The sequence below is a fragment of the Tursiops truncatus genome, chromosome 17, assembly GCF_011762595.2.
Source record: "Tursiops truncatus isolate mTurTru1 chromosome 17, mTurTru1.mat.Y, whole genome shotgun sequence".
Classification (NCBI taxonomy): Eukaryota; Metazoa; Chordata; class Mammalia; order Artiodactyla; family Delphinidae; genus Tursiops; species Tursiops truncatus.
Window position 1 is genome coordinate 32,323,572 of NC_047050.1, and position 72,089 is coordinate 32,395,660.

Genomic DNA, 72,089 nt, shown 5'->3' on the forward strand with positions numbered 1-72,089 from the left:
ACTGTGCATATTGTACCAGATCTTGTAAAAACAGCCACTGTGCTGGCACTCACAGGCCCGGGTCATGGTGTGTTCAACAATAAAACTTTGTTCCAAAGGATGGAACTCCTTTGGGCCAAAAAGCTTTCACCTGCATTATTCCATTAACCTCACTGTTTTGTTATGGGAAATGCGTTTATTTTTTGAAATGACATTGAAATATATCCTTAAAAGAACACTTTAGGTCTCAACAAGATTCTCTTCTCTTTCAGCCAACACATTACCTTTTAGAAATCAACAGTCTACTTCTTTCTTTAAATCATCACATTTCAAAGCTGTAGCAGCTAATAAATGTTAATGTAAGTTTTCCAAAACTGCAATCTCCCTAAATTTCTATGCTGTCTTCTTTATCCTGTCTTTTCAAGGTAAAGGTATCTTTCCAGTTTTCTTAGCATTATCAGGATTATGGATTTTGTTCATTGTTAAAGTTCGTTATTTATGGACATAAGTTAATGTAAATGCAAAAATATCTCGTATTCTTCACAAGCTGGCTGACTTAAATCACTCGCTCTTAAAACAACTTTACTGCTCTCCAATCTGTTCAAATGCACAGAAATATAAATTCAGGATGATGTGGCTTTTCTGCAATGCTTTCTTTTCAGGCTGCAGTCTACATGACAGCGTTATATTTTATCCTTGCTGCTGTTGTTGTTCAATCTATAAAATCTCTCTTGAAGACCCCCAAAACAGCTTGTAATTTAAACTTTTACTTTTGGTGACTCACTGTTTTCAAATTGCCATCTCTGACCATATCCCCCTTCCAGGGGAATTTATGCAGACTTTTTTTTTTTCTTCTACATACTGATTTATGCTAACCTGAACAATTTACCACTTCTACATCCATGTAGTAGCTCAAATAAAATGAGTTCCTGTGTTAATCCCACAGTAAACCTCGGTAATTCTCACATCACAGGAGTTGTAAACGTTTGTTAACAGAAAAAGAATGTTTTTCCCAAAATAGCTACATAACTCTTAAGAGTACTCAAATTCCTAAATAATCCTTTTTACAAGACTCCCGCCAACTTTATTTTGATACGTTAAACATGTGGAGCCTATTTTAAAAGGTATTTAACAGTGACTTCATCAAAACAGCTTCCTAGTTGTTCTCATAATGTCTTTTTTCTAAAGTTTTCAAACTGTTTTTAAGCCAACTTGAATAGTGATGAATGTGAGCCGCTATCAAAACGCTTAAGAAGCATTCTGCCAAACAGGATGGGCAAAAATGTTCTAGATCTGCTCAATCTGACATTAGAGGTCATGCAACTTGAAAAATGAAATAACTATTTCCAACACTCATTGAGCCCTTCATTTTAAAAATAACTTCAGGGCTATTTCCACACTCTACATTTAATAATACACTTTTTTAAAAAGGATGCTAGGCTCGGTGAAATCAAACTGATCTGCCACTTAAAGCTGGTGAGTCTATTCTTAATGGGCCTCTGGTAGATGTGGGATAGCAGTTTCACTTAATAACTTCACTAGTAAAAAGAATGACATCCGAAAAGGACTGCTGGGGAAGACAGGGAAGAGAAGACCGGAGTCTCCTGAGAAGAAAAAGAGAAACGATTTAAATAAAGTCGCTAAGGAGGAAGGAGGTGGTGAGAGGCGTAGACAAAAGAGCGAGAAAGAAGATTTAACGAGGAAGTGAAATGGAGCACAGAGGAAGGCAGAAGCTAATGAGGAAACAAATGGGAAAGGTAGTGTTTTCAAACAGGCATGCACCAGGAAGGGACGAGTTACGGCCTGGAGTAGCCCCAGTGCTTTCAGGTGAAAGAGATGCTCGCAGAGAACAGGGACAAGCAGTTTACTTCCAGGCTTTGGAGCAAACTAAAATTTCCTGCCCCGAGCCTCTCCCAGCCTCGGCCGAGCGCGGAGGCGGCGGCTGGGGAAGGGGCCTAGCCAGGAGCCAGGCCCGGCGTCCCGCTCCTCTGGGCTCCGCGGCCGAGGGAAAGAGGCGAGGATTAAGCGGGGAGAGGTCCCGGCCGCAGCTCGGTGGCACCCCGAAAACGGTCCGGGGCTTCGCGAGCCGTTCCCCCTGCGGCGGGGCGCCCAGCGGCCTTGCCTGGGGCGAGGGAGGGAGGCGAGGTCTAGGGCGTCCGCTCGCGGCCGCCGCAGAACCCCTCTGCTACACTCAGCCCAGGCTTCCAACGGAGGCGGACCCTGGCTCAGCCGCCGCTTCCCCCTCGGGGTCTTGGCCACCGCCTCCGCCGCCTCCGGGGCTGTTTACACCGTTGGGCCCCGCACGCCGCCGCCGCCTTCTCTCCACCCTAGCGCCATTGCCGATTCGGCCGCCGCCACCTCCTCCGCCGCAGCCTCGTATCTCTGGAGCATCTTCCAGCCACCGAACCCTCAGAAACAGAGACTCCAGCCGCGCCGGCAGGAAACTCCCCCGCAACTGCCAGGGGGACGAATTGGTCAGAACACCGGCGGCTTTTCCACCATTGAGCAGCAGCCGCTCCGCTCCTTCTGCCTATGCAGACTCTTAACCCATAATTGCTTTACTCTTTACCTCTATTTCTGGGTTCTTAAATTAACTCTTACATCAGTGTTCTTCATTACTCAAATTATTTTTTCTTAGGAACTTTTCCTGGAAGTAAGTTCATGCTATTTTTGACAAGCAAACATTTGACTTCTGAAAGAATTCTTACGAAAATGGGTTTATATCCCAAATGCACCACCAAAAATCTTTGTGACCTTGCATAAACGTCCCTTACCATTTCAGGTGCTATCTTTGCTTGACTCCAAAGGGAACTGATTAAAACTATGAGCATCTAGCTGTTATGCACTTTTGTCTCAGTTTGGTCAATGAAACTCTCAAAAATCCATCAGATTTTCATTATTTTTATCATTAGCCTGTTTGTGTAAAATAAGTTACCATTTGTGGAGCCAGTGTTCTCCTTTATTCCGGCATCCAATCATTGTAAATATTTCTCATGGACACATTCTTAGAAGGCCTATGAATAACCTGGCCTCTTACTGATTCTCCCTTTTGGAGTCTTACTAGCCAGACTTCCCCAATAACTTTCAGAGAGCGTTTTCCCCCTTTCCGGGTCTTCTTTTTGACTTCTATACGCCATAGAACTTTCAAAAGTCATCACACCAATACTAATATTACCACATACCCTCCAAAAAGCTCCAAGCTGTTTATGCCTATTCATTAAGTTAATACTTTATCAAAACTTGTCCAATTGAGTAGTATTAGCACAGATATTTTACACATTTTAGCACAGACGTGCTCTGTTTAAGGCTGACAGATCCATTAGGAATTAACTTTCTGGTACATTTTCCCTCTGACATTTTCCTCACAACTGCGTTTCCTCATAACTGAGCCATCAGTTATCTCTTGCCTATAGAAAGGCAGATAAGAGAAAAGAAAGCTAAGTGAGAAAAGATATGTAAATAGACTAGCACAATATTGGACACATAAATATTCAATAAATGATAGCAAGTATTCTTACCCTTATCCTCACATTAGTTTATATGTATTAAAAGCTGATTACTGGACTCAACTCTTACTTCCATTGCTCATTAGATCCTCACAGAAACCTTGGAGGAAGCGAGGTTTTATCCCCATTTTACAGGTTGGGAGACTGTAGCCTAGAGGGCTTAAGTACCTTAACTGAAGTCATATAGTCAAGAAATAAGCCTATATTTGTCACAATCACTTGCCCATGCTTTGACGTGACACCACCACCCATCATTTACCCAGCTTCACCAAGGTACTACTAATTTTTTTACTCTTATTCTCCTCTCTTTGCTTCATACTGCCATTGTCACCAACCCAGTCAAATTCACTTTTAATTTTCCAATGTTAGTGAGGGGAATAGAAGGTGGAAATTGAGGTTAAAGGAGGAAACTTTAATGTTATTCAAGGATGACTTCATCTTAACTTCCAGCCTTCGTCTACCCATTCTCTGCTCCAGTCACACGCAGAGTATTTGCTATCTCTTCCATAACTCTTGACTTTTCTTGTCTTTATGCCACTTTTCTTTTCTCCATTTGCAATGAATCTCCCTTTCCCTTGGTTCTTCACCATTTCTTACTCCATACTCTCCATTAAAATTCAAATCTACCTTTAAAGCCCAACTCATATACCAGTTCTGTCCTGCAGTCTCCTGGATCTGCCAAGTCAGAACTAACCACTTGCTCCTCCGTGCTCCTGCAATGGCAATGATGTTAGAAGGGCGAGTGATTTTACAGCTCGCTCACCACCTGTGGGAAATATGTCCTATTTGCCCTTCCACATCCTTTCTCCACCCAACTCTATATGGATGGCTTGCATGGCCTATCTTAGTAAGTGTCCTTGCTCTGGCTTCCGTTTGGCTCACCAATGAAGAGTACCAATAGAAGATTGTAGGGAACGAAGGAGGGGAGTGAAGTTAGGGTATTAATTCTTGCCAAATTGCTGGGAGTTGGCTGCATCCCCCAACTAACATACAGTGCTTCTCTGTGGGGCGTCACAGCATCTTTGGGGAGGACTCTATCTCCAGCAAGGCTTCCTTTCTCTTTCATCTCCTATAAAGTAGCCACACTTTTACTGAACCCAGGGCACTACACTATCTCTTGATTCTCTACATTGGGCCCAATTTATCCTTATTGATGTACCCCTGATTTCCTGCTGAGACCCTGTCTGATGAACTTTGTAATATGCTCTTCTAAGCTGTTAATTTTACAAACCATATTATTACACTTATTAGAAGAATGTCTTCAGGATGTGTCAGTAAGCTCTGATTGATGATAATGGTAAACAGCTAGAATTTATGGAACATAAAGCATGCTTTGGTTACTCTCTTGAGTACACTGTGTGCATTATTCTAATTAATTAAAATCACTATTAGCTAAGCAAGGCACACAGATGCTAAGAGGTTCCCAGAAGTAACTTGCTCATGGTCACTCCAGTGTCTCAGTAGTGTTTAGGACTCAGATCTGTCCAAAGCCTAAACCTTAAGTTCTAGGTCTAAGCAGTGGCTCTCAAACTTGAGTATGCATCAGCATCACCAAGAGACCTTGCTGAAACAGGTAGTGGGCCCCACCCCCAGAGTGTCTGAGTCTGTAGGTCTGCAGCAGGGCCCAAGACTTTCACTTCTAAAAATTCCTACGTGCAGCTGATGTGCTGGTCTGGATACCAGACTTTGAGAACCACTAGTCCAGGCATTTTAGGTCCAGAATTTCAGGTGTTAGAATAATTTTCTGGTGATAAATGTCCCCCCCCAAAAAAAACAGCACTGCATTTTTCTGTTTGTAAGGAGGTAATAAATTCAATCTTAAAGAGTCAGTAATGGGACTAAGTATCTAAGAAAGAAGAGTTATTCTCCAGGAAGATGGGAGGAGATGGACATTCTAAGGACAGGAATGCCCTTTCAGGAAACTTGCAAAGGGAACAGAAAAATAACATAGTAAGATTCTGCTATCCAGTGTTCACAGAACATGAGTGGGATACTCTTGACTGTAAAATGGGAAGCCAACTTTTGCTCACCATATACATACCTTATTCAGTACAAATGTTTATTAAGAATCTCCAAAAGCTAGACACTAGGCATCAGGGCTACACTGATAGAGCAGATAAAGTGCCTGGCCTCACGGAGCTTGTGCTTCAGAGGATGTACATCAGCTAGATAGACTGAATGATGGATACTATATTGGGTTCACACTTCGTCTCAAGAAAAAAATATATCCATACACGTGATCCAGGAGTCAAATGGCAAAAGACCTAGCCTCAAAGTGAGTGTTAATTTCATTAAATGGTAGGTAAAAGTTATTTTATATGCTGAGATAGGCTCTGCTTAAAAGACACACTATTCCTCCAAACGTATTAGTCAAGCCAGCTTATAAACCTGTGACTTTTTCTAGGAGAAATGTTGCCTTCTTTCCCAAGAAGGGAGCAGTAGGGGTCGGGGTGGAAATAGTTTCATCATCAGAGGCACAGTCTCACTACTACTGCTCAGCTCCAATTCGCAACCTTCTGAATGGTTTCCAGACGAAATAATTTAGCAAAGTGATGAAGAAAAAATGGCCCATTAATCTTACGATGCGTGTTATAACTTAACTCTGGGTTTAGCATAGGAAAAACATTATTTGCATTGATTATAAATATGCTTTATGGCTGCATATATTATTCACTCTGAACATTCTAAAATTATTAGCTGGGTTGACATGATGAACTGCACAAGAGTACTTCTAGATGGCATCTCAATGTCATCTGTTACTCACATCATATAGGTCTAGAAATCAATATGTATTTTACTCAATATGAGATCTTATTCCAAACACCAAAATATGCCTGTTTTTATTCGATGGTTATCATCATGAAACTACCAGCTAAACATCATTTAGAAAATTCAAAGCAAGTAAATTACTGTATTAACTGTCCAACTATGATTATGACTTTCCTCCACTTACAGCTGAACCTAATATAATGATCTGGTCAGTCTGACTAGGAGGATTTATTCATTAATTTACTCAAATGTTCTGAGGTATATTTTGAAGGACTTAAATTACGGTCTGCTTTGTAGGATCCAACAGTAAGGCTGCAGGTTTATCTCCTACAAGTTCTGTGACCTTGCCCAAGTGACTTAGCATCTCTGAGCCTCACTTTCCTAATCTGTAAAACGGAAACAATAATAGAACCCAAGTTGTAAAGCTGAAGGAAAAAAAGTAATATGGTAATGTATTTTGGCACAAAAGAGCAGTTACGCTGATGGTCATTATTTGTGAATACTGTTGCTCAGATTATTGAAAACCTGTTGTGTGTTAGGTACTGTTCAAGGACTAGAATTTTAAGACTGTTCTTCACCTTTATCCCAGTTTTACCTGCAAAGTTCTGCCATGCACTGGAAAAACATACTGGTATTTCTAGGGAAGGGGACCACTCAGGTGACATTTTTGTTTCACCAGGTATATAAAGTATACAAAGGTTATAGTGTATCTTTTAAGTCCTTTGGACGTCTAGTTACCTTTCACTAGAATGATTCTAGTAGATCCTGATAGATACCTGAGACAAGGTCAGGTCAGTGATGTTGGTACCTTTTCTGGCTTAAGAGCATAGGGCAGAAACACAGGAAGAGAGGTCTTCCTTTTCCACTCCTGTTACTAAGAACCCTCTCGAATAATGACAATCTGAAACAGATCACTACGTTGTTGCATGTTGTAGAATCAAAGCAGTGTACAAAGCAAAGAGCACTGGCCTCCATTATACTTGCATTTCACTTGATATTCACTTTTCTAGACCGTGGAGAAAGCAGATGTTCCAACACTTTCCAGGTACTGGAATATTACCATCTGGCAATCTCCACCACTGCATGTTTGATCACACCATTCCCTGCAAATGGAATGCTGTTCCATCAAGGTCAGATTGACCAGTGCAAATACCTGATTTTATCGTACGGTCAGAACCAAATTAACTTACTGAAATTCTGCCCAGCTCAGGGTCTACCTTCTCTGTGAAACCTCCTGTGAGATCCCAAGTTACAAACAACTCTATCTTCTTCAGAAGACATTGTATACTATATAAATAGTAATTTACATATAAATATATGTATATGTGTGTGTATTTCTTTGTTACATTAAGTTACAGCTCCTGTGGTTTCTCTTCTTAACTAAACTGGACCCCCTTATCATCACAGTGGCCATGTACATCATTGTATCCTCCAAAAAATCCAGATAATAATATCATGGATTCAGTATATAGTTGTTTAATAGAAAACAATTAACTAACCACTGCAGAATACTAGTGTCTCTCAAGGTGTGTTCAGTGGATCATAAATCCTATGAGACAGTCCATGAAGGAAAAGATTTCAAATAAATTTGGCATCTGTTGTCCACTACATCTCCTTATCAGAGACTCATAATTCTCAAGACTCGTAAAAAGCTCTGTAGCAAAGAAACTTGACTTAGTTTGACCCAGTATTTCTCTTACAAGCGTATCAGTTCTGGAGGTCAAGGACATTTTCCACCTCTAATACAACATCTCTACTGCCTAGTAGAGTGCCTGGCACTTAGTAGACACCTAATAAATATTTGAATAAGTTTCAACATACATTCCCCTTTTAAGCTATAGAAGAAAAACATAGTATATAGTATATTTTGATTTACTTGGGGAGAATAATAATATGAATAGATAAATTTACACAAATCATTTTAAAGTATATATATTTGATAATACTTTTTTCCACAAATCTACACAATGGCACATTTAGTGGTGATAGTAAACGAACTACATTTGCTTCTGAAAACTTGCTAAGAAGGATGGCTACTAAAAACTACAACTTGAACCCAAAACAATTGATTTAGTTCATTGGTCCCCACTCCTTAGCAGTTTTAATATAGAAGAAAATAGACGCATATATTTCTTTTCTGCCATAATATGACATCACAGAAGGAATGCTATGTTATTAGCTAGAAATAAGATTTGCTTTTGTTATTTTAGTACATTTGATCACATAAGAATAATTCTAGATTTTTTTCCCCTCCTGTGACTCTCATAGCATCCCCATCTAAAATAGACTTTGGAGATTTAGATCAAATGTCATATCAATTGTCCTAGACTGCTTACTATGTGCTTTCACTATAGATTTTAATGTCAATAGAGAAAGGAGAAGGAAAAGTCAGAGCGAAATGAAACAGGTGTATGCAACACCCCTCTCTACTACCGACATTTCTCAGAATTCTGGAGGAAGTTGCATCTATAAGTGGAAAGTTTTTCACCATGGAACTCACGGTGGTTGAACTTCTCATGAAGAATTTTTTTTTTTCACTACTGAAGAAAAATATGTTTGATTTTACCATAACTGAAAAGTTCTCCCGTTTCTACTTCTGAGGTTTGCCCTCAAGACTACTGTTTACCTAATGGAAGTGACTCCTATGCATGGAGGAAAAAGTGCACTATTTGAAGGAAAAGCTAAAGGAGTGATATATTCAGGTAGCTCCTCATTCCACCAATGAAAACGTACACATAGATTTTCCACTTTACACCTCATTTTCCACCTTATTTTCATGATTTTGAAATGAATATGTAGGGTCTGATGAGTTTGTCAATAGTCTATAATTATTAGTGTTATTAAAATAGAATACAAATGATAAGCCATATGTAAAAATGCTGTGTGAATAAACTGCTATACCCCAAATAATACAAATGAGTGAATGGCAGTAAATGCTAAGAGGGATTAACAACATAAAGGTTATTAAAAACATGATGACCGTATTTCATATTTTTGTGTCTTTTTCTCTCTCACTCTTTTTTTTTTTTTTTTTTTTTTTTTTTTTGGTATGCGGGCCTCTCACTGTTGTGGCCTCTTCCGTTGCAGAGCACAGGCTCCGGACGCGCAGGCTCAGCGGCCATGGCTCACGGGCCCAGCCGCTCCGTGGCATGTGGGATCTTCCCGCACCGGGGCACGAACCCGCGTCCCCTGCATCGGCAGGCAGAACACTCAACCACTGCGCCACCAGGGAAGCCCTTCTCTCTCACTCTTGCTCAACTCCTAAATAACTAAGAGAATATGCTCACAAATGGTAAGCATGTTTTGGATGTTCGATGTGTGTTTGTGGGGAAGAACAAAAAAAAATCTGCCTCAATTAGGTCAAATATCATACAAGAGATGAATGAGATTAGAGTTGGGATTGGGATTTGTTAGTTACTCAATAGCTAACCAGTCACAGATATGACAGCGTAGTGCAATATGCAAATATACTTTTAAACAACTTCTCTTAAGTTATCTACTGTCTGTAAAGACAATCACACTCAACTGCTCTGCACTTAACCCCAGAGCTTCTGAGTTAGAATCTGTTAGAAATAGGTACACGTTTCATTGCTTTGGCAACATTACATGGCTCTGCATCAGGCAATACAACTGCTAAGATCACACTGTGGGAATTCAGGAAAGGCTAGTGTCCAGTTCTGGTCGTTCTACCACCCAACTGTGATCTAGGGTAAATTCCTGATTATAAAAAAAAAAAAAAAAAAAACCCTGAAGATGCTGAAACAGTATTTCCTACATCACAGGGTCGTCATGGGGATAAAAGGTCATTAGGATAAAGTGCCTCTCACCCAGGAAACACTGATAAATGCTACTGATGCTACCATCATCATCATCATGACCGATCACGAACATATTGCCACATGGAAATTCAACATTCCCTGGGCCATTCACAACTCTCCTTTAAAGGACTCATATTCTATGTGGGGTCTTAACACCTTCAAATAACAGAAAATACAAGTCTTTACGCCTTTTTTTCTGTAGCTAATTTTGGCATCTTTCACCTCTGTCCACTTAACTGTTGGTTTAGCACATTCTTGTCACACAAAGAAGCTACTTCTCAAAGAGAGGAGCAATGTGTCAAGTGACAAAGACATTGAGTGAAGTCTTTCACATCCTAGATTGCCCACGGTACAGCTCAGCTGGTCTCTGGGTTGGAAGGCCTGGGTCTACTTTGCTCGTCTGTTACAGGGGAAGGGACATGGTCCTCAGCATGTGGTCTGTGAAACAGAGGCAGCTGCGGGTAGAATTATAGCACAAGCAGAACTGGCTTCAATTCTTCCTTCTTAGGTCTTTTTCTTCTTGTTCAGCTGTTCAAGGAACTTGCCTGCCCTCTGTCCCTGCCAGGACGATGTTACGTCTGCCTGGATAAGTAGGTCACCATTGTATATCAGGAAAGGTCTTATTTGTAATCATCAGGAACCAGATACGGCTAATTTGAGCAGAAAAGGAAACTTTTGGAAGTTTATGGTTAGGCCTCAGTAACTAGAAGCAGACGAAACAACCGAAAGCCAAGGCTATGCTATTGCAATTTATAGGATCAGGCCAAAGTGATGTTATAAGTCCTAGCTGGCCTTGCTACCAAGCAGCAACAGGAAACAGGAGGTTGACCCAGCACTGCTGGCCTTGCTTCTTTACATCATTTATTTGTAATTCAAAATCCAAGAGAGGGGTGCAGTTGGCCAACCCGAGGTCGCCCGACTGTTTTCCATCTGTAAGGGAGACTGAGCATGTGAGTAAACAGTGTACCTGACATGTTCAGCTTGTATAACGAGAGGAAGGCTCTGTTTCTCACCAAGACCCACAAAGTGGAAAATTCCCCAAAGAGAAAGGAATTTCAGATCAGATGCTTGAAAAGTTGAAAACAACAACAACAACAAACAAATGCAGATGTGGAATTAAAGACATGGAGTCATTAAGAACCTCTATGTGGAGTGATTCAGACCTGAGTTCACATCTGGAGCAAGCTACTCAATCTTGCTGAGCTTCAATTTTCTCTAAAAGAAACAACGTGGAAGATGATATCCACATGTAACTTGTGGTACACATGAAGGAGGGTAGTACAGTATATGATGCCTGGCACATCCTATGCATTTTCTAAAACTACTAGTAGTACTATTATTATTGTTACTTATTATACAATTTACTGTAGAAATTAACAGGGAGAGTATTAATAAATGTTAATATAGTGCTAAGTGTCACATTTATGATCTCAGCTAAATATCTGTTGATTCAACAAACATTCCACATATCAGAAAATAACCTGTTAGTATATATATATATATATTTTTTTTTTTTTACAGAAGAAAAGAAACCCTGAGGCTTAGAAAGTGTAAACAATGTACCAAAAGTCACTCATTTAAGAGGTAATGCAATATTATTCAGCCTTAAAAAAATGAAGGAGATCCTTTCATTTGTGACAATATAGATGAAACAGGAGTGCATTATGCTGATGAAATAAGCCAGACAGGATAAATACGAATGATATCATTTATATATGGAATCTAAAAAGAAAAAAAGCCACACTCATAGAAACAGAGTAGAAAACTGGTTGCCAGGGGCTGGGGTGTGAGTGGGGAAAAGAGGGGAAGATTGGTAAAAGGGTACAAACTTTCAGCTGCAGGATGAATAAGGTCTGAGGATCTACTGTATAACATAGTTACTACAGTCAATAATACTGTATTGTATAACTAACATTTTCTGAGAGAATAGAACTTAAGTGTTCTCACCAAAAAAAGAAAAAAAGGAAAAAGGTGTCATGAGCTGTTAGATGTATTAATTAATGTGATGGGAAGGATCCTTTTGCAATGCATATGTATATCAAATCATCATGATATACTCTTTGACTATCTCACAATATTGTCAATTATACCTCAATAAAACAGGAAAAAAAGAGGTAATAAAGATGAGATTCCAATCCAGGATTATCTAGCTCAAAAAACTACACTCTTAACCATTACAATATAGTATCCATCCATATGTTGTAACTGTAAAATGCTTAACACAAAGGAAACGTTAACTAAATGGTAGCTATTCTAACTCTAATGCTTACTAGATATTAGTTATGTGGTATGCTTTACTTCTAACTACAAGGGTATAAGGTGCAAAGTCTTGCTACAGAACATAAAAGCCCCTGTGGTACCCTGTAGGATCTCTCATCTCTCAACCCAGAGTCTCCTCAAGTTGGAGGTCTTTACCCCATTTATAATGTGGGAATAATGCCTTTCCCACATTTGCACTGGGCATGAAAATCCATACTTCCAGGTGTATACGGAACCTCCACTTAGCTCCTCGTCACCTTGGAATCACCACACCAAAGATCATTTATTCCATTAATATAAATGATGTAGGGATAGAAGTACAGAATATACAGAGAGTGTTGGAGGAATCCAAACAACAAGTCCTCCACTCTCAAAACAAGTTTTAGAGTTCCAAAAGTAAAGAGCAATGTTTGGAAATAAAACTAAAAATGAAACTAACATCTACAATTAGCCAAGTATTTATTATGGGCCAGGCTACTTACTAGGCACTTGATAAACATTACAGCTCATCTTCCTGCAGTCCTTCAAAGCATATAATATTGTTTCTATTTCATAGAGAAGAAAATTGTATCTAAGCAGGTTAGTGATTAGCCCAAGACCACAGGGCTAGGCTGTAAGAAAAGAAGGCCAAGTTTCACTGGTCAAAATGGTGATGGATGTTATAACTAGAAGATTATGGCTAATCAAATAAAAATATTCAAAACGGTCCTAATGTATTATGAGGATTTCTTTAGAATAACTTGGGTGCCTTAGTGAATACAGTAGTGGTAGGCACTACAGTCTCTTTAATTTGCTAATCATACAAATCTACTTTAATATTCTTGGTGACAAGGAGCTAACTACTGATAAGACAGCTTCTTCAGTTTTGGGGCTACTCCAGGGTGAAATGCCGGAACGTCTTACTGCCTGCAATGTTACCTAGTTCTACCAGGGGGAATAAAGCAGAACAAGTAGCCACTGTTCTTGACAAATGGATACAGTTTCAGTTTTTCAAACTATGAGTGTCAGATTCATTCATTGTATCAGATAGATCTGTCAAATGGCTTTGCCCATTTACTAATGGATGGCACACTGCAGACACACGTTGGGTCAAAGGACTCAATGTCACCTCATTGATACTGTCATCAATATAATTTGTATTGGCATTTTGTCTCACCCTGACTTTAAGGACTCTGTGAGGAGATCCAAGTCTCCAGACCATGGACTGATCACCTCTGCTTGACACAGTATTCTCTGCTCATTTCCAGAGGGGACCAAGGATGAGCTCTTGTACTTCTGAGTCTATTCACCCTACCTGGCAACACATACTAGCTGGGCTGCTTGGATCAAGCAGGAGCCCCAGAGTTTAAATTTCCAGCTGCATTAGAGGAAACAGAGGCTATGCCCCAATCCCATAACCCCTCACTTCTTACTGCTAGCCTATCCTAGGCTGTTCTTGCTGATAGGAGTACTTCATGCTAAAAATTAATTTTGCTTACCTGATGGCAGTCACACAACCTCAAATGCCATTTTTATAAATAAGGCAACCACCAATGGAGTGTGGTTTAGGGTTTTTTCTTCTGTAGACCCTGCCTACCCTATAAAATCTCCCATTACTGCATCATGGAGACTATAATCCCTTTCCGAGGGAATAGATTCTTTCCAACCATAAGATGAAATAAGAACCTACATTTCCATACTGCCCAAAAGGAAATACATTGATTACAAAATGCAGGAGAATGACTGATTTTCCACATTTGTTGTGTTCATTAAAGGGTTTTTGAATAGACTTGACAGTATTAAAGAAGTTCAACACACACAAAATAAAAATTAATAAATGAAGAGAAAAAAATTGCATTTACAACAAACAACAAAATAAACACATTGATGTATAAAAGGTTGTTATACATCGATGAAAAATGGATGCCATAAAGTCACAAAGTAAAAAGTATTAACAGCCAATAAAGATATGAAAATATGTTCAACCTTGCTATTATTAATCAAAGAAATACAAATAAAATAATTCAGGTGTCATATTTTACTGACTAGAATGACAAAGTTTTAAAAAACTTGATAATACTGGTATTGATATTGATAATACTGGTACTGATGAGTGTGTGTAAGAAACCACACTAGATGTTAAATTCTTGGTAGAAATAAAAAGCACGGTAACCTTTCTGGAAGACAATATGTCAGTATGTACCAGAACTGACAACCAGCCATTCAAGTTCTAGAAGTCCATTCTAAGGAAATAAACAAATGCTCAAAGACATATGAACAAGGATGCTTGTCTCATTGTTTAGCAGAGCAAAACAGGAATAATCTAAATGTTGAACAGTAGGGACTGGTTAAATAAATAACAGAATGCTGTTCAACCATTAAAAATGATGCTGCAGATTTTTATTAGGTGATGAGTAATCATACTTATATTATTAAATAAAAATGTTATAGAACTGTTTTGTAGTTTGATATAATAATTAAAGGTATTTTATACTTGCATTGTATTTATATGCACCCCGTCACAAAAAAGTTTCAAAAGATACCCTCAAAAATGTTACAGAGATGATTTATCAGAAATGGGATTTTGAGTTATTTTTCCTTTTTTCTTTAAATCCTTTCAATTTTGGAGTTTCTGCAATGAGCCTGTATTATTTTTACAATTAAAAATATTTAAATTTACAACAAAAGGATCTAAATTCCTCCAGTTTTCCATTTATTTTCCACCCTGGCTCAGGGTATTTGTTTAAAAAAGAAAAAAAATCAGCTTATTTTCTCTTTTGTATCAATCTAAATTTACTTTTCATAAGTTAACTATTTTAGTCTGGCAAAAGTTTCACACAGGAAAATTGTTAAGGGCTGAGTATTCTATTACCTTTAAAAGCACTGGAAACTTTGAAATTATTTCTTTCAGAATTTTCACATAATACTGAAAGTCGGGGGGGAGGTAGCAAAATGAAGAGAAATAGATAGTAGTAGTCAACTTCAATTAAGAAAAAGCAACAAGAGGCAGTTTGTACTCTTTTGATACGGCAGAAGCCCCATGTGTCAACTCATGCTAAAAAATGTATATACACACACACACATATATATGTTTCTGTGTATTATATGTATATGTGACACACACACATAATTAATCCACAGCCTTAGGCTAATCACTCATTGTGGCAGAAACAACGAGCTGTTGACTACACTTTAATTAGCTCCTCCAGCCTGTAGAGGCATCACTAGGACCAAGATAGGAACAACATTCTCCATCTCCGCTTGCATCTGGGTATGGTTCTATCCCAAAGAATGTGACCAGAGGTGACCTGAAGAGTTTATGTCTGAAGGATAACGAGTTGATAATTGTAGCTTGCAGCTTCCTCCCTCCTCTCCTTTTTAGGACAAACGTAGAGCCACTTGATGAAGGTGGTGGGTCCCTGAATAACTGAGCAGAAAACTGACCCTCAGACCACCAAAGTCCATACTACACTCCTGAGTGAGTGAGAAATGAACTGTCCATGTGTTGCTCCACTGAGGTTTAAGGTTTATTATTTAGTGTTTAACTAACGCATTTTTTCTTTAAACCTCAGTTGCCTTCTCTGTAAAATAAAGTCTTTGAAAAGGATCCACTGTAAGTTTTTTCCCTTGCTTATGTTTTTATCTTAGTTTTTAATTCTCAGAAACACTGCACGCATTTTACCTTTTACGTTAGTAAGTCTACTTTTTTTCCCACGAAGACGGGTTCTTCAAGTTATGGAGAAGTCATAGCAGACTGTTGCTTCAGTTTAAGATACGCATTCACATATGAGATGAGAAGGGTGAGGACCCAGAGAAACGCCTTTGACAGAGGGGAGTGAGAGCATACTGAAGAATGTTTAGTAATAAAGAATTCAGATGGGAGAAACGGATGGGTTACATCTAACAGATTTGCTCAAAGGAATTCTGGAAAGGCAAATATGTGAAAATGTATAGCAAAGACATGAAATGCCTTTTGGTCCCTAAATGGATTTCATTTCAAAGACGTGCACATTGCAAATACATGTACCGTAACACTTCTCTGTCCACTTCTAGAATTTTCTAAAGCCTGACAGAACATCTGCAGAGAGAGGATGTCATTCCAAGATAATCGACCGCAAGTTACTAAATTAAGTTAAAAATGTCCTTAACCTTGAACAGTTTTTAAAGAGATTTTAGAAGAAAGGAGCCCTCCAGGGGGTTGTATAACTATATAATTGTACCCTTTCTAAAAGGCTATTTACAGATACATAATGTTTCCCCTCCATTCTTTAAAGTAAAATATAGGATAAAAAAAATAGTTTGGGGATAATATTTGTTTGGGACAGCAGGCACTGCTAATCAGTACCACTCTCTCCTTATTCCTTACTATCAGAGCCCTGGTTTAGGAGACCCCATTATCCTTAAGGCTAAGGTGGCCAGTTTAAAATCCGAGCTGATGAGATCTAAGTGCAAGTCTGCTCACCATCTGTGGTAAAAAATTTGCTCTCTGAGTTAGACACTGCCTTTTTTTTCCTTACTTAATTTCTTTTTCTTTTTTCCTTTTCTTTCTTCCTGCCCAAATTGTTGGAACACTATTGGAGATTCTGGGGTCACTTTGAAGCTATGTGGACGTGCTAGACATGTGGAAGCTGGAAGAGCGAAGCAACCCAGTCCCCTGGTGATGCCCTTCAGCAGCTGGACTAACGCTAGAGGGACTATCTCCAAACTTCCTGCTACCCGTGGAAAGTAAGGTAAATCACTCATTCACTTTCTGTTACCTACTAACTGATCCAGAACTCTAACCTCAGGGTTCTAGAACCCTTCTCAGTATCCCATAGTCATACTCATGTTCCGGACTCCTGATCATCAGACTTGCTTATAGCAGATGTATGGGGAGGGCGGGCTCTTCTGGAAGCCCTCATACTTCCTCCCCTACCCCCACCACACACAAATAATGATCTTTATGTCCACTCATCCTTCTATCTACACTCAGAGGCCAGGGCCCCCAGGAAGGCTTCACTGACAACCCTTTACTCCTCTCTACATGCAGAAAGGGTAGAGGTGTGGGCTCTGGAATCAGACTTCCTAGACTTGAATTCTTAATCTGTTACTTAGCAGTTTAGGACATGGGCAAAGTAGTTACCTTCTCTGGACACCCCTGTAAAAGAGGAACACTAAGTAGCACCTATGTACCTTACTGAAAGGATTAAATGAGCAAATGCAGGTAAAGTTCTTATAATTTTTTCTTGGGTCAATCAATTCTAGCTGCTATGGTTACCTTTGGCTAATTTAGGGCAGAGTCCCTTTGCCCTCCTTTGGTTCTCTGGGCCCGTCTCATTCACAACACACACAACCGCATACTGCAGAGTTTTGAAAGGTGGTTCTCAAAATGTGGTCCCTGGGCCAGCAATATCAGCCACACCTGGGAACTGGTTAGAACGCTGGCACTGGAGCCCAGCAATCTGTGTTTTAACAATATTCTCAGGCAAATCTGATGCACACTAAAGGTTGACGACAACTGAGAACATCTGTCTCACACTCTCCTGGAGGCATTCACCAAAAATAGAGTTACAGGACCTTACACCTGACCAGCTGGAGAAGGGGTCTAGTAATTGCCCTGGGTATCATGCTTGTCATGATTTTTCAGCACATAAATGTTTGAGAATCACTGCCATTTTGAATGTGTGTTTCACTTGTCTGTTTTTCCAGTGGACTTTACTTCCTTGCAAGGGAGGTTTGTGAAGATTTGTTGCTGTTGTTTGCATTATTAGTTTTATTATGCTAATTCTAGAATCTCTGGTGCATAGTGCAATCTCAGGCAGGAAGTAGTGGCTCATTAAAACAGGTATCCCAAAAGTCTTAGTAGAACTTCAAGATTAATTCCTTCAGGAAGAAGTAAAATTGTCATTAGATGCAGATGATATGATACTATATAGAGAAAACCCTAAAGACTCTACATGAAAACTACTACAACTGATAAACGAATTCAGCAAGGTAGCAGAATACAAGATTAACATACAGAAATTGGTTGCATTTCTTTATACCAACAATGAAATATCGGAAAGGGAATGTAAAAAAACAATGCCTTTTAAAATCACAACCCCAAAAATAAAATACTTAGGAATAAACCTCACCAAGAAGGCAAAAGACTTATACACGGAGAACTGTAAGACATTAATAAAGGAAAGTGAAGATGATTCAAAGAAATGGAAAGACATCTCATGTTCTTGGGTTGGAGGAATTAATATTGTTAAAATGCTCATACTACCCAAAGCAATCTACAGATTTAATGCGATCCCTATCAAATTACCCATGACATTTTTCACGCAATTAGAACAAATAATCCTAAAATTCATACAGAACCATAAAAGACCCAGAATTGCCAAAGCATTCCTGAAGAAAAAGAACAGCGTTGGAGGCATAGCCACCCCAGACTCAGACAGTACTCCAAAGTCACAGTAATCAAAACAGCGTGGTATTGGCACAAAAACAGACATATGGATCAATGGAACAGAATACAGAGCCCAGAAATAAACCCACACACCTCAGTTAATCTTTGACAATTAATCTTTGACAAAGGAGGCAAGAATATATAATGGGAAAGAGACAGTCTCTTCCGCAAGTGGTGTTGGTAAAGTTGGACAGCCTTATATAAACCAGTGAAGTTAGAACACATCCTTTCACCATACACGAAAATAAACTCAAAATGTCTTAAAGACTTAAACATAAGACATGACACCATAAAACTTCTAGAAGAGAACACAGGCAAAATATTCTCTGACATAAATCATACCAATGTTTTCTTAGGTCAGTCTCCCAAGACAATAGAAATAAAAATGAAAATAAACAAAGGGGACCGAATCAAACTTACAAGCTTTTGCACAGCAAAGGAAACCATAAACAAAATGAAAAGACAACCTACAGAATGGGAGAAAATATTTGCAAATGATGCGACCAGCAAGGGCTTAATTTCCAAAATATACAAACAGCTCATACAACTTGATGACAATAAAAGCAAACAACCCAATCAAAAAAATAGGCAGAAGACTTAAAGAGACATTTCTCCAAAGAAGAAATACAGATGGCCAATAGGCACATGAAAAGATGCTCAACACTGCCAATTATTAAAGAAATGCAAATCAAAACTACCATGAGGTACCACCTCACACCAGTCAGAATGGCCATCATTAAAAAGTCTACAAATAACATATGCTGGAGAGGGTGTGGAGAATAGGGAACCCTCCTACAACACTGTTGGTGGGAATGTAAGTTGGTGCAGCCACTGTGGAAAACAGTATGGAGGTTCCTCAGAAAACTAAAAATAGACCTACCATATGATCCAGCAATCCCACTCCTGGGCGTATATCCAGACCAAACTATAATTCAAAAAGACACGTTCACCCTGATCTTCACAGCAGCAATATTCACAATAGCCAAGACATGGAAACAACCTAAATGTCCATCAACAGATGAATGGATAAAGACGATGTGGTACATAGATACAATGAAATACTACTCAGCCATAAAAAGAAGAATGAAATAATGCCATTTGCAGCAGCAACATGGATGCAACTAGAGATTATCATACTAAGCAAAGTAAGTCAGAAAGAGAAAGACAAATACCATGATACCACTTATATGTGGAATCTAAAATATGACACAAATGAACCTATCTATGAAACAGAAACAGAATCAGAGACATAGAGAATAGACTGGTGGCTGCCAAGGGGGAAGCAGGTGGGAGAGGGATGAACTGGGAGTTTGGGATTAGCAGATGCAAACTGGTATATATAGATTGGCTAAACAACAAGGTCCTACTATATAGCACAGGGAACTATATTCAATATCCTGTGATAAACCATAATGGAAAAGAGTATGAAAAAGAATGTATATACATATGTATAACAGAGTCACTTTGCTGTACAGCAGTAATTAACACAACGCTGTAAACCAAGTATACTCCAATAAAAAATAAGTTAATTAAATTTTTAAAAAGATTAATTCCTTCAGAAGAACAAGTACTACACATTCACAAAAAAAGCACCCTTTGAAAGTTTAAATTTTTGAATTTCTTTGCCACTTCCTTAGTTTTGATCATCTTGGACAATATATTTTCAATACTGACTTTTAAAAAGAATTGTGTTTCAGTGTTTGCTATCCTTAGACAGAAACAGATAAGTACAACTAAATACTTGTTTTTCAAAAGTCTCAAAAGTCTAAGGGAAATGAAAGTAATTATATCTTCAAATGATTTTGGGGTATGTTTCTAATTTCATACTTCTGATGCGATTCAAGATTAAAACTGTATTAAGACATTTGAGACATGCCGCATTGGTATTAAATGAATTTAATTTTGTGTAAAGTGGCTGAAATATTTTCTTCAGCAAACATACCTGCAGATATAAAATCACAACCATAAATCTACAAAAAAGCAAGCTATTGAATGAAATCTGATTGGTTATTTCCCTGCAGTATGGATCTGCTAATAATTTAATTTACTACTTGCTAACAGAAGCCAAAATTTAAATATACATATATATATATATGTGTGTGTATATATCTATCTCTTTAATTTTAAATCATTCATATATATGAACAAGTATACATACACATATATAACAATTGTTCATATGTATAAACAATTTAAATTAAAGAAAGTACATCTGGTGGCCTATTTTCTTCCCCCCCGATTTCTAAAGAACACCATATTCTATTCTCGGCAGTGGAATGTCAATCCACCTTAAGGGTTGTTCAATGAGCATATCTGAGAAACCACTGGTTTAGCCAATGATGTACTTATTGAGGGAGGCCCTAGTGCCACTGTCAAGAGCTTATCCATAGGAGAGATAAGAAGGTACTTGTTTGGTTTGTGAAAAGAAGGAGTAGTGAGGAATAGCAGGTAGCTGCAGGCTGATGACACGTGATGTCCGTATATATGTAGAACCAACACACCCATAATTGCACCCATTTTCCATACCCAAATCCAAAGCCTTTATATCATTAATCCCAGGCAAAAATGGTAAGATTCATGTGTGTTACTATCCCACGGCTTCAAGATGCCTATAAACTCATTTGAGTATGTCTTAGTTTTATCAGTGGAGGACAAACCAGGCTTCTATCACCAAGCCCCATTCCATAACAGGCAAACCAGTCCAAGACTTCTCTGAGTGCAGCAGGAGAGTCTATGGAAGGGGCGCTCACTCCACTGTGATGCCTAAAATGTCTTTGCACAGAGCAAACATTCAACACGTGCTGAGTGAATGAATGAGTGAACCGGCTCATTTCAGGGAAATTCCATTCAACAGGCTGGCATTCCTTCCTACCCATCTTAACTGTTAAGCTTGCCATCAGACAAAAATTTAATTATAAAACGTTAGAGCTAAGGAAATTTTAGAAACTATCTACTCTCCAGAGGTATACAACTTTAATTTCGTGGTAAAAATCACTAGGAGTGATTTAGGAGTCTATCAGACCTCAGTCCAAATTCCACATCTACCATATTTTGGTGAGCAAATAACTACTTCTGAGGCTCTGTTCCATATATGCATTATGGGATATCATAATAATACATACATTAATTGTATGACTATCAGGGGATGAAATGACACAATCCATTTGCCATGGTCGGCTAAGTAATTTGCACCAAGTAAGCACTCAAGACATTAGCCAATATTAATAGCGGAGAGATGAAAACAAAACTCTGGGACTGATGCCTACCCTAGTGGCCTCAGTGGTCATAATGACTTTCTTCCATTCAGCCTGCTCTCTTCTCACTAAGACTAAGGAAGAGAAGATGAACAAATTAGCAATAACAATTTGAAAATGGTTTTATACTCCCTGGATGAATGGAATTATAATAAAATGATTCATGAGTTCTGCAGAAATATGATGAGACTTTAGATCTTTATGTTAGTTCTATACAAAACCAATTTATGGCCCTAAGATGTACCTTCCCACCCAGCCCCATCCTTATCAGGATCAAATATCATTGTAAATGGAAAAGTCAACAACACATAATCAACAAGCTAAGTTACAAGCCAGTGAAGTCTCGGAACTTTGATAGAGAAAATTCAGATTTATCATTATATGTAAAAATAAGATGGGGGGACCTTGAAGATGGCGGAAGAGTAAGACACGGAGATCACCTTCCTCCCCACAGATACACCAGAAATACATCTACACGTGGAACAACTCCTACAGAACACCTACTGAACGCTGGCAGAAGACCTCAGACCTCCCAAAAGGCAAGAAACTCCCCACGTACCTGGGTAGGGCAAAAGAAAAAAAAGAAAAAACAGAGACAAAAGAATAGGGACGGCACCTGCACCAGTGGGAGGGAGCTGTGAAGGAGGAAAAGTTTCCACACACTAGGAAGCCCCTTCGCGGGCGGAGACTGCAGGGGGCGGAGGGGGGAGCTTCGGAGCCGCGGAGGAGTGCACAGCAACGGGTGTGGAGGGCAAAGCGGGGAGATTCCCGCACAGAGGATCGGTGCCGACCGGCACTCACCAGCCCGAGAGGCTTGTCTGCTCACCCGCCGGGGCGGGCGGGGCTGCGAGCTGAGGCCGGAGCGCAAGGAGAGGACTGGGGTTGGCGGCTTGAACACAGCCTGAAGGGGTTAGTGCACCACGGCTAGCTGGGAGGGAGTCCGGGGAAAAGTCTGTACCTGCCGAAGAGGCAAGAGACTTTTTCTTCCCTCTTTGTTTCCTGGTGCGTGAGGAGAGGGGTTTAAGAACGCTGCTTAAAGGAGCTCCAGAGACGGGCGCGAGCCGCGGCTAAAAGCGCGAACCCCAGAGACGGGCGCGAACCGCGGCTAAAAGCGCGGACCCCAGAGACGGGCGCGAGCCGCGGCTGAAAGCGCGGACCCCAGAGACGGGCGCGAGCTGCGGCTGAAAGCGCGGACCCCAGAGACGAGCGAGAGACGATAAGGCTGCTGCTGCTGCCGCCACCGAGGGGCCTGTGTGCGAGCACAGGTCACTCTCCACACCCCTCTTCCGCGGAGCCTGTGCAGCCCGCCACTGCCAGGTTCCCGGGATCCAGGGACAACTTCCCCGGGAGAACGCACAGCGGGCCTCAGGCTGGTGCAAAGTCACGCTGGCCTTTGCCGCCGCAGGCCCGCCCCGCACGCCACGCCGTGCCCCTCCCGCCCAGCCGGCCTGAGTGCGCCAGAGCCCCCGAATCAGCGGCTCCTTTAACCCCGCCCTGTCTGAGCAAAAAACAGACGCCCTCCAGCGACCTACACGCAGTGGCAGGGCCAAATCCAAAGCTGAGCCCCTGGAAGCTGTGAGAACAAAGAAGAGAAAGGGAAATCTCTCCCAGCAGCCTCAGAAGCAGCGGATTAAAGCTCCACAATCAACTTGATATACCCTGCATCTGTGGAATACCTGAATAGACAACCAATCATCCCAAATTAAGGAAGTGGACTTTAGGAGCAAGATCTATGATTTTTTTCCCTTTTCCTCTTTTTGTGAATGTATATGTGTATACTTCTGTGTGAGATCTTGTCTGTTTAGTCTTGCTTCCACCATTTGTCCTAGGGTTCTATCCGTCCATGGTTTTTTTTTTTAATTTTTCTTAATAATCAATTTTAATTTTAATAACGTTATTATACTTTACCTTCTTTCTTTCTTTCTTTCTTTTCTTTCCTTCCTTCCTTCCTTCCCTCCTTTAGACAACGAATCATCCCAAATTGAGGAGGTGGTCTCTGACAGCAAGATTTATGATTTTTCCCCCTTTACCTCTTTTAGTGAGGGTGTATGTGTATGCTTCTGTGTAAGATTTTGTCTGTATAGCTTTGCTTCCAACATTTGTCCTAAGGTGCTATCCGTCCCTTTTTTTTTTCTAAATAAGAATTTTTTAATTCAATAATTTTATTATACTTTATTTTATTTTTACTGTATCTTCCTTCTTTCTGTCTTTTTTCCTTCTTTCCCTCCTTCCTTCCTTCCTCCCTCCCTCCCTCCTTTCTTTCCTTCTTTCCTTCTTTGCTTCTTTCTTTCTTCCTTCCTTCCTTCCTTCCGTCCTTTCCTTCTTTCTTTCCTCATACTTTTACTAATTCCCTCTACTTTTTCTCCCTTTTATTCTGAGCCGTGTGGATGAAAAGCTCTTGGTGCTCCAGCCAGGAGTCAGGGCTCTGCCTCTGAGGTAGGAGAGCCAACTTCAGGACACTGGTCAACAAGAGACCTCCCAGCTCCACATAATATCAAACGGCGAAAATCTCCCAGAGACCTCCATCTTAACACCAGCACCCAGCTTCACTCAACGACCTGCAAGCCACAGTGCTGGACAACCTATGCCAAACAACTAGCAAGACAGGAACAGAACCCCACCCATTAGCAGAGAGGCTGCCTAAAATAATAATAAGGCCACAGACACCCCAAACACACCACCAGACGTGAACCTGCCCACTAGAGAGACAAGATCCAGCCTCATCCACCACAACACAGGCACTAGTCCCCTCCACCAGGAAACCTACACAACCCACTGAACCAACCTTAGCCACTGGGGACAGACATCAAAAACAGCAGGAACTACGAACCTGCAGCCTGTAAAAAGGAGACCCCAAACACAGTAAGATAAGCAAAATGAGAAGACAGAAAACACACAGCAGATAAAGGAGCAAGATAAAAATGCACCAGACCTAACAAATGAAGAGGAAATAGGCAGCTTACCTGAAAAAGAATTCAGAATAATGATAGTAAGGATGATCCGAAATCTTGGAGATAGAATGGACAATAGAATGGACAAAATGCAAGAATCAGTTAACAAGGACCTAGAAGAACTAAAGATGAAACAAGCAACAATGAACAACACAATAAATGAAATTAAAAGTACTCTAGATGGGATCAATAGCAGAATAACTGAGGCAGAAGAATGGATAAGTGACCTGGAAGATAAAATAGTGGAAATAACTACTGCAGAGCAGAATAAAGAAAAAAGAATGAAAAGAAATGAGGACAGTCTCAGAGACCTCTGGGACAACATTAAACGCACCAACATTCAAATTATAGGGGTTCCAGAAGAAGAAGAGAAAAAGAAAGGGACTGAGAAGATATTTGAAGAGATTATAGTTGAAAACTTCCCTAATATGGGAAAGGAAATAGTTAATCAAGTCCAGGAAGCACAGAGAGTCCCATACAGGATAAATACAAGGAGAAATACGCCAAGACACATATTAATCAAACTGTCAAAAATTAAATACAAAGAAAGCATATTAAAAGCAGCAAGGGAAAAACAACAAATAACACATAAGGGAATCCCCATAAGGTTAACAGCTGATCTCTCAGCAGAAACCCTACAAGCCAGAAGGGAGTGGCAGGACATACTGAAAGTGATGAAGGAGAAAAACCTGCAGCCAAGACTACTCTACCCAGCAAGGATCTCATTCAGATTTGATGGAGAAATTAAAACCTTTACAGACAAGCAAAAGCTGAGAGAGTTCAGCACCACCAAACCAGCTTTACAACAAATGCTAAAGGATCTTCTCTAGGCAAGAAACACAAGAGAAGGAAAAGACCTATAATAACGAACCCAAAACAATTTAGAAAATGGGAATAGGAACATACATATCGATAATTACCTTAAATGTAAATGGACTAAATCCTCCCACCAAAAGACACAGATTAGCTGAATGGATACAAAAACAAGACCCATATATATGCTGTCTACAAGAGACCCACTTCAGACCTAGAGACACATACAGACTGAAAGTAAGGGGATGGAAAAAGATATTCCATGCAAATGGAAACCAAAAGAAAGCTGGAGTAGCAATTCTCATATCAGACAAAATAGACTTTAAAATAAGGACTATTAAAAGAGACAACGAAGGACACTACATAATGATCAAGGGATCGATCCAAGAAGAAGATATAACAATTGTAAATATTTATGCACCCAACATAGGAGCACCTCAATACATAAGGCAAATACTAACAGCCATAAAAGGGGAAATCAACAGTAACACATTCAGAGTAGGGGACTTAAACACTCCACTTTCACCTATGGACAGATCATCCAAACTGAAAATAAATAAGGAAACACAAGCTTTAAATGATACATTAAACAAGATGGACTTAATTGATATTTATAGGACACTCCATCCAAAAACAACAGAATACACATTTTTCTCAAGTGCTCATGGAACATTCTCCAGGATAGATCATATCTTGGGTCACAAATCAAGCCTTGGTAAATTTAAGAAAATTGAAATTGTATCAAGTATCTTTTCTGACCACAATGCCATGAGACTGGATTATCAATTACAGGAAAAGATCTGTAAAAAATACAAACACATGGAGGCTAAACAATACACTACTTAATAATGAAGTGATCACTGAAGAAATCAAAGAGGAAATAAAAAAATACCTAGAAACAAATGACAATGGAGACACAACGACCCAAAACCTGTGGGATGCAGCAAAAGCAGTTCTAAGGGGGACGTTTATAGCAATACAAGCCCACCTTAAGAAGCAGGAAACATCTCGAATAAACAACCTAACCTTGCACCTCAAGCAATTAGAGAAAGAAGAACAAAAAAACCCCAAAGCTAGCAGAAGGAAAGAAATCATAAAAATCAGATCAGAAATAAATGAAGGAAACAATAGCAAAGATCAATAAAACTAAAAGCTGGTTCTTTGAGAAGATAAACAAAATAGATAAACCACTAGCCAGACTCATCAAGAAAAAAAGGGAGAAGACTCAAATCAATAGAATTAGAAATGAAAAACGAGAGGTAACAACTGACACTGCAGAAATAAAAGAGATCATGAGAGATTACTACAAGCAACTCTATGCCAATAAAATGGACAATCTGGAAGAAATGGACAAATTCTTAGAAATGCACAACCTGCCAAGACTGAATCAGGAAGAAATAGAAAATATGAACAGACTAATCACAAGCACTGAAATTGAAACTGTGATTAAAAATCTTCCAACAAAGAAAAGCCCAGGACCAGATGGCTTCACAGGCGAATTCTATCAAACATTTAGAGAAGAGCTAACACCTATCCTTCTCAAACTCTTCCAAAATATAGCAGAGGGAGGAACACTCCCAAACTCCTTCTACGAGGCCACCATCACCTTGATAGCAAAACCAGACAAGGATGTCACAAAGAAAGAAAACTACAGGCCAATATCACTGATGAGCATAGATGCAAAAATCCTCAACAAAATACTAGCAAACAGAATCCAACAGCACATTCAAAGGATCATACACCATGATCAAGTGGGGTTTATTCCAGGAATGCAAGGATTCTTCAATAAATGCAAATCTATCAATGTGATAAACCATATTAACAAATTGAAGAAGAAAAACCACATGATCATCTCAATAGATGCAGAGAAAGCTTTTGACAAAATTCAACACCCATTTATGATAAAAACCCTGCAGAAAGTAGGCATAGAGGGAACTTTCCTCAACATAATAAAGGCCATATATGACAAGCCCATAGCAAACATCATCCTCAATGGTGAAAAACTGAAAGCATTTCCACTAAGATCAGGAACAAGACAAGGTTGCCCACTCTCACCACTCTTATTCAACATAGTTTTGGAAGTTTTAGCCACAGCAATCAGAGAAGAAAAGGAAATAAAAGGAATCCGAATTGGAAAAGAAGAAGTAAAGCTGTCACTGTTTGCAGATGACATGATCCTATACATAGAGAATCCTAAAGATGCTACCAGAAAACTACTAGAACTAATCAATGAATTTGGTAAAGTGGCAGGATACAAAATTAATGCACAGAAATCTCTGGCATTCCTATATACTAATGATGAAAAATCTGAAAGTGAAATCAAGAAAACACTCCCATTTACCATTGCAACAAAAAGAATAAAATATCTAGGAAGAAACCTACCTAAAGAGACAAAAGACCTGTATGCAGAAAATTATAAGACACTGATGAAAGAAATTAAAGATGATACAAATAGATGGAGAGATATACCATGTTCTTGGATTGGAAGAATCAACATTGTGAAAATGACTCTACAACCCAAAGCAATCTATAGATTCAATGCAATCCCTATCAAACTACCACTGGCATTTTTCACAGAACTAGAACAAAAAATTTCACAATTTGTATGGAAACACAAAAGACCCCGAAGAGCCAAAGCAATCTTGAGAACAAAAAAAGGAACTGGAGGAATCAGGCTCCCTGACTTCAGACTATACTACAAAGCTACAGTTATCAAGACGGTATGGTACTGGCACAAAAACAGAAAGATAGATCAATGGAACAGGATAGAAAGCCCAGAGATAAACCCACGCACATATGGACACCTTATCTTTGATAAAGGTGGCAGGAATGTACAGTGGAGAAAGGACAGCCTCTCCAATAAGTGGTGCTGGGAAAACTGGACAGGTACATGTAAAAGTATGAGATTAGATCACTCCCTAACACCATACACAAAAATAAGCTCAAAATGGATTAAAGACCTAAATATAAGGCCAGAAACTATCAAACTCTTAGAGGAAAACATAGGCAGAACACTCTATGACATAAATCACAGCAAGATCCTTTCTGACCCACCTCCTAGAGTAATGGAAATAAAAACAAAAATAAACAAATGGGACCTAATGAAACTTCAAAGCTTTTGCACAGCAAAGGAAACCATAAACAAGACCAAAAGACAACTCTCAGAATGGGAGAAAATATTTGCAAATGAAGCAACCGACAAAGGATTAATCTCCAAAATTTACAAGCAGCTCATGCAGCTCAATAACAAAAAAACAAACAACCCAATCCAAAAATGGGCAGAAGACCTAAATAGACATTTCTCCAAAGAAGATATACAGACTGCCAAAAAACACATGAAAGAATGCTCAACATCATTAATCATTAGAGAAATGCAAATCAAAACTACAATGAGATATCATCCCACACCAGTCAGAATGGCCATCATCAAAAAATCTAGAAACAATAAATGCTGGAGAGGGTGTGGAGAAAACGGAACACTCTTGCACTGCTGGTGGGAATGTGAATTGGTTCAGCCACTATGGAGAACAGTATGGAGGTTCCTTAAAAAGCTACAAATAGAACTAGCATATGACCCAGCAATCCCACTACTGGGCATATACCCTGAGAAAACCGAAATTCAAAAAGAGTCATGTACCAAAATGTTCATTGCAGCTCTATTTACAATAGCCCGGAGATGGAAACAACCTAAGTGCCCATCATCGGATGAATGGATAAAGAAGATGTGGCACATATATACAATGGAATATTACTCAGCCATAAAAAGAAACGAAATTGAGCTATTTGTATTGAGGTGGATAGACCTAGAGTCTGTCATACAGAGTGAAGTAAGTCAGAAAGAAAAAGACAAATACCGTATGCTAACACATATATATGGAATTTAAGAAAAAAAAAATGTCATGAAGAACCTAGGGGTAAGGCAGGAATAAAGATGCAGACCTCCTAGAGAACGGACTTGAGGTTATGGGGAGGGGGAAGGGTGAGCTGTGACAGGGCGAGAGAGAGTCATGGACATATACACACTAACAAACGTAGTAAGGTAGATAGCTAGTGGGAAGCAGCCGCATGGCACAGGGATATTGGCTTGGTGCTTTGTGACAGCCTGGAGGGGTGGGATAGGGAGGGTGGGAGGGAGGGAGATGCAAGAGGGAAGAGATATAGGAACATATGTATATGTATAACTGATTCACTTTGTTATAAAGCAGAAACTAACACACCATTGTAAAGCAATTATACCCCAATAAAGATGTTAAAAAAAAATAATAAGATGATATGAAGAACTCAATCTAAAAAATATTACCTGGAGATCTATAATCTCTACAATAGTGCTATAAAAAGTAAAGAGCTAGAAATCTATTTAGATGGTTTTCCTTGTAAGAAAGCACTTTCTGTATAACTTTTAATGTACTATTGATGAGAACAATTCAACAAGAGTCAAATAAATATCTGCAGATGTCCTACGAGAAGAAAAGAACAGAGTTAGATGTGACAGGGGATAACTGGACTTCAGGATGAGTAAGACCCTATACTTGACCTCAATAAATTAACATGAAATACAGTGGATGAGTCATGTACAGAATGTCAGAATTCTAAAAGGCCAAGCTAAGTACCAAAAGGAACACGTGGGGACTCTTAAGAAGGAAATAAAATATTGGTTAGTTGATTACGAAAAGGCAGAAGGGAGTAGGTTCCCTTTGGCTGCTCTTTGAAGAGATCACTTCCTTTCCCCCCTAGTCCTGAGGCTAGGGTGGCATGGGCAATAGAGGAATGTGGGGACTGAGAATCATTTCTACTCTCACCAGAGTGGCTGGAAGCAGATTTTCTTACCAGGATGTAGTAGTATGCTAATATTTAAGGGTTCTTGAGGTCAGAGAGAAGGGTTTGAATACTCCGGCTCCATCTCTTGCTGTGGGTCAAGTTTCTTACCTTTCCAACACCTCGGCGTCTTTATCTGAAAATTGGGGACGATGATAATGTCTCCCACCTGAGTGTGAGAACTATATGATACAGTGCATACGCAGGGCTAAGTTTGGTGCCTGGCAAACAGAAAGTGTGCAGTACGACAGGCGAGTGTAGTGACAATAAAGGCAAAGATGACGGGGGTAGTGCCGGTGTTGCTTCTGCCCCCAGAACGGGCTCTGACTGGGAGAGAGTTAAAGCACCTTTGGGTTCATGAGGGTTTATATATAAGCAACGGTTGATCAATGTGAGCGGGTTGTCCAAATGATTATGTGCAATCTAAGAAAAAAATGGGCCTCGGATCTGCTCAGCTACTTAATAATATTAGCAGCGGGAGTAGTCAAAGAAGCTAAATTTTATTACGTGTTTATATGCCAAACAACGTGCTGAACGTTTTAAAAGGATTTACTCACTTATTACAACGAGGCTATACGCTAGGTCCTGATAATGTTATTCGTCTCTTTCAGATGTTGACTGTGCCTCAGACGGGTTACAAAAGCACCTAAGATCCCCTTGTCAGTACATGACGGAAATGAGTTCAAATCCAGCCTTGTCTGACTTGTTCTTAATCACTAAGGTATGAAATTAAGCATGTTGCCCTTTGCCTGATTCTCCTTCTGAGGCCTGAATATTTCACTTAGCTCTCTGAGTGCAGAAGAGAGAAAATTCTCTCTCCTTGACGCAACTTGGCATCAATATCCAACTCCCCTTCTCAAAATGGGTTGCTTCAACGAGCAGCAATGAATGCCGGGTCGTGGACCAGTCACCTTGATGACTAAGAGTCAGACACTAGGGAAAGAAAATGCTCTGTGACAAACCTACCCTTGTACAGAAACAAGACAGAAATGGAGGGACAGGGCAGAAGATAATGGAATAAGGCATAGGAAAAATAGCACATGGCATCGTGACAGTAATAATAATAATAGTAGTAGTAGTAGTAATAGTAATAATAATAGACTTCACTATGCTCTAGGCATTGTATTAAGTGCTTGGTGTAAGTGACTTCATTTTAACATTGAAAACAAGTCTATGGGGATGAAATATTATTAACATCATTTTATAGGCAAGAGTATTGAGGTTCAGGTAATCAGGTAAATTGCCCAAGCTCATATGGTTAGCAAGTGGAAAGCAGAGATTTGAACCAGCACCTACACTCCTAACCATTATGCTATAACCATTATGCTGAAGACATAAGAATTCCAATGGTCTTTCCCCATAACCCACTCCTGCACTCCAGACTTAAATAGTCCAAGATCAAGAGAGAGCAAGCTTGGAGTTGCCACTCTTCAGTGAGTGTCAATCATTTCAAAACAATGTATTTGCTAACAAGATGCAGTTCCTGTGATAATCTTCTCAACCAGCTATCAAGAAACAGGAAGCAAAGATTCAAGTAACAGTATGTTCCTACTTACGAGGAAGGTGGGACAGCACAGTTGACACTGGGCTTAACTGTTCTGGAAAACGTGGTCCCAGTAGGCATACACGCTGGTACATTTTCCCCACCTACCAAATACAAAAGAAGTATTTCATTTCCATGTTGCTCTTCAAAGTTCCACCTCATTCGTGCCTGTCATTCATCCTCTGGCCTCTTCCTGTCTCCATTTCTGTACAGAAAGGTGCTGAGTCTCTGCTCTCGGATACGAAAAGGGTGTGTTAGGAGAGGGAGCCATGGTACCTCGATGTCTTTTTTTTTTCATCTTAATTCTATTATGCCAACTCCACTGAACTTAATTAGAGTGAATACAGAATTACACAATTACCCTCTGTTCTATTCTTCAGATGTTATATTTTGATAAAATTTACGACATGCTGCTCTCCCCTTGAACACCAGATGAACACTAGAAATGGATGTGTGTTGACATAAAATCTGTTATAATTACAATTGAAGTATAGCTTACATAATGATAGTGTTAACATAAAATTATAGATGTGTAGAGACAACGTGGTCATGCATTTTTTAGTATAAGTACATGCTTAGACCAATATCTGTTAGCGGAATGAAGATGGAAGAGAATTTTGGTTAAGCCACAAAGGCTGTTTAAGGAGTTGCAGATAGCTAAGGGGAACTCAAAGACCAGTAAGATAATATTTCCCCTGCCTGCCATGTTTGCAATTGCAAAGTGAAGGGAAGATGTGAAAGTAAGTACCCCTATGGAAATTACAAGACAAGTACATTTTTTTCTTTGAGTACCTGGGTAAATGCTTAAATTCTAATGTATATCAGTGATGCAAATTTTCAACTGAGTTTGATAAATCATAAAATAATAATTATACATATATGTATATAAAACTGCATGGAACTAGGCAGTTCAGAATTACTTCTAATTAAAGAGGTACCCTATGACAACTAACTTAAACCTTACAAAATACGGTTCCAAGTACCCTATCAGAGTGAAAAGCAGGAGACTGAAAGGTTTAGTGTAAATGTTTGTAGTCATGGTGTCTTAACTAAAACTGCTGTGTCACAAATACTATTAAAATAATTGTGACATTTTATTCACTTTTACTGCAAACAACAAAACAAACTATAGGTATTTTTTCATTTCAGGTAATTATTTTAGCTAACAGTTATTAAATGTTTTGGGAAGACACAGTGCTAATTGCATTACTTCATTTTACCTTTAAAATAGCGCTTCCATGTAATTATTCTTAATATCTCCATTGTATTAAAGTGTATCTCTAGTTTAGACCTTTCTTCAGAACTGCAGACTTGTGTATCCAACTGTGTACTCAGCATCTCTACTTGGACGTCACGAAAACATCTCAAATCTTATACCTCCAAAACTGGTCTTTAATCCCCCAAACATGCTCTACCCCAAACTTTTTCCATCTTAGGTGACAGTAACCACACCTTTCCAGTTCCCCAGGCCCTACATCTCGAATTCACCCTTGACCCCCTCTTCCTTTCCATTCTTGCATTCAATCTACCACGAAATGCTGTCACAACCTTCCCAATGTGCCACTTCTGAGAATTACCAGCCGCTAGCAGCCTGGTGCAGGCCACCAACATAGACCTCGAGGATCCTGTAGTCACCTCCCAAGATTCTCCCTGACTCCACTCTCTCCCCACATCCTCAAGACCACAGATAGAGTTATGCTTTTCAAACAAGAGACAGTTCATGCCACACCTCGGCTAAAATCCTGCCCCTGGCTGCCTACATTTAGAGTAAAAGACACAATGCATGTGATGGCCTCCCAGGACTTACCCAATCCATCCCATCACATATCCGACCTCCAGCCCTCCTGCTGTCTCTTCCTTCCCACTGACTAAGTCAGCCAGGGTGGCCTCCTTGATATTCCTCCAAGCTGCCCGGCATATTTCTGCCTTAGAGTTTTGGGACTGGTTATTCTTGCTCCCAGGGAGTGGTCTCCCCATCATACATTCTGACAACTCCCTCACTTCAAGTCTTTGCTCAAATGTCAACTTATAAAATCCACCCTGACTACCCTATTTAAAATCAGAACCTACCTGTACACTCCTCCAGCACTCCCAACCCAAGCCTCTTCAGTGAGCTTCACATCCTTTTCCTTATCCCGTAGCGCCCATCAACCTGTGACAAAGCATAGAATTTATTTATAACATCTGTTTCCACATGAGAGCGTAAGGAGGGAGAAAGCATGCAAGAAGGAGCACGCAGGCAAAGGCTCTTGTCTAAGTTATTCATTGATACGTCCAAGCATAGAGAACAGGAAGATGCTTGATAAATAGTCCTGAAAAAGATACAGATGAGGAAACTAGTAGTAAAGCTCAGAAAGTTTAAGTAACTTCCTCAAGGTTCTAGAGCTAGAAGAGGGTCACAGTAGAATTCACACTTGGGGATGTCGAACTTCAAATCTCTTAGCCTCTCTGCTATCTTTTTTTTTTTTTTTTTTCTTCTTTGCGGTACGCGGGCTTCTCACTGTTGCAGCCTCTCCCGTTGTGGAGCACAGGCTCCGGACGCACAGGCTCAGCAGCCATGGCTCACAGGCCCAGCCGCTCCGTGGCATGTGGGATCTTCCCGGATCGGGTCACGAACTCTCAACCACTGCGCCACCAGGGAAGCCCCTCCCTGCTATCTTAAGTCCATGCAATTCAGGATTTGTTTTAATCAGTGCCATGGAAATTCTCACTCCACTGAATAGGATCACTAAAGTGTTCTCTGTCTAGATTTATATATATATTTTCCATTTAAACAAAGGAAACAGAAGAGGGGAATTCATCATGGGTTCTTCCGGTAGTTTTACAGCAATGTTAGCAATAATGACATTTAAGTAATAGTGATATTTAATGATAGCATAATAATAATAAAATAATAGCTCTTAAATGTATTGAAGACGAATCGCATGCTAAATTCAGTGCTAAAATATTTCCATGTATATTTTGTGCAAAATCCTTATGAACATTCTATCAGATGAGCTTGATGTGTAACTCCACCAGGCATACTTCTCTTATTCCGCTTTCAAAGATAAGGAAATTGATGAGAAGTGTGGTAACCGTTTGATCAAGATGAGACTGGTAATAAGTTGCGAGTATGAATTTAAATTCAGGTCTAACTCCAGAATTTGATTCTCAATCCATACATGAAAATTCTCATAATTCCTTTGATAAGGGTATGTTCTCTCCTGGAAAACATCCCCCATTATGTCTGCCTGTGCTCATACCTTCAGGACACAGTCAAGTTTGAAACATGATAAAAATGTTTAAATAGTGTGCTTTAATAAATGGAAATATCTTCATCTAAACAATAACACAAAAAGGCAGGCTGAGCCCTTTGAAGTGGCTTCGTTGCTATCTTCCATCCAGAACAAGAGAAGGAATCAACAGCTGCAGAGTAAAGAAAGCATGAAACCCAGAGATGGAGGATTCTGTAAATGACCAATTACAAGACTATTAAGCCACACTTTCATAGCAAGAGGCAAAATATTCCATTAAACTGAAAATTCTTCTACCCCTCACTCCAAGGCCCACACAAACATTAATGTTGCATTTATTAGGATGTATTTCCTGTGCTCTATCAACTTGACTTTCAGCAACTGTATTAATACAGTCCTTTCGCTTTGCACATATATCTGAATGATGGATTCCATTACTGGAGTTTTGTAGAAAGAGTGGAGTGAATGAAGTAAAGTTTGGGAAGAGCCATCATAATCCATAATGATGGGCACTGAATCAGGACAAGAAGAAACCTCTCTTCTCATTTATTTGAATGAAAATTCTACTATATATTTATTGCCTCTGTACAGGGCCATCTGTTGAATAATGGAAAACAAGCATCTTTCATTTGGAGGTAGGATTTGTGTGCTCAAGTTTCGATGGGCCTGCAGAACTAATCTTGTTTTAGAAATGAAATAAAATGTAATTTCTTACTGTAAGTAGATGTGGTTAAGCAACTGGCAACTTTGATGTCTTTAAATCACTGCAGTTTCGGGGTAGGCAAATAATTATTTCAAGCACTTCTTTATTGGTGCAACAATTGAGCAGTGTACATAGTGGTCAACAACCTGGGCATTGTCAGACGACTCTAAGTTTGAATCTAGACTTTGCCACTCACCAGCTATGTGACTTTCAGCTATGAGAATCATTCTTCAGCTTTACACTGTGGATTATTATATGCCCTTTGCAGAACTACTGTAAGAACTAAATGTATATGGGCACAGTGGCTCATAGTAAGGGCTCAAATTAGTACTGTGGTCACTACTAGTAGTACTGAAAAGAAATTAGAACTTCTATTCTCATAAAGTGGGATATGTGTCCCTTTATCATTGTAATTTCATATCATTTTACTTGTGACCTTATAATTTAATAGCTTGATCCAAGAAACATTTAGCAGTAAATATAATTGAAAGAAGATTACCTGTCAAACATGAAATACTGTAGTATCAAGTGTGCTGGCACAATACTCTTCTCAGATAATTAACCTGTAAAAATATGTTATTGTCTTCTTTTTAATTGAGCACATTGAACATATATATTTACTGTGCCAATTGGCGAAAGGTCCATTAATTAATCAGTCTAACTACATGTTGCATAAACGTCTTCTAAACATAATCGTATATGTATTTTATTTGTTGGGAAAATGTGTTTGAGATTGTTCTTTTCTGCCTATTTAAAGTAAAAGAGGATGAGAAGTAGAGTTAGGCTTAATGTACTTTGTACTCCATTATGCCATGAAAATGCTTCTGTGCCCTGGAGACAACAACAAAAGATTTGCTTTAATGACAAGAATCAAGTATGCTCTAAAGCTTCCAGGTAGGAGGCATATAGGTTGCAGTTTATATCAGAAGTCTTTGCTCTCTCTCTCAACTGCGTCTAGATGGGAAAGATGTGGTCACAAGTTCTTCAAGGTGATATAGTAAATGTTGGAAAAGAGGGGGGTAGGAGGCAGAGTTTTGAATATCTCAAACCTGAGCTAGAAGGATTTTATTTAAAGAAAATAGCGGATATGATTTTTCACTTAAGGAATGCCAGTCAGCAAACCTGACATTAATGTAGGAAATTAGCTCTTTTAGCTATGATGCTTTCAAATGCACATGGCTGAAAACAAATTCAAAATAGTCAAAGGAAATTTAAAAACAAAAACCAAACAACAACAACCTCAACAAACAAGTACTAGAAATTCAGGGATGCAGCCAGATACAGTTGGATCTGGAAGTTCCAGAGTATCAGCAGGGTTCCAGCTCTCTCTCCATCGCTCAGCCCTGCTTACCTCTGCAAGACTTTATTTTACAGAAAGTCTCTCCTTGTGCTGGATGGTCACTGGGAGTCCCAGAGTCATATCTCCCCAGCTTAGAAATTCCAGAGAGAAAAGACAATTCTTCCATTTTGCTCTGAGACAAAAGTCCTGGGGAGGAGTCTGATAGACTTAGCCGAGGTCAGATGCCTACCCATGAGCCAATCACCTGCTTTACTGGAGTTCAGTCCCTGGGCGACTCATCCCCGGGGCCCGTGAGGAGGCAGGATGGCATTATCTGGCAGTTCTCCAAGAAAAGCCTGCTGTTTTTTTAAGATGAAAGGGGAGAGGACATGGTTAATGAAACCTGTATCTGCTTCTGTAAAATCCACAGAATCTTACTCCCTGCCCTGTGTCGATGACCATGCAGTAAGCTGACCCAGGAGGTCATTTTTCCCACAACAGTCTTTACATATATGACTAAGGAACACACTGGTAAAAGAATATGGGAGAAAGTCTGAGTATGACAAGTCAGCTAGACTGATATTAACTAAAAAAGCTGTGTGAAAATATCCTTAAAAAGTTGCCCCCAACTCACTCAAAGTCCAAAGTTGGAGCTGGAAATACAATGTCATGGAGTTCGGATAAGAACAGGTTTTCTCCAAGCTGAACTATGACACAGAGATTAGAGACTTCCAGAAACTATACTTTTTCAAAGAAAAAACATCACATGAGAAAAATGAGGCCTAGAAAAATTAAATGACTTAAGCTAATTAATGGCAGGACTGAGACTAGAGTATACTTTGTGTAATTGGCTATGGTCTTTTTTTTGTTTTGTTTTGCTTTTGTTATCACTTCAGAACGAGACAAACTTAAAGAAAGGAAACACAACCAAAACTCAGTGGTTGGAAAAGAGATGGATGTGAACGCCCACTTGTTTCTTACGTATAAAGTTACCCCTCGCAGTGTTTTGGAGGAGAAAACGCTGGCTCTTCCCAACGTTGGTTACATACACAAAGATTCCAAAGACAAGACAAGTGCTTTGCAAACAAAGTAACTAGAACCAGCTCAGGTTTCCCCGCGCCGGGTCCTACGTTCCACGGTCAGAACCACCAACTGTATCCCCCCGGGTAACAAGGTGATTCAGAAAAGCTGGCGTCTTCAGAGAAGGGAGAAAACTTAGCCGGGAAGAGAGGAGAAAACTTGCTCAGCTTCTTGCTGGGGTCTGAAACGATCCCAACAGAGTCCTTAAACCCCTCAGGTTTCCCCAATCAAGCACCCTCGCCTCCAACCTGGGCCACCCCAGATCTGACTATCAGACGACAGAAGTCTGCGGACGCACGGAGAGCTGACCACCCCACGAGAGGAACCTACGCGCGGCCGCACCCACTCACCCGCCGCTCCCCGGGAAACGGGAGACGACCCCGGGGTCCAAGTCCTGGGCGTGGCCGACTCGCCCCTCTCCGGGCCCGGCTCCAGCTCACCTCGGCGCGGCCCGCCTGGGCGCCGCCATCTTGACCACGAAGGGGGCCTCGCGCCGGAGGCCCCTGAGCGGGCGCCCTGAGCGGAGCCGGAGCGCCGGGGAGGCCCAGGTCGGCGCCCTACGTCCCCCGCGCGCTCGCGCCCCGTCCACGAGCGACGAGAGTCCCGCACGCAGCGCCCGACCCAGGCTTCCGCGGAACCGGCGCCCCGCGCAGCCCGCACCGCGGCTCAGGCGGCGCCGAGGGCGGCCCGGGCGGAAGAGCGGGCGCAGGGCACGCGCTCGGTAACCTGGCAACGCGGAGCGACCCGGCGTCCCCGGCGAACGCCAGCCCTCTACCGCGAGGAAGCACGGACCCCCGCACCAGCCGCCCAGCCCGCGCCGCCCCTCGGTCGCTCCGCCCGCCGCTGCCCGCTTGCTATGGTCTTTTAAATCCATGATACAACGTCTATATGTAACAAATCTGTTAAACCCTAAATGTTTATGATATTCAAGTAATCCATTATCTCAATTATTCTTGAAGGTAAAACATCCAAAGACTTCTTAATTGTATGGGTATGCATACATAAAATACACGTGGAGGTAACTTCAAATATAGTATGTGCCTGTCTCTATTCCTTCCCTCTCCGCTCTTTTAAAAAATGCCCCTTTAAAAATTGCCCACTCACCATCTGTTAGGTAAATTTGCTGAAACACAGTTAATGTGGAGACAGAAATTGTTATAGAGACTATTCCAAATGGCACTGACACCTGTATTTATGAAATTTTTAAAAGGGTAACTTAGAGTTGTTTTTTTAAAAAAAAAAAAATCCCACTATAGTAACACCACATCATCCTAGGTGCCCAGTTCTATCCAATTACATAAGATGGAGAGAGAGAGAGAGAGAGAGAGGAGAAAGAGAAAGAAGAAAGGAAGAAAACCAAGTACTTATGTATAAAATGTTGCTGCCAAAGTTTGAGATTATACTCAAGCATCAATGAACAGAAGGAAAACACAAATTTACAAATGTATTTCATTTATGGTATGAGGGACACAGGTTTAGATTTGCAACACGCTCCCACAAGGGTCAAATTGACCACTTTTTTCTATCTAGTTGCTCTTGAGAGAACAAAACAATTGAAACAGATGCCATTCAATTCCAAGTCTATAGCTTAGACCATGTCACTGCACATGAAATATTGTTCATTCAGAATCAGCACACAGCAAGAGTAATTTATACTCTCAGAGTGTTTGCTCTCAAGTCAATAGCAGAGAAGCCTTGAATAAAAACGTTCCCATTACTTTCCATTGTAATAGATCTTACTTATAGCCCATGAAACAGTGGTCAGAGGAGATTTATTCTTTGGACACCATATTATATAATCTCTCCACTTTAAGCCATCCCCCACTCGGCGATTATTTTTTAAATATGTTACTCGTAGTCAATATTAATTTACATTTAATCTTTCTTAGCATTAGGAGAGTATTATTTTGTACAGGCTCAGAAACAAATCTCCCGAAATTCCTCCCTGATGCTCCCTTCAGGCTGAAAATGCATTGCAGGGTGGCTGCAGTGACTTAATTCTAGTTGGCAGAGCCCTGGCCACACACTAATTTCATTAGCCTCAAACTCCTGGATTTGAAAGATCCACTGAATATGATTCCTGTCCTCTGACATGTCACTTACTAACCAATTCAGTGTGCATACAGAGGAGAGAAAGGACTTGCTCAGCTCTGGCCCACCGGCAGGCAGATGAGAATTCCCAGTCAGAGACACTGTTTACATCTGAGTGGTCATTCTTGCCCGGGTCCTCATTTTCAGGAAGGAACTTCAATCCAGGCTTTGCTGGCAGCTGCAGCATTTGTTACATCCATTACTAGCTCCTTGTTCCTTCCTGCCCCCCAGTGCTTAGCATCCCCCATTTCAGTCACTAAGTCTTCCTTCCCCCAGCCTAGAAGCTTACCTCACCATAAATTTTTATCTCAAATGATAGGTTTGGCACATTTCCCCACAGCAACCCACAGGGACTGGGGAAAAGAAAACTCAAATCTCTGGAGAGCTAAGAATTCAACCATTTAGAGGAGTTTCTTTTATACAGGACAGTCTTCATTGAGCTGAACCCTGCAATCCCAGAGAAGATTCACCTACCCGTTCTTTTCCTCTTTCCCTAAAGTGACTGTGTCTTTGAACAAGGGGTCTGTGTTCCACTATTCTCTCTATTCATTTTGCAGGTTTACAGAGGCTGGGAAACTGGGGGCTGGACTTACATGCCAGGAGCTTCTAAGATCACACGCAAAAATAAGGCTACTGGAAGAGATTGTTGGAATCTATCTCTGTATATTTGAACATGGGCAGTGGTTAACCAGGATGCTCACACCAAGCTTATATCCAGCTTGCAGCACAAGCTACAAGTTGGTGCATCCCTCCTACTACCAGCCTCTTCTCAATAAATGCAGGTGAAAACTGGGGGCTCTTTTCCCTCAGCTGTTCAATCCAACATGAATAGCTGCAATTTGCAAATTAGAGGAAAATGACAGTGTTTTCTCTGAATGGTTTTGGTCCCAACGCACACTGCTAATGCTGGCATTCAGTTCCTTTCCTTCCCAGCCCAGGGAAGGGGGGAACTAACCATAAGGCAAGCGTTCTCTTTTCTTGCAAGTGCCTCAGATCCACACACCGGAGAAGGAATCAGCTCCCCCTGGAATCTTTTTCAGCAAACACAATCCTTCAGCTAGTCTGCAAGCTCTCTCTTGACTTTAAGATTTCACTCTTTTTGCGACAGGCAGGCCCATCTGCAAGCTCCCAAGCTCCAAGTGAAGGCGCCAAAATAATTTTTTAAATGTCAAACAGCAAATGTGCCTTCAACCCCCAGAGCTCCAGTAAAAATACTGTGAGTTGCCCCTGTGGTTCTCAGGTGACCTCTGGCCTCATCCTCCCTGCAGCGCTGCCTCCTCAGGTTCTCTAGTTTAAGCTCAGAGGTAAAGGAATTGCTTCTGCGTTTTGCTTACGACAACCCAGGCTCTTCCTGAAAGCATTACCTCAAAGTGAAGGCTGCCCAGAAGCACTTTTGGCCTTGCAAACATCTAGAGGTGGCATACTCAACAGGTGCTAGGGATGCTCAGAGGCTCAGAGGGGCCATACCAGGCTGCAGCTTTAGACAGGCACCCCTCCTTCTGGCACAAACACAAACTTCATACCCCTGGGTGCTGATGTAGTGACAGCTTGAATCTCACAAGGAGTCCCCTCCAGAAACCCAACATGCTTCAGGAAAGGCACTTGAGAGGGAGCCGACTTTTTAGCTACGGGGAGCATAAGGGTCAGCCAGAACATCTGGAGAAGGGACTAACTGAGCTTGGGTCCTACCAGGCAGGGAGAGAGCTGTGCATTAGGAAAGGATCACTTCAAGACAGAGATGAACAAAAAACTTGGAGATAGGGGTAGAGAAGGAAAAGAGAGGCAGAAATTGAAAGGGAGACCATAAAAACAGAGAGACAAAAAAAAAAAAAAAAAGCAGGGAGAAAGAGACACAAGGAGAGAGACACACAGGAAGAAAGACAGAGAAACAAGAGAACCCATAGTCACGCAGACCCTGAAACTCAATTTCTTCATCCAGAAGCCATCCATCTATACCCAGGGCGGCACAGGAGCCGTGGGGCCGAGGCTGCGGGAACAGGCCGTGAGAGAGCACTGCAGCACCGCCCACCGCTCAGCGGGCCCGATCCGCCGTCCTCGCATCTTCCGCCGTTGCCCGCCTGCACCCGGAGCTAGAGGACCGCCCGGCCTTGCTCAGCGCACCCTACTGCCTCCCTCCAGGCGCCTTCTTGTCTGGCTCTGAGAATCGTCCTCAAAACCCAGGACTGGGGTTGGGGGCTGCGTTAGGGAGGTCGTGGGAAAGGATGGGCACAGGGTGGGTGCAGAAAAAGCGACTGTGTCTCGCAGTTAGCATGAGCTCACCTCCGGGCTCTGAGCTGGCAGGAGTAGAAAGCTGATCGCCCGGCTCCTGCCAGTGGCCGGATCGCAAAGGCAGTTTAGACGGTGCAAACAACTGCCCAGAGCAAATCACCTGGGGGCACGTCTGCGGGTGGCTTCTCCCCGCTTGAGGACAGTCCCCACGCCTTCCGCCCCATGCCCTCGCAGAGATAGGTGACAGGTCGGGAAATCCAACCCGAGCGAAATGGGCAATTCACGTCCAAAGGTAGGTGAAGACCTAGCCTTCGGTTTAAGAACTGCCTCCCTAAGCTCTTCTCGAAATTTTCCAAGGCAGCTGCAGCTTGTCGGGCGGCTTGGGGCAGGGAAGCTGGGGAGTTGAGAAATGCCTAGTTTCTAGGCGTCTTCTCATCTTTCATATTCTTTGCGCCTAAGTGGCTCTCACAGGAGCCCGGCACTTTTACAAGCCTGTTTTGGAACCATATTTCACTCGAATGCAAACCCATTTAAATCATCGCCTTGTTTTTCGGAGACTGTTTCTTGTCAATGGGGCCATAAATCCAGAATGTCAAGCCGGATGGAGTGGAGCGCGGACAGGGGAGAGATGGAAGGGAAAGGAATCAAGCAGGGCAAGTACCTCCTCGGGTGAGGTGGGAGGGATTCGGCAGGATCTCCAGGGTGGAAATGAGCGAAGGCTGACCAGACCCCGCACCCCTGGAGTCCAAGCCAGCCTTCAGGATAAAGAGCGCGGGGAGCTACGGCGCGCTCTGCCCCGGAGGGAGCGCCCCCCTACCTGGAAAAGCCTCAGGATGTTGGCTACCATGATGGAGACCGAACTCCCCGAAGCCCCAATCACTCCAACTACTTTCTCGGGCTTGACGAAAACCGGAGGCTCGCCGTTGGTGCAGCGCACTTCGGAGGTGTCCTTCTGGATGAGCGCCTGGACGAAAGTGAGCGACTGTTCGAGCGCATAAGTGTCCCTGGAACAAGTGTCCAGGATCCGCGCTCCCAGCGTCACGTTGGGCAGCAGGTTGGGATCGCTGTTGATCTGGTCCAGGGCGTAGAGCATCGCTTCCAGCCTGTGGATCCCGTTCTCCCTCTTGATGTCGCCGCAGGGCACTCCGCTGGGACCCTTCGCGTGCACCGGGAACAGCCCCCCGAGGGTGACGTCCCCCTCGATCCGAATGGAGTGCGGGGCGTACATCTCCTGGCCGCGCGCCGCCGCCGCCAGCGCGCACAGAAGCACCTCCAGCACGCAGCAGGGAAACTTCATCAAAGTCAGGGCGCGGAGCAGCTTCCCCAGCTGGACCATACTGCTCCCGCGGCTGCGGTGGTGGCGGCGGCACTCGAGGGGACGGTGGCGGGCTCGCCGGAGTCTTGGCCCCTTGGGGTGAGCTCCTCCGGGGAAGCCCAGGGTCTCCTGCGGGCGAGGAGGGTAGGGGCGCCCGGGGAAGGGCAGCCGGCGAGGGTGGGGGGTCCCGCGGCGCCTGCCAGCTTGGGGCGCCGTGCGCTCTTGGGTTCCCCGGCCAGCGCGCCGCGCTCGAGCTCGCGCTCGGTGGCTTGCAGCTCGAGCTCTCCAACAGCCCAGCACTGGGGAGAGAGCGAGGATGGCTATCGCTTTAAATGCGCCTTCGGCTCCCTCTCCTCCTCCGCCCACTCCCTCCCACCCTCGCTCGCTCTCAGGCTCTCCCCACCCTTCCCAGCGCCCACCCTCCCCACGGTTTTGCATCATCACGCAGGGAGGGGCTGCGTGCTGAGGTAAGGGGGGAGGGAATGGGTGGGCGGCTGTGGGGGGGGAGTACCTCCGATTCGGAGTTTCGAGGTCGCCAGGGAATCTGGGGATTGCAGGTCGCAGGCGAAGGCTGAGCTCCTGCTTCGGTCTCACTGTAGAAGCCGCTCGCTCGCCCGCCTGCACCCACACGCACATTCTAGGCACAGGGTGGCATCAGCCCCGGACAGGGCGGTTCTAGCTGGGGCTGACTGCTTCCAACCCTGAGGTCCGGAGCCGGGACTGTCAGCGCCGGGAGAATGCGAGGTAGTCGAAGGTGATGCCGCCAAGCATGAAGGGTAGTAGGGAGACCCCAGTCTGTACTGCTAATTCGTCTGTGCCAGTTTTTCCTAAGAAAAACACACATACACACAGGAGGCTGATTGATGACCTAAAGAACCTTTACGCAGAGACTTCTCCGGGGCCAGGCACTGGGCTAGCCTGTAGGGAAAGACGCCAACAAGAAATGCTGGGAATGGAAATGCATCTTTGGTCTTCAGGGGTTACTGTGGCCGGAGCCGGATGAAGTAACCCTGGTCTCCAGTAAATCTGTGGCGGATTCGCTCCTTTTCTTCCTTTCATCGCAAGAGATGGAACAACTGAGAACTCTGCAGAGCGCACTTTCTTCTCTGGCGCTGACAGGTGTAAGGCTCCCTCCTACCCATTTCCAGAGATGCTTTTGGGCTGATGTCAGGTTTCCTCGGGCAGGAAATAGCAAGAAAGACGTGGCAGTAGGAGGAGCAGACAGAAATCTCCCCATCGATCCAGTGATCCAGTGATCCATTCTTCTTTTTTTTTTTCTGGCTGAAGATTTGGGGGGTTTGGGGAGTGGAATCAGGATGCCAGAGCAGGTTGTAGTGCAGTTAGGAAGCTGTTTTTCAAAGGTGTCCCCTCCTGCAGGTCCAGCCCAAACTTGGCCCATTAAAGCAACAAGTGGCCCTAGTTCCTACACAAGGAAGGGCAATGTATCTGCCCTTGGTGCCCACGTGTACTGCTTATGGTGGTCTCTACTCTTGCTGAGCCTTTCTGTTGGAGTGCAGCGAAACTGTCTTATACAGAATTGAGGGCGCAGAGAAAACCAAAACAAGACTATACTTTCTGTTGTAATGTTAGTGTACTAAAGAAAAATGTCCTTGCACATAAACAAAACAGCACACACACACACCCCTAAAAAGTCAGAAGTTGGGAAGTTGGTTGTCTCTTCCACCAGCCACCTGTCTGACCTTGGCACTTCTGTTCCTGTGCCTGAGTTTTACTTTGCCCATCTGTAAAATGATGACATTGAATTGAATGTTTTACACGTTAACTTTTAGCTTTCAAATCCTCTGTTGAAATAGGTCATGCGCCTTTGGCCATGGTGTTCTTTTTAGACCAATATCCTTTGTTGCTTTATGTGTAGGGCACCCGTTTTTTGATACCCAAACAACACTTCAAACATTTCCTGGTACAGAGGATTTTATTTTTTTTCTTGTTGACCACCCATTTATCTTCCTTCTAGGGAGAGTCCAGTCCATCACTTTCTTTTCAGACATGCCCCTCCTCCAGGTTTCAATACTTAAGGTTTGAGGAGGAAAAAAACCTTCTGGCTACAGTGTTCAAGGAAGGGAATAGAGGCTAACAAGAGTTATGCAGGGCTAATCCCTGGACTTCTGCTGGAGTAACGAGGTTGATGACATAGGGTTACCACTGTCCAATAGACAATCCGTGCCGGAGTTAAAAGAAAAAGGAGCCTCCTTCCTCTAAATGCTTTATGTATATCTTTTGGACAATGTTACACTATTTGATTTTGTAAAAAATACCATTTTACTGCCATCTTCAAGAAAAGTGATGTAAAAACTATGCGAAGCTACCCCTGTATACAATGTGATCATCCATCACTCATAGATGTGATGCCCTGCTATATAAGTGCACACCTTGTGCAACCTTATGCTGTGATGCGCCCGCCCCTTCCAGCCAGCCCTGGAGCTGCGAGCGTATAAGCCCGCAGCTGTGCCAGAAGCTCCCACATAAACAGGGAAATATTTGGATCCCATAATGAGAAATACCAGAGAGGAGAAAAGGCAGAGAGAAGAAGGGGTGGGGAAGAGAGAAAGGGACCTGGTTAGAACATGTGAACTCCTGGATCCACAGGTGCCTGAAAGATTGCCTCTTTTTTTTCAATTATATAGTATTTTATTTCTGTTGTTTGAAGTCAAAATATCCTCTTGTAACTCACCTATTCTGCTATTCAATACCTTGGATCAAAAAGGCTGGAACAAGTGAAATAGATATCCTGGTAAGGCAGCATTAGCTAGTTTGGAAAGGGGGAAAGAAGCAAAGCAATAGAAAGGCATCCTTGGGAACACAAATACTGTGATCCTAGTATTTAGGCATCAGTACCTCAGGCTATATTTGATAGAGACTGTATCCTTATTTAGTTTTTAATTTAAGGCTATTTAGTAGGCATTTGGTGCCAAAAAATATATTTGAAGAGCTGTGTTACAAGTAATAACACTTGATTTTTCACCTGCCCATGTGAAGATCTATGTTCTCCTCTTCCATTTCCAGGTCACAGCTTGCAATTGCTCAACAAATAGTTCTTGGCTGACTGTTGAATGTTGCCTTATTCTGTGTTCTCTCTTTGCTCTCCTCATTCTCCCCAAACATCTGGCAGCAATCATTATCTTCTTTTTGTTGCAGTCATCTGTGTGCATGTTTTATTTCCCTTGCTAAGCTGGAAGATCCTTGAGGGTAAGGGGCTAGGTATTATAAGGGGCTAGGTATTATTTATCTTTTTACCTCGGACAATGTTCAGAATGGTGTTTTGTACCTAAGAAGCACTCATGTGTTGAATGAATCAGAATTGGTTTGCCATTCCCCACTGCCTTTATCTCACAATAACAGAAACATAAAGTGGGCAGAGCAGAAATGACGGCAAATAAATTGTCCTCTTAGTTGCAGAATGCAGTTTCTAGAACTTAAAGAATAATTAGTCGATTTTGAAATAATTTTGTTTTACAAAAATTTCGTAAGATTGAAATACTCTAACCTTAAAGCTCTCGATCAACTCTAAAGGAGGGCTTTAATTGGCTCTTCCTGAGTCAAGTGTTTATTCCTGGGCCGATAACTGGGGCCATTGTCATAACAGAAAGTATGATTTGTTACCAGAGAAAGAGGAAAGTGACGCTGGGCTTGCAAGATATTTATATCTTCAGCCAGAGTGCATAGGATCTGGAACTTAATTGGTGACACAGTATTTGTTTGAGATTATATGAATGAAAAATCTTTGTGTAAGAGTGATTAATCTAAAACTTGGCGAGTCATTGTCCTAGTGTCATATTAAATTGCAGGAGAATCTAGTTTTAGGCACAAAGATCATAAATATAAAATGTGTTTCCAGGCTTGGTTCTGTGTAGTCAGTAATCTATACTCACCCACTCATTAATACAAATGAAAGTTAAGGACTCAGTCCTAACATATGTTTAGCATTGTATTTCACTAACAATCTCAGTATTATTTTCTTTATTCTCCCCTGTCCATCATCTTCTGCAGAAAATAATGTCTCCACTTTCAATTCCCTGTCTATTTAAATCCAATTTGTAATTTATAAAGTTGTCCTCCTTAAGGGCTGCTGCTTCTGCCACAGTAATGTACTCTGGCCATTATTATACACTTCCATCTTTCATGGAGGTCTCCATCCATAGGTTTTGTTTTCATAGCATTTTTTGTTTTGGCGGTACGCGGGCCTCTCACTGTTGTGGCCCCTCCCAATGCGGAGCACAGGCTCCTTATGCGCAGGCTCAGCGGCCATGGCTCACGGGCCCAGCCGCTCCGCGGCATGTGGCATCTTCCCGGACTGGGGCACGAACCCGTGTCCCCTGCATCGGCAGGGGCACTTTCAACCACTGCACCACCAGGGAAGTACTATACTTACGATTTTATATTTGCTTATTTACTTTTGTCTCCCCCCTCAGCTCAAGAGAGACTATATTCATCTGTGTTAATCACTACTGTGTTTCCTGAACATGCCTATACATCATACTGAAGAATGGTGCCTGAACTTTGGTAAGGGATCAATCAATTTTCTTGGCTGGATGAAGAAATGTGTTCATAAATTAATGAACAGATCTTCGGGGCTTCTGACTTGAGGACTAATGGGAAGAGGATGGCAAACGGTTGGGACAGGGTACTGCAAGAAGTAGTATTTGGAGTACTCTGATAGCTATCCTAACAGATAAGATTGTGTTCATTTAAGTAGTTCTAATGAGAGAGCTGGGAACTAGGGACACACAGCATTAAGGTTTTTATAATGCATTCTGTAGAGTTCTTTTTAAGTCTGTACAAATATCATTGAAAATATATGCATACATATACACCTCTGTTACTTTACTCAGCGCTTTACGAGAGCCCCTCAAGGAAGGGGTAGTAGCAACTCTCAGTATCCTTCCTTTATGATGAGCTTAATTTATTCAAAGTTACATCATAATTTATTTGTAACTGTGAAACTAGACTTAGTTATTGAATAGACCCTCCCTAGAAACGTATGACATTAATAAAACCAACAAAACTTTGTTCAGTTTCCAATGATAGACACACTACAGACTCAATTATGGGCCATCCAGTTTAATGAAGGGAAGAAGTGATTGAACAAATATAGAGCAAACAGAATATGAAGTTTTATCCTCCATTAACATTAGTAACGGATAGTGTGGGCTCCAATGCCTTCAAGATAGCTTGAGACCATCATCTCTGTGTCATGGGCAGGGGGATGTTCAGCCAGGTTGTCTTTCACTGTCACTGAGAAAAATTTCCATAAGATATAATGATACCTACTGAAACTGATATGGGGCATTTGGGTAATAAGGAATCCATTAGCATATTTTTCCGGAAGTCTTGACTACAAAATGAAGACAGTAGATTTGGACACTTTCAGCCATGAAGAAGTTGTTTGGATATTCATCCTTATGCCTAATGAAATAAGCTTATTTCATCTCTGCAGCTTCCCATATACCATTTTCCCACCTCTGTTTTATGTTTGGAAAGACTTTTAGAAATTGAAAGTCAAGTTAAAAAGTGAGTGACAACTTAAATGATATATGGAATATTTTGCTGACTTACAAGAGCATGCAGAATTAAATATGACCCAGTTCAAATGTTTATTTTCACGTGTATGTTGAGGTGGCGTTTTCAAGGTGCCAGAAAATGAGAATTCACCTTCCAGTGTGTGTTACCAGTTCTGTTCATTGCACAGAATCATCTTCCTAAAACATACTGTTTTCTATGTACCTGGTATATATCTCAATTAGTTTGAAGAATTTCTCAGATACCTCTTAATATGTAGTGCTCCAATTCCAATCTTGCCGTGTCCTGTACCAGTGACACAGCACACAGGAGTTTTATTTCTCTTTATTTCTCTGGGTTGTTCAGAACCCAATGAAAGAACAATGGAATGGGATCCAAGAGATCAGGGTTCTTCTCCCAGATTTACCATAAAATAATTGTGTCCTCTTGGGAAAATTATAGTCATTCTAGGTCCCTTTTCTTTACTTTGACAGAGCTGCACTAGATGACCCCAAATAATATAGCACTCTTTCAGTAGTCGCTTAGATGTTATTCGTATTCTGAAACAAATGAAGACAATGACACATGGAGCTGTGCAACATCTCTGTAACTCTGTTGTCTTAGAGTTGCCTCCATTTTACAGATGATAAGGTGACTGTGCATAGAAGTAGATGTTTGGAACCAGCGGTTCCAAAGTAAGTGGAGGTAAACCGCAAATTTCCTTCCTTCCTGAAGCTCACTTAGCCAAAACATAGGCTTCTGAATATTAAGCTGTAAAGCATATTATCAGTACATTTTAAAAGAAGCTATTCTTCTAGGATTTCCAATTAATAGCAGGAGGTATTGAAATTCTTAAAAGATCATCTAATTTTGTGAGATTTACAGTTCTATTTTCCTGTCAGGCACGTTGTATTAGTGCCAGACAGTCATCTGAGCTTCTGGATGCTTCTCTGAACCTCTTGAAGTTTTCTTCTTGCTATCTGAAATTCATGCCAGATAAGCCTTTTTCTAGAGTGTATGTACAGACTTGTGTATTTTTATATAGGAAAGCGAGGCAGTGAGTCAAGTCGGGGGTTAAGCCCTCATTCTCAGAGTGGTATTGAGCTCCTGGTGAAATATAATCATCATTTCCTCAGAATCGAAAAGCAGTTATCTCAGGTGTATAATCCCATTAACTATTTATACATTTACATATGATACATGGATTTATTGTACCTACGAGGTGTGTTCTCTTTGGGAAGTACAAAGCTCTTAGAGACATAGGTTGTTCATTTTTTGCTTTCCCACAAATACTGTGACCCTTTGAGCAGGAAGGTCTATATTTTACTAACATCTAGAACCAGCAGTTAACACGGTGTCTAAGATGTAGTCAATAAATGTGAAATAGATAAATGAACACATTTTTATGTAAGGGCCAGGACATGGACAAATAGAAATTTTTCGTTTTCAGTCACAAAGCAACAACAGACATAAAGATGATACAACAAGTGCTACGGTCATTCAAAGAAGGCATAGAATAGATAGAAGGATCTCCTCTATGGCACAGGGAACTATACTCAATATTTTGTAATAACATCTGTATGGGGCACCTGCTCCACACCAGGCCCTATGACAGGTGCTTACATACTTTCCCTCTCCCCCATCCTATGGGGAAAGTACCTCTGCTATAGATTTAACATTTGCCTCCCCCAAATTTCATATGTTGAAATCCTAACCCCCAAAGTGATGGCATCAGGAGGTGTGGCATTTGGGAGGTGATAAGGTCATGAGGGTAGAGCCCTCATGAACAAAATTAGTGCCCTCATAAAAGAGACCCCGCAGAGGTCCCTCGACCTTTCTGCCATGGGAGGTTACAGAGAAAACACGCCAACTGTGACCCAGGAAGAGGATACTCACCGGACTGTGAATCTGCTCGCACCCTGATCTTAGACTTCCAACCTCCAGAACTATGAGAAATAAATTTCTGTTGTTCATAAGCTACCCAGCCTCTGGTATTTTGTTATAGCAGCCCAAATGGATTACGATCACCTCTGTCCTTAGGTTTCAGACCCAGAAACTCAACTTTGTAGAGGTTACGAGGACCCTGAAGCCACTCAACCAGGCAGAGGCAGATTTGAAATTGAAGTCTCCAATTCCACATGTAAGTCTATCAGACCCTGTCTCCAGACATGATGTCATGAACAAGAGCTAATGCAACAAAGAGTTTACATGCAGCAAAACAATTAGCAAACAAAGTAAGAATATAGTAGACCGACTGTTTTGGTCACCCAATAGCCATTCACCACTCTTCCAGTTGAACAGAAGCCATGCCCCGTGGGCACATTCAGCCCTGCTGTTTTCACTTCCCAGATTTGAGGGGTAGGAAATTATTATCCCTCCTGGCCATCGGCACCCTGACCTCTACCACCCACCGGGCCAGCTTCAAGAACAGCTGGATCCACCTGTTCAAATGAAACAGGTCTGCTCTCTGTGGTGTTGGCTTCTAGTTCAAGCAGCTCTCCCCACATGATAGCAAAGCTGGCTCCCAGCAGTTGCAAGCATGAATCCTACCAGCCTAGCAGTCCCAACAGATACCTTTTAAGTATTTTTTCCCCAAAGCTCCAGTTAAAAGTCCTAGGCTGATTCCAATTTGACCTGCTCTGGACAAACATTTTCTTTAGAACCAAGAAGGCTGCCAGACAAAATACAGGATGCCCGCCTCGTTAAAGCTGAACTTCAGATAAACAGTAATTTTTTTAGTAGAAGTATGTTGCATGCAATGTTGAAGACACCCTAAAAAGTCGTGGTTTTCATCTGCGGTTCAGCTTTAACTGGGCGCCCCGTGTGGGCTTTGCCGACTGTGGTGGGCACCGAGTGGGGTCGGCGGGGACGGAGGGGGGGGACTGTGGCCCGAGCCGGGTTGCACACCCAGCCCACAGCGTGCAGGGAGAGAGGGGCAGCCTCGTCTCCGCTCCAGGAGCTGAGACGGGGAGAAGGAGAGCGCCCCAAAAGGAAACCAGCTGCCCCTCCCAGGAGAGAGGAGATGGCTGTTCAGCAGCCAGAAACAGCAGAAGAGCCCGAGCACAGAAGCGGCGGCCTCTGAAGACGCGGTGCACATATTTCTGGTGGGCGAGGGGCACGCGGGCCGGTCCGTGGGAAAGAGGGGAGCCCGCGCCGGCCCCTCCGCCTCCCGAACCTGTGCGTTTCCCTAAAAGAGCAGCAGCTGTGCAAACTGACCGTTCACAGTTGTGATAAATCGCCTTAGGAAAGCACTTCGATTAAAGTCACATCTAAATAGAACGCAATAAGTCACCCCTGAACAAATCAATTGCGAGAGGGGCAGCTCTGGGTGCGCCCCCACCCCGCTGCTGTTTTGCTTTCCCCGCAGGACGAGGGCCGCTCACTGGGTCGCGGGGACAGCGCGCTGTCTCAGCTGGGGAAGAGGCGCTTGCTCAGGACACATGCAAAACCCAAGGTGTGAAAGGAGGCCTTTATTCCATTCCTTTGGGGGATTTCTTAATGACGTAAAGCCCAACTTGGTTTCAGATCTGCCTGTCGTTTCCGTGACAGAACCTTCCTGGGGGGGTCCACCAGCAGCGGGGTTGCCAGGCGCCACAGGGCTGTGCTCTCCTTCCCAAGCCAGTTCATCTCCATCTGTAGCATTTTCAGAGAAACTCTCGGATAGGTTTTCTCCAACAGGTTCTTTTTCCTTCACTTTATAAAGTCATTCTCCTGTCCCGAGTAGTGTGGGAGGAGACAGTCAGCACCTTCAGAGGCGCCTTCATCTCTGCAGCCTCGCCATCACTCCTCATCTCGCCCACAACAAGCCCTATTCCAAAGTGCACAGGGTAGAGGCGTTCGAAAGTTGGCTTGTTCAACCAGGGGCATTGCCACTTCCCAGAGGGAGCCACGAACACACCCACATCCTAAGACTCTTCTCAGTCTTAGTGTTGAGGGCGTTCCCACTCTGTCCCCTGCCTACACACAAGTCAGCGTCTTTTTCCTTTCCACTCATTCTACCTGCATGAAGAGCACGTTGATCTCCCCAGTTTTAACACAGGAACCATGATTTTCTTGGGTTTTGTGTACTGGGGGTGGGGGGAGATTGAGAGAGAGAGCAAATACATCCCAATATGGAAGGGCTTGGGGCCGTGGTTCTCCACCAGGGGCAATTTTGCACCCAGGAGACATTTGAAAGTGTCTTGGGACACTTTGGATGGTCACAGTTACGCGAGGCTAAATGTCCTTCCATCACAGGACAGGCCCACAGCAAAGAAGCATCCAACGCCACCCAGCAGTCGTGCTGAGGCTGAGAAAGCCTGGTTTAGGCTCTCAGATATCGCCTCCAGCAAGCCGGTGAGAACACTGATTGTCCTCAAATGGGCCACACTGCAGAGGCTGTGGATAGATAATGCATCCTCTCCCAAGTCAGTACTGACCACCGTTTTTCTTCTTTTAGACTCTTCCATTTTAAACATAATTTAGCTGTCTCTTTTTTGTCCCTCTGCTCTGCTGAGAAGAGAAAGGATTGGAAAGGGGGAGGGGAAGGTGACAGAAAAGGAGGATTAGAGACCTGACCTGTTTCTCCTGCAGAAGCTGGGCACATTCCTCTCTCACAAGCTTTGTGACCCAGCAGGGTACAATTAAAAGCACAACAATTTGCTTGTTATTCAAGTCAGGCATTAGTCCGGGTAATGGCATCCTTGGTAGAGAGATGGATTTCCTTGTTTGGAGCTAAGCACAGGACTAGCTGAATTCTCCATGGAGAAATCTTGACTTGTTCAGGTCTTTCATGTTTTCTACAGAGAAGGGATTATGTCTTCCTAAAGAGGGGCCTTGCTTAAAAAGCTACAAAAGTATAAGAAAAGGATTTAGTGCAGAGGGGCCTGTGGTTACGTAGCTGAGGGGTACAGGGAATTTCAGAGCCAAGGATTATTTATAGCCATAAAGTTAAAAAAATAATTGGTTTAGGGACTCCCCTGGTGGTGCAGTGGTTAAGAATCCACCTGCCAGTGCAGGGGACATGGGTTCGAGCCCTGGTCCGGGAAGATCCCACATGCCACGGAGCAACTAAGCCCGTGTGCCACAACTACGGAGCCTGCGTGCCACAACTACTGAAGCCCACGCGCCTAAAGCCCGTGCTGTGCAACAAGAGAAGCCACCCAACGAGAAGCCCGCGAACCGCAACGAAGAGTAGCCCCTGCTCACCGCAACTAGAGAAAGCCCGCGCGCAGCAACAAAGACCTAAGGCAGGCAACACTAAAAATAAATAAATTTTTTAAAATTTATTTTAAAAATTAGTTTAGCACTACTGCATCCGTGCTGGCGAGTACGCTGTAAAGGCAATTAAGCATGCGCTAATATTCATTTTACTTTGGCTAATTACTGCATGGATCCAGGAGAGGGAGGGGAAAGAAAACATGCCCCCTCCCTGGCAATCAGGGAGGATGTTGGTTTTGGTTTCTTTGCCTTATAGGCACGCTTATTAGTTGGGGTGCCCAGAATCCAGCCATCACAAGGGCCTTATTAGTTAAAACACAGGAAAATTGTTCTCTCAAGGCAGAACAGTGAATGCTCTGCTGTCCCAGTGACCAAGCAGAAGCCACTATTAGTTTTAACTCCATCAATTATTGTTAGCCAGAGAGGACATGACATACACAGTCCTGACTTCACCCATGTGCCTGCTGAGCCTGGGTCAGGGGCTCTCAACCCAGAGCAACTCTGCCCCCCTCCCCCCAGCTCCCCGCCCCCCGGACAATTGACAAGTTCAGGAGCCATCTCTGCTGTCACAGCTGGGGAAGGACTGCTGGCGTCCGCTGGGCAGAGGCCAGGGATACTGTAGGAGTATCCCACAATGCCCAGGACAGCCCACAGCAAAGAATTATCGGACACAAAATGTCACCAGTGGCAAAAGTAAGAGGTTCTGGTGTAGACAGAAGCAATTTCCTCTCCTTGAGTAGGTGAAGGTCTTCAGAATCTTCGCTTCCTCAAATACATAATGGACAAGTCATCAGATGACCATATTTCATGCTAACTAACACGCTTTTCTTCCCCCTTTTCTACACTGGGTATTCATTCTCCCACTTCAGGAAATCGAGTGACGCTAAGAAAAACTTGCCCTAGAAGAATGGTCCGCGGGGGCGAACGGAGACCCAAGTCGGTGCCCGCCCTCTCCTTCCCCGATTCACACACACGCACCCAAGAGAGAAAACAGCGAGCTTCTCTGCAATCCCCCGGTTCGGAGTTTTGAGAAGTTTTATTCCCTTCTCTGAGATTACCCATTCTTCCCTGCATGAAGCATGTTCAGCGAAGTCATTTGTCCTGCAGCTTTACAGGAGTTAAGAGCCCGAAGCAGTGAGATATCCATTTCCTCCCTGGAGAATGAGGACTCCCCCTGAGGGAGGTTAATGCTCAGGACAGGAGCATCCCTGGAGCTGGTGACAGCCAAGGGGCTGTGACTCAGGACTGTCCCAGGCAGGCCATCAACTCTCTGGGAGAGCCTCAAGGATGCACTTAGCCTCCGTTTACAGGAGGTGAGGAGGACAGAGTGCTGCAGACGGGGAGCGGGGCGGCCACTCCCAGACTAAACCCTAGCCGGCACCCTGCAAGAGACAGAAAACCTCTCCCCTCAGGTCCCACCAGCCCTGCTCTCCCCTTCTGTGCACCCCTTTCAAATGCGTTTTTCTGCTTTGCCCCCTCCCATTCAATCCGTTCTAGGTACAGTGGTCACGGTGATCCTGGTACGTCCTAAGTCAGATCGTGTTGCTCGGAGCTCAAAACCCTTCAGAGGCTCCCATCTAGATTCGAATAAAAGCAGTCTTCTCCTTCTCTCCCCCTCCCCATCCCCCCACTCTGTCTCTGTCTCTGTCTGTCTGTCTGTCTCTCTCTCTCACACACACACACACACACACACACACACACACACCATCCCTCCCCTTCCCTCAAGCCCTTCCAGACACACTGGCACGCTGTCCCTGGCTGTTCCTAGCAGCTCCCTCCCCATAGCCTCCTGCACTTACTATTCTCTCTGCCTAGAATGTTCTTTCTCTCCGTATCTACAGGGGCTGCTCTCTCCGGTCTGTCCACATGTCCCCTTCTAATTAGGGTAGCCCTCTTTCCCTTTGATGCTTTATTGTTCCCGTAACCTGCATCATCTGGTAACATGCTAAAAACTTCCATGCTTTCATTTGCGGGTCCTTCCCTACCCCACCACTCACTCCCAGATTGCAAGGCTCTCTGTATAATGTTTTCACAGCTGTCTATGTCGAGGACCAAGTACAGTGACTGGCTCCAGCAAGCACTCAGATATTCGTTGAAGAAATTAGGAAATGGGCCAGGCTACTTAGCTTCAGAAGCTCTTTCATGGAAGTTCCCATCCCCTCCGTACCAGTTCTCAGCTAGTTGACTGAAGACTAGCACCCTGACAATGAGGCAGCTCTAAACTGTGAACGACAAAAATATTTACTGTGTCTCCGAGGGCCACTTGTGTTTGGTGTTTTATTTTTTTAATAGTTTTTTAAATTAATTTTTAAATTAATTAATTTATTTATTTTTGGCTGCGTTGGGTCTTCGTTGCTGTGCGCGGGTTTTCTCTAGTTGCAGCGAGCGGGGGCTACTCCTCGTTGCGGTGTGTGGGCTTCTCACTGTGGTGGCTTCTCTTGTTGCAGAGCACGGGCTCTAGGTGCATGCACTTCAGTAGTTGTGGCACACGGGCTTCAGTAGCTGTGACTCGCAGGTTCTAGAGTGCAGGCTCAGTAGTTGTGGTGCACGGGCTTAGTTGTTCCGCGGCATGTGGGATCTTCCCGGACCAGGGCTCGAACCCGTGTCTCCTGCATTGGCAGGCGGATTCTTAACCACTGCGCCACCAGGGAAGTCCATGTTTGGTTTTTAATTGTAGTGAAATGCACATAAAATTGTATCATCGTATCACTTATGAGTGTAGAGTTTAGAAACGTTCAGGAGATTCACGTTGTGCGGCAGCCAATGTCCAGAACTCTTTTCTTCTGGAAAAACTGGAACTCTCTGCCCTCCAGCAACCGCTACCCCCAGCCCCTGGCACCCACCATTCGACTTTCTGTCTGTATGAACTTGACCACTCTAGGTGCCTCATACAAGTGGAATCGAGAGCATTTGTCTTTCTGTGACTGGTAGGTTAGCATCATGTCCTCAAGATTCATCCATGTTGGAGCCTGTGTCAGAACTTCCTCTTTAAGGCTGAATAATATTCTGCTGTGTATACACCCCGTTTTGCTTATCTATTCATCTGTCAGTGGGCAGTTGGGTTGCTTCCACAGTTTAGTTATTGTGAACAATGCTGCTATGAACATAGGTATACAAAGTATCTTGGAAAACCTGCTTTCAGTTATGTTGGGTATATACCCAGAAGTGGAACTGGACCATATGGTAATCCTACTTTTAATTTTGAGGAACCACCATGATATTTTGCACAATGGCTGTACCATTTTACATCCTCACCAGTAGTGCACAGGGTTCCAATTTCCTACATCCTCATCAACCCTTGTTATTTTTTGTTTCATAGTAGCCACCCTAATGTGTGTAAGGTGGTGTCTCACTGTAGTCTTGACTTGCATTTTCCTAATGATCAGTGATGCTGAGCTTCTTTTGATGTGTTTATGGGCCATTTATGTATCTTCTTAGCAGAAATGTCTAATCAAGTCCTTTGCCCATTTTTTAGCCAGGTTGTTTGCTTTGTGGTTGAGTTTTAGGAGTTCTCTGTACACTCTAGATATTAATCCCTTATCAGATATATGATTTCCAAACATCTCCTCTCATTCTGTGATTGCCCTTTTCCTCTGTTGATAGGGTCTTGATGCACAGAGTTTTAAAAATTTTCATGAAGTCAATTTCTCTATTTTCCTTTTGTTACCTGTGCCTTCGGTGTCATATTCAAGAAATCATTGCCAAAATCTAATGCCATTAAACTTTGGGGCACTTGTGCTTTTTAAAAGGACCTTTTAATGACAAGTTCCCCAGTTTGGGGAGTTCAGAGCCCTGAAACCTAACTATAAATGTTCCCAATGCAGAAAGTACATAAGAACCAGAGTGCTTAATCAACATTTCTGTTGGCAAGCGAGGTCCCAAGGAGCGTGTGGAAGCACAGCAGAAGTAACATGGAGGACTTTCAGGAATGTTCTCTGCCACCTTAGTTTCCTCCCTCTTTCTCCATATATCCCTCCCATTTTTCCTTCCTTCCTTTCAGATAACATGTCTGGGGCAGGATATGGTGAAGAAAATGCTTTTACCTCACTCCCCTGTAACAACACTGTCCACCCCATGAGCCTTGGAGAAGGAATTTGCCTAATTTGGAGAGAAAAACTCCATTCAAGCCCTGCTGGGATGCAAGTTCAGATCTGCGTGACCACAAAACCCACGTTCATGGACCCACTTGCCTCTATTGCTTTTTTAAGCTATAGGAATGCTGGATGAGGAATGTTGTCTGTTATTAACTAGAAAAACATGATCCCCCTTTGAGCCTTCATGTCATTACCTATAAGATGAAAATGGACAAGCACAGCACATTTCCAGTGTTACTTTTGAAGTTTTCAGTGCTATCTTACATGAAAATAACATGAAGAAACAGAAGCAAACCTGCCTGATTCCCCCTTATGCCTTGACTACTTGGCCTGCAGAGAGGCCTCCAAGACCCTCCTTGGACGATCCAGGGTTCAGCCCAGCACTGAGCTAGACGACCACGGGCTCCCCTTCCAGCCCAGTGAGTCTTTGCATGACTGTTTTGGGTTTTTTTTTCTAGACTCCTATTTCTTAAAAGTTTGAGAACCAGTCACAGATCTCCATTTCACCCAAGGGCTGGCATGTCACGAGGTCACCAATATTTGTTTTATGTACTGCTAAGAGATTAAGGGGCAGTATAATTTCAGAGAAAAGTTAGGTTCCCTGGAAGTCAGGAACCCCAGCATCCTGCCCTTAAACACTCAAATGACCTTGAGCAATGAAAGGTCTCCAGACCTTCATTTCTCATCTTCAAATGAGAAGACAAATTGGACTACATCACTGTTTCCTAAAGGGTGGTGTGTACACTGCTGTGGAAAGTAAGCAATAGGTAGAAAAAAGTTAGGTGCTTTTATCTTATGTATATATCTATAAATACTTAAATAGCCTCTCAGCTCTACAGTATCTTAGCTATTATTGCTACAGCAAGGCTGAAGTCGGTGACACACACACAAGCAAGACCCAATGCTAGTACATGCGGTGAAGGTATCGCACCTTCAGGAATTGTCCTTCCCACCCAAACTGTCCAGAAAGATTGACACCGATGAAATGGATCGCTATTGTAGATCCTCATATACCAAATTCCCATGAGCTTTGCTGAGAAGACCTCAGCAGTACATCAAAGCATCCCTTTGATGCAATGTGAATAAGGTTTAAAAGAGTTATTAATGGGGGAGGCAAATGTTAAATCTATAGCAGAGGTACTTTCCCCATAGAATGGGGGAGAGGGAAAGTATGAAAGCACCTGTCATAGGGCCTGGTGTGGAGCAGGTGCCCCATACAGATGTTATTACAAAATATTGAGTATAGTTCCCTGTGCCATAGAGGAGATCCTTCTATCTATTCTATGCCTTCTTTGAATGACCATAGCACTTGTTGTCTGTATCATTTTTATGTCTGTTGTTGCTTTGTGACTGAAAATGAAAAATTTCTATTTGTCCATGTCCTGGCCCTTACATAAAAATGTGTTCATTTATCTATTTCATATTTATTGACTACATCTTAGACACCGTGTTAACTGCTGGTTCTAGACGTTAGTAAAATATAGACCTTCCTGCTCAAAGGGTCACAGTATTTGTGGGAAAGCAAAAAAATGAACAACCTATGTCTCTAAGAGCTTTGTACTTCCCAAAGAGAACACACCTCGTAGGTACAATGAATCCATGTATCATATGTAAATGTATAAATAGTTAATGGGATTATACACCTGAGATAACTGCTTTTCGATTCTGAGGAAATGATGATTATATTTCACCAGGAGCTCAATACCACTCTGAGAATGAGGGTTTAACCCCCGAGTTGACTCACTGCCTCGCTTTCCTATATAAAAATACACAAGTCTGTACATACACTCTAGAAAAAGGCTTATCTGGCATGAATTTCAGATAGCAAGAAGAAAACTTCAAGAGGTTCAGAGAAGCATCCAGAAGCTCAGATGATTGCCTGGCACTAATACAACTTGTCTGACAGGAAAAGAGAGCTGTAAATCTCACAAAATTAGATGATCTTTTAAGAATTTCAATACCTCCTGCTATTAATTGGAAATCCTAGAAGAATAGCTTCTTTTAAAATGTACTGATAATATGCTTTACAGCTTAATATTCAGAAGCCTATGTTTTGGCTAAGTGAGCTTCAGGAAGGAAGGAAATTTGCAGTTTACCTCCACTTACTTTGGAACCGCTGGTTCCAAACATCTACTTCTATGCACAGTCACCTTATCATCTGTAAAATGGAGGCAACTCTAAGACAACAGAGTTACAGAGATGTTGCACAGCTCCATGTGTCATTGTCTTCATTTGTTTCAGAATACCAATAACATCTAAGCTACTACTGAAAGAGTGCTATATTATTTGGGGTCATCTAGTGCAGCTCTGTCAAAGTAAAGAAAAGGGACCTAGAATGACTATGATTTTCCCAAGAGGACACAATTATTTTACGGTAAATCTGGGACAAGAACCCTGATCTCTTTGATTCCATTCCATTGTTCTTTCATTGGGTTCTGAACAACCCAGAGAAATAAAGAGAAATAAAACTCCTGTGTGCTGTGTCACTGGTACAGAACATGGCAAGATTGGAATTGGAGCACTACATATTAAGAGGTATCTGAGAAATTCTTCAAACTAATTGAGATATATACCAGGTACATAGAAAACAGTATGTTTTATGAAGATGATTCTGTGCAATGAACAGAACTGGTAACACACACTGGAAGGTGAACTCTCATTATCTGGCACCTTGAAAACGCCACCTCAACATACACGTGAAAATAAACATTTGAACTGGGTCATATTTAATTCTGCATGCTCTTGTAAGTCAGCAAAATATTCCATATATCATTTAAGTTGTCACTCACTTTTTAACTTGACTTTTTTATTTATTTATTTATTTAACATCTTTATTGGGGTATAATTGCTCTACAATGGTGTGTTAGTTTCTGCCCCATAACAAAGCGAATCAGTCATACATAAACATATGTTCCCATATGTCCTCCCTCTTGCGTCTCCCTCCCTCCCACCCTCCCCATTTAACTTGACTTTCAATTTCTAAAAGTCTTTCTAAACATAAAACAGAGGTGGGAAAATGGTATATGGGAAGCTGCAGAGATGAAATAAGCTTATTTCATTAGGCATAAAGATGAATATCCAAACAACTTCTTCACGGCTGAAAGTGTCCAAATCTACTGTCTTCATTTTGTAGTCAAGACTTCCGGAAAAATATGCTAATGGATTCCTTATTACCCAAATGCCCCATATCAGTTTCAGTAGGTATCATTATATATTATGGAAATTTTTCTCAGTGACAGTGAAAGACATCCTGGCTGAACATCCCCCTGCCCATGACACAGAGATGATGGTCTCAAGCTATCTTGAAGGCATTGGAGCCCACACTATCTGTTACTAATATTAATGGAGGATAAAACTTCATATTCTGTTTGCTCTACATTTGTTCAATCACTTCTTCCCTTCATTAAACTGGATGGCCCATAATTGAGTCTGTAGTGTGTCTATCATTGGAAACTGAACAAAGTTTTGTTGGTTTTATTAATGTCATACGTTTCTAGGGAGGGTCTATTCAATAACTAAGTCTAGTTTCACAGTTACAAATAAATTATGATGTAACTTTGAATAAATTAAGCTCATCATAAAGGAAGGATACTGAGAGTTGCTACTACCCCTTCCTTGAGGGGCTCTCGTAAAGCGCTGAGTAAAGTAACAGAGGTGTATTTGTATGCATATATTTTCAATGATATTTGTACAGACTTAAAAATAACTCTACAGAATGCATTATAAAAACCTTAATGCTGTGTGTCCCTAGTTCCCAGCTCTCTCATTAGAACTACTTAAATGAACACAATCTTATCTGTTAGGATAACTATCAGAGTACTCCAAATATTACTTCTTGCAGTACCCTGTCCCAAACATTTGCCATCCTCTTCCCATTAGTCCTCAAGTCAGAAGCCCCGAAGATCTGTTCATTAATTTATGAACATATTTCTTCATCCAGCCAAGAAAATTGATTGATCCCTTACCAAATTTCAGGCACCATTCTTCAGTATGATGTATAGGCATGTTCAGGAAACACAGCAGTGATTAACACAGATGAATATAGTCTCTCTTGAGCTGAGGGGGGAGACAAAAGTAAATAAGCAAATATAAAATCATAAGTATAGGGCTTCCCTGGTGGCACAGTGGTTGAAAGTCCCCCTGCCGATGCAGGGGACACGGGTTCGTGCCCCGGTCCGGGTATATCCCACATGCCGCGGAGCGGCTAGCCCCGTAAGCCATGGCCGCTGAGCCTGTGCGTCCGGAGCCTGTGCTCCACAATTGGAGAGCCACAACAGTGAGAGGCCTGCGTACCGAAAAAAAAAAAAATCATAGTTATAAATATGTAAATAAAAATTAAATGGATAGAATAGTATATCAGGTAAGTGTTGGAGAAAAACAGCAAGCGGGGAAGGGAGATGGAGAATGTTAGCTGGTAGGAGGAGGCTGCGATCTGAAACTAAGTGATCGATGAGGGCTTTCTGGGGAAGATAAAATATAAGAGGGAACTTAAGGTTGTGAGAGGGAGCAAGATGCATATCTGGGAAGTGAATAGTACAAGCAGAGGGAACAGTCAGATGGAAAGGCAATGAGGCAAGAGTGGGCTTGGAGTATCCAAGGAGCAGAAAGGATGTCAGTATGTGGAAAACAGAGGGAGCAAAGTGGAGAGAAGGAAACAGTCAGACAGGAAAAAGAGGCCCACATTTCTAGGGCTGTGGACGCACTTTGAGAACTTTGCTTTTCCTGTGAAGGAGCCATTGAAGAGACTTAAGTGACATGATCTCACTTATGTTTTAACAAGATTTCTCTGGATGCCATGTTGATTAGAGACTGTAGGAGAGTAAGGACAAGCCCCAGAAGACCAACAGCTGATTCAAAGAAGTGATTACTCAAACATGGTCCCCCTCCTCAGTAAGGACGCAGAGCAGGAATCGGCAAATAATGGCCACAAATCAAATCAGGCTCTCATCCTGGATCTGTGGGACTGTGAGCTAATAATGTCTCACGTCTAGAAAGGTTGTTGAAGATAAAACGGTAGGAGAAGTTACAGAAACTGTAATGTCCCACAAAGCCTAACTGCTTAATTCTTTTTTTTTTTAAGGGCAACTCATTCATTTATTGTTTAAAGATTGCAAGACAATTTCTGAATTTCTGTAGCACAGTTTAAATGTTTTACTTTTTTGATAAATCAGAGTATAATAGAAAAAACAATTAGTTTCCAGTAATATCTATATCTCTATTCAGAATTAAGTCTTCCACAGACATGTAACCTGGAAACAAAAGCCTGTTACAATAAGCAAAGCTTCAACAGAGCTGCTACTTTTCGGGCCAGGGAAAGGTTCATCCCTATAGGAGGAGGATGTGCTATGTAAAATGGCTGCAAGGTCACAGCCTTGAGGGCGCTGGAAGTCTATTATCCTATCCCACATTAAGTAGTTTGGTGAACTTCAAACGTCCGTTCATCTGCAACCAAGCTGGCAAACTTTAACTGATATCTCAAGCAGGTAAAAAATAAATTAAAAGAAATCCTTACACTGATGTTCCTTGATTCACACTGTTAAATGGTTCATTAACATGTAATTCTGGCTAAGAATTACATTTGAGACTCCTTGCTCAGATTTTGGTTAACAGTACAAATCTTTGAGAAATTCAAGTTCTTATTAATCAATAATTTGTCAGCTAGGCTACATTCAGGCATCAGCTGCAACTACAGAATAGGTGCACTGCCTCAGCGCTTTGGAAAGACATAATCTAGAACACTACTAGCAGACAAAATATCTGTTACTAGACAGCACAGGTGCAGTACAGCAAGACAAAAACATATATTCACGTGTGCCGCGGACCAGCCGGAGAAAGAGGATTTCACCGCCCAGGGTCAGAAGGGAAGGGGTAAGGAACTGAAGTAGCACCGATGGATGGGGTCAGAAGGACCAAGACAACTGATGGTTGCAAGGCAAATTTTATTATGCTACAGTTGCAGATTATCTAGACTAGAAAAAGGAAGGTTGCCAGATGGTGGTTTACATTATCTACAGACTGTCTCGGCTCAAGGTTAACTTCCCTGGGAGAAAACCCATAAACCCAGAATCATCAAAAATAACCTGCATGTGCATGCGGGAGACAGCTTTGCTTGTCTCATTTTACATTCTTTCTGATTTCTGGGCCCTGGTGATTTATCTCCCATGGAAAGGAGAAAGGAGGGGAACAAGTAGGGACAGTCCCTTCGAGCAGCGGCGGCATGCCTGGCATGTCCTTACCTGCTCTCAAGGCTGACTGCTTCCCACAGGTCCCCCCTTTTTTATTTTTTAACTTTTGCTGCAAAATAATTCCATGAAGTTTAGTGCCGAGAGTAGTATACTGTTGCATGAGGATACGAAACAGACATGAGAAGATTAATATCAATAATAGGCAAATTATGGCCAGGGTAATAAATCCTGACAACCTTCCAGTAATCCAAGACTGAGGGTTTAACCACTTTAAATGATCCAGTAAAGTTTGAATTACATCTTCTGGCGAAATATCATCAATATGTGCATTTTCTATATCCTGAATTTCAGCATTTAATTTCTTAAGATCAAGACTAATATTATTATCTGACCAAACACTCAGCAGATGCATTTTTACTTTTTCCCATTCCCAAATACAGTCATTGTACTTTTAAGGAGTAACACACATCCATGTATACTTTGCATGACAAGCTAGATGCATCCTCAATTTTAATGCTGCCATCTGATCTCCAATCCCCAAAATTGCGTTTTTAAATTCATCTAACTTGGTATTAATCTGTAAATCTACGTGACTTTGTAAAGATAAAGCAAGACTGGTATGTTGAGGTAGCTGATTAGCAAAGTGAGCATGATTAATACTCTGTGAAAGAGCAAGACCGGCAGTAGCCAGGGTAGCAGACAGAGCAGCCGAGGCAAGTAAACTTACTATTAGCCACCCAAGAAAGCGTCTCCTTCTCTGCAAGGCTTTAGAGAGTTCCACCCATGCCTGTACTCCAGTATCTTCATACCAAGGTTCTCTCAGATGTACAGGCACCATAACATATATGGGTTGCTTTAGTATAAGCACAGATTGCGTTCCTGCAGAAGGGAACATACAACTGCTAAAAATACAATTAACACAGCTAATATTATATCCTCCTTTGGAAGAATTACCAATGTTAATAGAACCAAACAAAAGTGTATATGGAGGAGCAACACAAGTTATAACAGGTGTATTGGAATAAGTTAGAGCTAGTTTCCATATATCCCTGTTCTTTTGAAATGTGATAAACCTATCTATGATGGGAATAGAAGAGATAAGAATTGACACCTTGGTATAATCTATAGTACACCATATTTGGTTATTATTCGAAGATGCACTGCAACGTTCAAAAGTGGATCCAGGAAAGTTAACGGTCATAAAAGGAGGAAATTGATTTTTTGATTTTCTGTTAAGCATAGTAAGCTTATGTCCAGCTATAAGTATCCCTTGTCCTCCAAGTAAACACTTCATACAGAAATAATTTCCTGAATCTTCACCTGTAACCTTGGCTATAGTAATAGCGGAATCCCTAAGTGGTGAGGTGTATGAGATTTGACCTCTAATATTAATAGGTTGCCCATTTTATACCAAATGATGGTATCCTTAAGATACTCTCGTCAGCTGGTAGCCGGGTATGTAAGAGTAATGTTGGTTCCTGTAAAACGAAGGATGCCTGGAGAGCCTGACAAACTAATTGATTGATCCGTTCCCTCATAAACATCTGTATGCTCATAACTAATAGCCTTTACACATCCAGTTTCCAGATTCAATGGGCTAAGACAGACAGGATGGGTACTAAACCAGTTAGTATAATTTACAGACATATTGATTTGTTTTATATTCCCAATAAGAGGCCCATAAACACTTATCATTGTAAAATACAGGAAACTCTGCTTCAGACCAAGATATGGGTTGTAATAGTGGAGGATCAGGTACATAGGCCCAGTAAGTTGCTGCATTAACAGAGGGAACACATGAAATGGTTGCCAACATAGCCAAAAATAAAGTTACAGGTGTAACAGGATTATTCTGTTGTTTCACTGACTCTTGCGCTCATGAAACCAGTTGTTTAATTTGTCCCCAAGTTGGAACATCACTCCTTTGAGTTGTCCTGGCAAGTGCTCTCCTCTTCTTTTTCTTCTTCTGAATCAACACTGTCAAATTTTCGGGAGAGATGCAGAGTTTCTTCATCTTCTGAACTAGTTGTGAGCTGTGGCGAGCCATCTATTTGCTTGACTAAGCACTCAGGAAGCCAGCGAGGTCCAGGCGCTGATCTGGGAAAGATACACACGTGACCACATCCCCAAATCAACACAGGATCAGGACCACGCCAAGTGCGGGTTAACGGATCTTTCCAGAGGACCTCCGGAGATTGAGAGGCCAATCTTGGCTCAGCCACCAACCTTCCCCCTGCAGAGCAGCCAAATTTGTCAACAGTGAGAACATTTAAAATAAACAGAGCATGATTTATAAGGTTATGTGGCGTTGTTCTATACAATTCCCCCCTTTTTATTTTTTCAATAGTTAGCTTTAAAGATCTATTTGCACATTCTATAATACCTTGTCCTTGAGGGTTATATGGAATGCCTGTAATATGGGTAATTTTGTAATGAATTACAAAATGTTGCAAAAGCAGCGGGCCCATTATCTGTTTTAGTAATTTTGGGAATGTTCATGGAAGCAAAACAGTGTAATAAATGAGTGATAACATGTTTAGTAGCTTCTCCGGTCTGTGCTGTAGCACAGAGGAAACCAGAATAAGTGTCGATAGTGACATGAACAAACTGTAATTTCCCAAAAGACGGGATATGAGTAACATCCATTTGCCATAAATGTCTAGGTAATAATCCACGAGGATTAACAACATAATGTGGAACAGGAAGGTGAGGTAAGCATTGTGGGCATTGCTTAACAATTTGTCGGGCCGCTTCACGAGTAAGGGAAAATTGTGTGTGTAATGTAGCCGCCGACTGATGGTGTAAATGCGCAACTGCTGTGCTGCTTGTGAAGCAGTTTGACCATAACTTACCCTATTATGAGGGTGTCCAGGACATGGGCCATGAGTATCAAGAGTATGAAGATAATGAATGCAGTATATTAGCCATTCTTGACAGCATGACGAACGGAAAGGAGGAGTACGGTAAATTGGGACATGTCCTGCTTTAGGGAAAAGAGATTGAGGAGGAGGAGTAACTTCAACTCTATTCTTGGGAGGAAAATGTACAGGATAAAGATCACGTTTAGATCGAGTTAAAACGTCTGCAGTCGCATTAAGTTTAGTCAATGGACCAGGCAAGTTAGAATGAGCACGGATATACAGACCTGCAACAGGACCATCATGGGAACGAATAAGCTGTTGAAGCAAACGAAAAGAGGATGATAATTCAGGGTTATTAGTATGTCCTATGCTCACAGTCTCCAGAAGAAATCATAAGCTAATAAGATATTTACTATCAGAAAACAAATTAAAAAGTATAGAAGGCAAATGTTTAAAAGACATAATGACAGCATACAGTTCAACACGTTGAGCTGAAGTCAAGGAAGTTTCTTTAATGAGGTTTGTTCCGTCATCAATGATTACAGTAGCCACTCCTGAAGAAGAACCGTCCGTAAAAACCAAAGGTACTTGAGGAACAGGCTGTTGCCTAATTATAGAAGGAAAGATATAAGTTAAGTTTGCTGAATTGGATCAATTTATCAGCAGGATAATGGCATTCCAAGGTACCTGAAAATGCTGCAAGAGCAAGACCCCATTCATTACTATGTTGAAAAAGCCAATCTTGTTGACTAACTGAATAAGGGATAATAATTTGAGAAGGTTCTATACTTATAGGTTGTAAGCATCTAGTTCTACCTTGCATTATTAAATTACTAATAAGTTCATAATAAGGGTTAATAACTTTAGAGGGTGTAGATTTCATATGAATCTATTCAATAATTCCAACAGTTTGCCATAAGATGGCAGTAGGCACATGAGGAGTTGGACAAATTATTAAGAAAATTGGAAGGTGAGTATGAATTCTAGTTAATTGTGTAGAACTGATAGATCTATTGACTATTTGTAAAGCTTGAAATCTTTCTGGAGTCATAGAGCGTGAAGAAGGATCTGAGTCACCTTTAAGAATATCAAACAAAGGCTGTAATTGAGCAGTAGTAAGTTTTAAGGAAGGCCTTAGCCAATTAATATCGCCAAGTAATTTTTGAAAAGCATTTAATGTTTTTAAATTATCAACTCAAATTTGCAGTTTTTGAGGCCTAATAGTAGTGTTATCAATATATTTTCCCAAATATAAAAATGGAGATTGTCTTTGAATTTTTTTTGAGGCAATGACCAAGCCAAATGATTGTAAGGACTGTTGTAAAAATTGAAAAGCAGTCTCTAATAAAGAAATATTATCAGTGGCTAAAAGTATATCATCCATATAATGTATGAGATATAACGATGGAAACCTTTTTCTCACAGGAGTCAAGGCCTGAGCCACATATTTTTGGCATAATGTAGGACTATTTGCCATGCCCTGAGGCAATACTTTCCATTGAAATCTCCTCATGGCTTCCTTAAAATTTAAGGCAGGCAAGCTAAAAGCAAAATGTTTTCTATCTTCAGGAAACAAAGGAATAGTGAAAAAACAATCTTTTAAATCTATAACTTAAAGATGATAGTTGTGTGGTATGGCTGTTGGAGAGGGTAGGCCTGGTTGAAGAGCTCCCATTATTAGCATAGTTTTATTAACAGCTCTTAGATCCTGTAATAACCTATATTTTCCAGATTTTTTCTTGATAATAAAAATAGGAGTATTCCAAGGACTACTGGAAATTTCTAAATGTCCTAATTGCTCCAGTACTAATTGTTCTGCAGCTTCTCATTTCTCCTTTGTGAGGGTCCATTGGTCCACCCATACAGGGTCATCAGTCAGCCAAGTAATTGGATCAGCAGTGAGTGGAGGAGAATCCAAGGCCCCTAAGAAAAACCTAAACCTTGTCTATCATATTTTATTTTCACATCAATAGGATAGACAGTTCCTTGTTGATTTGTTCCCAGCCCTTTTGTGGGAAGAAATCCTTGATCCAACATCATATTAGAGACTTGAGAGTTTGGACTATAAAGTAATACTCCCATTTCTTTTAATATATCTCGGCCCCAGAGGTTTAAAGGCAGCCCAGGCAAAACATAAGGCTGGAAGTATCCTGAATGGCCCTCACTATCTTGCCATAATAAAAACTGACTACTTTGCATAGGAGAAGAACTTTGTCCTATTCCGTGAAGTTCTGTAATAGTAGGACTAATGGGCCAACGTTTAGGCCAGTGTATCTGCGTCATAACAGAGACATCAGCTCCAGTGTCTAACAAACCTGAAAAAACCTTTCCATTAATGGTTCATTTCATTTCTGGACGTTCTCTTCCTATCTTCTGAATCCAGTAGGCAGCATCAGACGATCCAAAAGTCTTTGTTTCTCTCTTTTGATGTTGTAAAATTTGTCCATGAGGTACAAAGGGCAAAAGTAGCAATTGTGCAATTTGATCACCAGGAGAAATAGTTATTATATTTTTAATAGTTTGTGCCATGACTTTTATTTCTCCTTCGTAGTCAGAATCTGTGACTCCTGGCATAATAGTTAAACCTTTCATGGTGACACTACTTCTTCCCAATAATAGTCCCATCAAACCCTTGCGTAAAGGTCCACAGATGCCCGTAGAGAGGGCCTGAGGACCCATTTCAGGAGTTAATACATATCGGGCGGAGGTACTGAGCTCCAGTCCTGCGCTTCCTGGTGTTGCTCTGGAGAGCGAACATATTGTATGTTTTTGTTTTTGGTTAATGTCTGATTGATAATTTGAGGAGGATACACAGACATTGCCCTTATTATTTGTTGGGGCCGGGGAAGGCCCCGGGAGGAGTTTCCCGACAGTGGTGGCCCATCCTTGTGGGCCACTGAGCAACAATCTTGTGCTCAATGTTTTCCCCTATTGCATTTAGGGCATAAACCAGGGATTTTCTGACCATCTGGAGGTTTCTGAGTAGGGAAGGAAGGACTAGGGTTAGAATTAAAAGATCTACATTCTCTAGCAAAATGACCTGCCTTTCTGCATTTAAAACAAGTCTTTGTTTTCTTTTGATTGTTTTTAAACCCCACTTTAGTTAATGCTGCAGCCACAGCAGCACCCTGTATATAAGTGGGCCCAATGTCTGCACAAAGGTGAATATAATCCTCCAATGTTCCCCATTTTCTCCAAGGTCGAATCGCAGCCTGACATGCATTATTAGCATTTTGAAAAGCAAGTTGCTTAACTACAATTGTACCAGTGAGTCCGTCCACAATGAGTCTCCCCACCGCCTGTGACAACCTATCTACAAAATCAGCATATGGTTCATCAGGTCCCTGTCTAAGTTTTGAAAGATCTTCAGTTTTGTGTGTAGAAGGACATTTCCTCCAGGCTTGTAATGCCAAATGATTTATTTGAGGATAAGCAACAAAGGGATAAGTTAATTGATCTTGTAAAGAAAGATACTGTCCTTCCCCAATCAGCATACGATAATCAACTGGAATATTATGGGCAGCATTCTTTTCTGCTTGTTCAGCAGCCCGTTCATAAAAATCAAACTTCCATATTAAATAATCTCCACCATTTAAACAAGCTCGTGCAATAGACTTCCAATCAGCGGGGGGAAGAGCTTCTCCTGTCAACCATAGCAGTAGTAAAAGGAGCAGTGGGCCCATATTGAGCACAGGCAGATTTTCAATCTTTCAAAACTTTCAAAGGGAGAGCCTGATGCCCCCTAGTAGCTTGTTGAGGATTATTAGGATCAGGTCTTTCTATGACGGGACAACAGAAAATAGGATCTTCTCCTCGTTTTATTGCTCCTTGTACAGCACGCTGCAAGGGACTGAGCATTTTTACAGATGTAGATTTTTGAGGAAGACAGTCCTTATTAACCTGCAGCTTTTTCACTGACTTATTTATCACAGCCATTAGAAAATCATCCTCAGGATATTTCTCTCTTTTATGTTTACAAGCCTCATCTGTTAAGTCAAAATGTTCCTCTTCATCTAAAATATTTAAATTAATTAGCTCTTTCGGTTTAGGAAGTGGCGACACAGTAGTTGATAATACAGTCTCTCCTTCTGTCAGAGGCTTATGTTTTTCTGACTTTACATTCAAATCAACACTATCATGAGAAGAATCTAAACATATTTTTATCAGAGTCCACAAACTATATGTAA

General features: G+C 41.9%; 1 protein-coding gene and 1 long non-coding RNA gene across 2 annotated transcripts; both read right to left on the reverse strand.

The window, feature by feature from the left end:
- Positions 1 to 3,644: 3,644 nt before the first annotated feature.
- Positions 3,645 to 44,682, reverse strand: LOC141276833 (uncharacterized). The gene is made up of 4 exons (XM_073794248.1): positions 43,549 to 44,682; positions 34,187 to 34,268; positions 32,130 to 32,220; positions 3,645 to 17,447 (listed from the first exon to the last, which is right to left on the reverse strand). Exons 1-2 carry the CDS (start codon positions 44,680 to 44,682, stop codon positions 34,233 to 34,235), a joined length of 1,170 nt encoding a protein of 389 aa, XP_073650349.1. The 3' UTR covers positions 3,645 to 17,447; positions 32,130 to 32,220; positions 34,187 to 34,232.
- Positions 44,683 to 63,962: 19,280 nt separating this feature from the next.
- LOC117308687 (uncharacterized) lies at positions 63,963 to 69,504 on the reverse strand. The gene is made up of 3 exons (XR_004522827.2): positions 68,378 to 69,504; positions 68,187 to 68,217; positions 63,963 to 67,274 (listed from the first exon to the last, which is right to left on the reverse strand). It is a non-coding gene; the product is annotated as an uncharacterized lncRNA (long non-coding RNA).
- Between the last annotated feature and the right edge of the window lie 2,585 nt (positions 69,505 to 72,089).

What these genes read in the sequence shown, in the direction of transcription:
- LOC141276833 (XM_073794248.1), bottom strand. Translation starts at nt 44,682, where the DNA reads ATGTGCGTGTGGGTGCAGGCGGGCGAGCGAGCGGCTTCTACAGTGAGA. An exon ending in ACATCCTGAGGCTTTTCCAG is followed by an intron (nt 34,269 to 43,548) that starts GTAGGGGGGCGC and finishes GCTTTGTCACAG; the next exon opens with GTTGATGGGCGCTACGGGAT.